This window comes from Quercus lobata, chromosome 2, assembly GCF_001633185.2.
Source record: "Quercus lobata isolate SW786 chromosome 2, ValleyOak3.0 Primary Assembly, whole genome shotgun sequence".
NCBI classification, from domain to species: domain Eukaryota; kingdom Viridiplantae; phylum Streptophyta; class Magnoliopsida; order Fagales; family Fagaceae; genus Quercus; species Quercus lobata.
Genome location: NC_044905.1, coordinates 87,984,555 through 88,052,377, shown reverse-complemented (window position 1 = coordinate 88,052,377; position 67,823 = coordinate 87,984,555). Strand labels below are relative to the sequence as shown.

Here is a 67,823-nt window from a genome sequence, read left to right as displayed (position 1 = left end):
TGCTGGATCGTACCAGACTTTAGAGGTGCCGGATTGTACCGAGCTTTAGAGGTGCCGGATCGGACTAGGCTTTAGAGGTGTCGTGTAGCAACGGGTTTTAGATGTGCCAGATCGTACCGGGCTTTAAAGGTGCCGTGTAGCAACGGGCTTTAGAGGTGCCGGATTGGACCAAGCTTTAGAGGTGTCGTGTAGCAACGGGTTTTAGATGTGTCGAATCGTACCAGGCTTTAGAGGTGCCGTGTAGCAACGGGCTTTAGAGGTGCCAGATCGTACTGGGTTTTAGAGGTGCCGTGTAGCAACGGGTTTTAGAGGTGCCGGATCGTACCGGGCTTTAGAGGTGCTGTGTAGCAGCAGGCTTTGTAAATGGTATTGTTGGGCCTTTTTGGGCTTCACTCACAAGTAAAATCATTTTGGCCTTTTTGTGGAGATAGTGTAATTTCGTAGCCCAATTTTGGTAGTAATGTGATAAGTATTATTTGTGGAAAATCTAAATTGGATAATATGGGTAGTATCTGTGAGAGGGCCCAAGGCAATTTATGAGCTTGTGTATGAAGTATTTGTGAAGGCCCAATAACATGGAGAATATTTGGGTAATATATGTGGGGAATATTTATGTGAGCTCAAAATAATTTATGGACTTGTGTGGGTATTTTTGTGAGTGGGCTAAAAAATTTAAGGCCCGAAAATTTGTACCTCAACACTCTTCACTCCCACCAATCTCTAAATTTAATGCACTTGATTTCCCCAAATGCTAAAATAAGGTCTAGGTTTATGATTCTTTGTCAACCCTCATTAAATGACCTTCCATTCATATTTTCTCCACCACTACATATAAACCCCCCTCTCCTCCATTCCAAAACACACAAAAAACCCCATTCTTTTCTCCTTTCTTGAGTTCTACTGAAGTAGAGTAGTTTTATCATATCTTGGTCTTTTTGGGACTCAAGGTATTGAATGAGACTCACTCTCTCTCTCCTAGCTCTTCTTTTCCTCCACCCTTAGGACCTCCACCAAGAGTCTCCTCTTCCATCGTATGGATTTTACATGAAGGTATAATCCCTTTTCCTAACTTGTTTTTTTAATGTTGCCATGATGAGAATTTAAGATTAAAGCATGATAATGATTATTTAAATTCTCTTCAATATGTTTGAATGTTCCTAAATGTTCTTTTATGTTCTTCACATGTTCTTGGTTGTTCATCACATGTTCATATATAACACTAGTTTTGATCTTAAATCAACATCAAAACATGAAAAAGATGTTTGTTTAATAATTCTTTCAAATCCTTGAATCTAGAATATCACCATCCACATACATTCACTAGAATTTATTTTTCAATCCAAATGAAATGCTTAATAAATTGAATTAGGGTTTATCACATGCACACACATTAAATTCAACATGCAAATTGATTGATAACATATTGGATGATGTGATATGAATGTTGGCCACCATAGTCTAGAAGATCGGTTTCACCGGGCAAAGTGGGTGCCTAACACCTTCACACCTTGTAACATAGCCTTTGAGCTTAAATCAAGGGTTAATAGGTCAATGCGTATCCATGTAATTTTCAATTTCTAGATTGTAACTAGGAAACAATGCCGTGTACTTTATCTTAGATTGTATGTAGGACCAAAGCCATGTAATTTCCTATGATCAATGTAAATTCAATTTTAAATAAATAAAATGAGGAATTTTTCAATTTTGATTTTCTTATTTATTTCAATAATCAAATAAGTGGCGATTCCATTGTAAAACCTTAATCTAAAGGGGAAAATATAATTAGTCGAACCTCCATTTTGAGAGGCAATAACATGTCTCCACCCATTCACGTGGGTTTGGCCCAACATAAAAAAAAAAGGGGGCCGGGGGCGCAGTCTCTCACAATATATATATATATATATATATGCCTTTGGATCCACAACATCTTTGTAAGTTTCATGTGTTTTGGCATTGCCAAACCATGCCAAATTATGTTGTTTTATTGAGTTTTGAGGTGTCTTAAAGTTGTAATTGAAGATCAAGCTATAGATACAAAGTTTGCTAAAGAAAAGTGCATTTTCAGCATGTACCTTAATAGCTGGCTCGATACCTCTCACTAGCTATCTTGATAACTCTCGATCTATCGAGATTACTTTATGCCTTGTTGATAGCTAACTTGATACCTCTTGATCTATCGAGTTTCGCATTTCAACAAAAATTAGTAATGCGAAAAAGTTCATAACTTGTTCGTTTGAAGCCTAAATTGAGATTCGTTTGAACCGGTATTTAAAGGACATTATAAGCCATCTGTTAGAAGGCTTTTTTAGAGAGAGAGAGAGAGAGAGAGAGAGAGAGAGAGAGAGAGAGAGAGAGAGAGAGAGAGAGAGAGAGAGAGAGAGAGCAGAGAGAGAGAGAGAGAGAGAGAGAGAGACTCTGTTTGTGTGGTTAAAGTTTTTGTAACCAAGTTCTCTCAAATTCAACATACCAAAGAGTTTCAAAGTAAATCTGAAGTTCGTTTGATGAAGAAGTTGAAGCCTACAGACTTGTTGCTATGAAGAAAACCTTTAAGAAGTTCTTGGAGCCATTTGAAGGTTCCTGTTGTGATTGCATTGCAGGTGTGTCATCTATCAAGGTGTTCATATATTGAAGAGTTCAGAGGTTCTAATGCGATAAAAGGTTTCTACTTTAAGTTCATCTATTGGGATTTGTAAAGTCTAGGGACAAACGTTTTTTTACCAAATCTTAAACTTCTCTTTACTATAGTGGATTGCCTTTTGGGAAGATTTCTCCCTAAGTTTTTTTACTGTGAAACTAGTTTGATTCATTAGTTTTCCCAAGTCATTTTTTCTTTTGTGTGTGTGTGTGTTTTTATTTTTTATTTTTTATTTTATTTTATGTATCTCCTCAAAATGTTTTTCTCCAATAGTTGTTTTATCATTTTTAAATGGGAAAAAAGTTGTTTTTACAACCATTGCTCTTTATGTGGTGGGGGGGGGGGAGTTTTATTTGTTTGCATTTCATGTATGCGTTTTCCCCTTAGTTTCCATAGTATCTTGTTGTCATTCTATTCATGTTTGTTTATGGATTCTTTATGCCCCTTTGATCATCTTTATGTTTCCCTTGTGAAACTTTATAGCTTTTTGTGCCCTATGTCAATCATGACAAAAAGGGGGAGAAAATGTAGTTTTTAGATGCTAGGGGGAGTAATACATGTTTGTGTAAGGAGGAAATGTGTTTTATTTGCTTAGGAGGAGAGCAATATGTACTTTGGGGGTTATGTGCCCATTTTTTATTGGTATACTATATACATAATCTTGAGTTTTACTTATTTATTATTTGTAATTGTTTTCCACATAGTGCGCATAACGTGTTTGTTAAATGCTTTCAGGAAGACAAGTATGGAGCCAATCAAGATAGTCAATTCTAGTTTATGCCATGATTTCTTGGGATTGTTTTTTTTTTTAGATTAGGCTAGTCTATTTGAATATGGGTTCATTCTTTGTAATCTGTTTATTATTGTATTGAGCTTACTTTTGTACTTGAGATTTTTTCATGGATTGACAAAGGGAGAGATTGTTAGGTTTATGTGTTTTGGTATTGTCAAACCATGACAAATTATGTTCTTTTATTGAGTTTTGATGTGTTTTAAAGTTGAAATTGAAGATTAGGTTGAAGAAACAAAGTCTGCTAAAGGAAAGTGCATTTTCAGCATGTACCTCATAACTAGCTCAATACCTCTCGTTAGCTATCTCGATACCTTATTGATACCTCTCAATCTATCGAGATTACCTTTTGCCTCCTCTATAGCTAACTCGATATCTATCGATCTATCGAGCTTTGCATTTCAACAAAAATCGATAACGCGAAAAAGCCTATAACTTGTCTGTTTAAAGCTCAAAGTGAGATATGTTTAAAAAAGTATTTAAAGGATGTTATAAGCCATCTATTAGAAATATTTTTAAAGAGAGAGAAACACATCATTTTTGCAACTATGGTTTTTGTAACCAAGTTCTCTCAAATTAATCATACCAAAAAGTTTCGAAGTAAATCTGAAGTTTGTTTAATGAAGAAGTTGAAGCCATAACAACCACCACAGACTTGTTGCTGTAAAAAAAAAACTTTAAGAAGTTCTTAGAGTCATTCGAAGGTTCCTGTTATGATTGCATGTGCGTCATTTGTCAAGGTGTTCATATATTGAAGAGTTCAAAGGTTCTAATGCGGTAGAAGGTTATAACTGTAAGTTCATCTATTGGGATAGAGTCTAAGGATAAAGGTTTTGTACTAGATATTAAACTTCTCTTTATTATAGTGCATTGATTTTTTTGGAAGGCCCCCCTAGGTTTTTTTTTGTGAAACTAGTTTGTTTCATTAGGTTTTGTACATGATATTGATGTTTGTTTGTTTAACCAAGAACTATTCGTAATATATCTAATTAACAACTTGGCTTTAAAACTAGTTAATTCTATGAAATTGGGGTCTAAATTTCCCAATACTCTTCATCATATCAAATATATATATAAATATATATATATATATATATATATAAATGAGCAGAGACCTCATGCAAGAGAGCATGAGGTTCTACGAAGTGGCGCCCTTCTTTGATAACTTAGCCATCCTTTTTTTTTTTATAGTTACATCTCATCGTTTAACACTACTCTTCTCTCTCTCTCTCTCTCTCTCTCTCTCTCTCTCTCTCTCTCTCTTCCACTTCTCCCATCAATTCAATTGGCTATTCAAAATTTTAGACCCTTCAATTGCCCACCCCTTTCAATTTCCTTCTCTTTTCTTCTTTACACAATTATATCTTAGCATAATTCTAGCCTAGACTAAATCACTATTATAAACGCTCACAATTTTTGAAGTGACTCTTTATCAGTTATAAATGCTTTCAGCAGTCAAGTAGAAAATACATCAAAGGATCGTCCATCTCAAAGAGGATGCAAAGCTTGCTGTATCAGATTTACGAGCATGAAAGTCTGAGCACGTCAAGCTCAAGTTAACAAGGTTGCACACCGAATAGCTAACAAGGTTGCAATGTTTCTAGATAGTCCTTCCATTTAGTTTAAGGATGTGTCGGATTGTATTGCTAATATTGCAGAAGACCAGTCTAAAGGCCATCTGTGATTCTCTCTTTTCTTTAATGTAATAAAAATTGGTCTTCTTCTCAAATTATAAAATAAAATGACTAAATCACAGTTACAGTATGCCCTCTTACTATCACTTATTTTTTCTTTTTAAGTTTTTTTTTTTTTCCTTTCTAAAATTTTTAATTTGTCAATACGATTTCTAGCTTTGCATGATTAATCACAAGCAATGACAAGGGCAATGGCAAGGAATCCAAGCATATCCAATTGTTCTCTCTCCTTTGTAAAAATCACCAATATATTAGCATAATCGAAATTTCCCTTTGATGCCGATTTTTCCTTTTATTTCTTTCATTTTTTATGTTATTCTTCAACTATTCAATTGTCAATGTTGATGGTTTGTGACTAATATATTTTTGGTGGGTTGGTTAGGATTTGGTTTGCTAAGAAAGGGTGTTTAGGATTTATAAATCTCTACAAGTTTCAAATTTTCTATTGCTAGACATATTCTTCATTTCATGTTTTACAATTTTTTTATTTTGTAATTGTGTTTTATCCCTTCAATTTGTATACATGTTACATTTTTATGATAACCAAATGTAATTGTGTAAAAAAAGGCAAATCATAACCAACGTTACAATTAATCCCTAAAAAAAATACTAATTTTGGCACCAGCATGAAATACCCAAAACCCAGATTGAAAAGAATAGATGTAGTTTGAGAGAGAGAACCTTGGTGAGATTGACGTAGAAGAACAAGGGTTTCTTGGTGTTGGAGACATGAATTCGGTTCTTCTTGTGGGAATCTCCGACCAGGTTTATGGCGTTTACTCCGTCCGTGATTTCTTCCATTTAGCTCAACTAAGTTAAATCCAAACCCTAACCCTAGTTTTCTTTTTTCTTTTTCTGTGTTCGAGAATTGTACTGCAGAGGGAGAGAGAGAAATGAAGGCCCAAATTTGACACACAAAGCAGGATAGATAGGTAAAGCTAAAGAATATATGGGCCTAAAGGCCAAACTTCGTCTTTGGATTAAAGGGTAACCTACCTTATAATAAGTACTAAACTGCCCTATTATAATTATAATTTTTTTTTTTGGTGATTGTTTTTGTTGGAATTGTTGGATAACACTCTCTTATAGTTAGTTGAGCCAAAATATGTTTAGTTAGTTGAGCCAAAATATGTGTGGATGTGTTGGAAAAAGATTAGGGCCAAGTTTGGCATGTAATTGCAAACATCTTTTAAAATGATGTGAAAATTATGCTTTAAAAAAGTGTTGTAAAAACGCATTTTTAAAGTATTCATAATGCAAAAAATGTGTTTGTTATTATATTTTTAATAATATATTTTCAAAAGTAAAAAAACATAAATGTGTTTGTTATGTATATGCATTTTAAAAAGAAGAGGATAATGACTTATTTCATATGTAAAGTAAAACTGTAAGATTATTAATAGATGTGAGTTTTTAAAAAGATAGAGAAAGAATAAGAAAGGAAGAGAAAGAGGGTCCTACCAATTGTCATTTATGGAGTGTTTCGTCAAATTATTTGGGTCTTATGATTTTCAATATATTTACAATATTGTTACTCAAAAACTAAAAACTGATTAGAATGTGTTTTCAAAATACAATGTTTAAATACTCTAAATTGATAATTGTGATTCAAACACTCTTAATCAAACATACTAACTAAGCACACTTTTTTTTTTTTGGGAGTTATTCTAGGATCACAGTCTTTATTATATTCTTTTCTAAAAATGTCTAATGTGGCAGACTCTGAGAATTTACCTGTCATTTTCATAAGGACTTATCAATTTTTTTTCCACCACTCACAATACATAAAAGAGTTATGTGGAATGTGATCCTAGAATTATTGGTGTATTTTCATCACATAATTTTTTTAATAATATATTTGGCTTTTTTATAAATCACCATGCAATGAGTTAGAAGAGATTCGTTTGGAGGTAAAATTTGTCCATATTAAGAAAGTAGAGTATAAAGTGGAACACAAAAATGGGATAAGTGATTTGTATTCCATATATGTATGTTTTTTTAATTAATTTCTTTCTTCATTGTTTTGTGGGTTTGCATTAAGTTTTTGCTTATTTATTACAAATTAGTAGAAATATAATAATTTTTAAAAATTGAAAAAATAATAGATTAAAACAATTAAAGGAAAATAATTTAGCTCCAAATCAATTTGGAGATATCTTCCTCCAACCTATTATGTAACGATTTGAAAGACCATTCGTGTATATTTTTAGTCACATTATTTTTTTAAGGACAGAGTATAACTATAAAATTAGTTGTAACTTTAGGTTACAATCCTATTCAATATCTTTTTATTGGAAGTGGATTTTGACAAATCCACCATTGGATTAAATTTTCTTCTTATATCCTCCATGCTTGTAAAATTTCTAGAAAATTAAAGATAGACAAAGTTTAGCTACAAAATTGGTTATAGCCTTAGGTTACAACATTACTTAATATCTTTTTTTTTAGAGGTGAATTTTGAAAAATTCACCATTAGATTATATCTTCTTCTTATATTCTCCATGCTTGCAAAATTTATAGAAAATTAAATATTAATAGCTATGTCATCAATAAATTATTTAAATTGCAAGTTTTTATAGCTTAAAATTATGCATAAAATATAAGCTTATAAATCGAAGAGTAAATAATATTTGATTGACACAAAATTTGACATGTGTATTAAGAGTGTAAAGAACATGCAATTCAACGGTTAGATTTTCAAAATATGTAGTAATTGTTATTTTATTGAGTAAAGTTGTAGCCTTAGGCTACAACCAATTTTGTAACTAAATTTTGTCTATTAAAGATCAATAGATATGTCATTAATAAATTGTTTGAATTGCAAGTTTCTGTAGTTTAAAATTATGCATAAAACATAATCTTATAAATTATATAGTAAATAATATATGATTGACACAAAATTTGACATGTGTATTAAGAGTGTAAGGAACAATCCAATAGTTAGATTTTTGAAATGTGTAGTAATGTTAATGATATTGAGTAAGATTGTAGTCTTAGACTACAACTAATTTTGTACCTAAATTTCGTTTTTTTTTTTTAATGAGTCATGTGACTTGTTTAATAATACACATTGATAGTCTTATAAATCGTCATGTAGTTGGTTAGACTGGAAGAGAGAGCTCCAAACAAGTTTGGAATTGAATTTTGTCCAAAATTTAAAGAATTTAGGGTCTGTTTGGATACCGCTTATTGTTAAAAACTAAAAACTTATTGCTGAAAACATTATAGCAAAATAATTTTTAAACTATAAATAGTGCCCGTGGGACCCAATTTTAAAGTTACATTTACATTTTTCCGTACTTGCTGGTCCATGAACAGTGCACGGAACCTAGGGGAAAATGTAAAATGCCTGCTAAACGCACACTTAATAAATCATAGAACAGATACTAGGTTCAAATTTATCACATCTAATAAAAAAAAGAGTTTTTGTTATTATTATTATTATTTATCTATATTACAATTTTTTGATGTTATTTTTTGTGCTTTGAAAGTTAAAATTAATATTCACAAAAAACAAAAATTAAAGACACAGAGTAAATTCACCTAATAAAAATTGGTCTAGAATTTCGATTCCCACTGCTCTTTTTTTTTTTTTTTTTTCCTCTCTCTCTTTCTCCTTCTCTTCCTCATGGAATTTTAATATTCTCAAAATAATGGTAGATTTCACCATAAAATTAATTAGTAGGATTCATTATTTATGGAGTACGTAATAATTACAAGTTGTCCTTTATTTTGTTACTCAAGTTAAACTATGTTAATTTTCCTTGAAATGTCAGTGTGTTAATTGAAATTTTGTCTTACTTTCCATCACAAACTTAGAAAACAACTCTCGAAAGTCTGAACACTGAGACCATTTCTCATTCTTCAAGGAAATATTATATTATGAGACAGTTGTAGAAAGGAAAAATTTATGATCAACCGTAAATTTTCATGTCATACCATTAAATTCATATAGTATGATAAATTGCAAAGCGCAACGTGCTACTTAGTGAGTCTCATTGCCATTATTAAGAGACCAATGGAAATTTACCATGTGTCACTAAATAAAAATTAAAAAGAAGATTCAAGGGTCAATCACATGTTGATATGTGTTGATATTTAATTTAAAATGACACAAGCAATCTAATTAACCACTCCGGTGTGTTATTTAAAATTAAGACACTTTAGCTAATCAAATAGTGTAATGTATACTTTAAAGTCCTTCCAATTAAATTAAGACACGAGTCATCAATCATATAGTCAATCATGTATCATTAAACCTCCTAAAGACTTTTTTTAAATAAAGGCTCTCATCAGTCTTGTAGAAGCACATGGTCTCAAAACTCTACCAAAATTAAGCTCCAAGCTTCCAAAGCCTCCAAGAACTTCAACCATTGAATTCAAGCTCCAAAGCCTTGAAAAACTTTTACATCAAAATCTTCAAATACAAAAAATATTCATCCTTTAAAGCCTTAAAGTTCTATTGGAATTAAGCTCCAAAACCCCAAAGAACTTCTACATCAAGATATTCGAATACAAAGCACGTTCATTTGAATCCTCCTTCAAAGTCTCAGAGTTCTACTAGAATCAAGTTGCAAGGCCTCCAAAAACTTCAAAAGACACTTAATTAGAGCTCTACAGATTTAAGCCTCTAAAGTCTCAAATAACTTTTACTCCAAATCTTCGAAGACTAAGAAAAAATAGTTTCTAACAATTGCACAACCAAAAATTCATCGCAATTCCATTGAAAAGACCTTTCAATACATCTTTCAATTTAAATGAATGACAATTTGTGTTTCAAGGTAGGACTACATCAACTCACGCGCATGCTAAGATGCTCATCTTCTTTTTTCTTTTCCTTTCTTTTCTTTCTAAAGGTTAATAATTTCCATCATTCATAATTTGGGGTTGTTGCATTCTTTAATTATAAAAATATCTTAATATCTTAATTTTCTTGTCTTTAGCTTTTGAGTCAAGTAATAAGGTGTGAGATTCTTTAGGAAAAGTGAGGGATTAAGAAGAGAGACAAATGTAATTGTTACATAAAATAAATTATCTCTAATTCTTTGAGAAAGTTTAATCTCATAATTATTTCTCTCACCAATTGATGGTCGTAAAATTTATGTAGAATTACATACCATACTTGAAAGTTGAAATAAATCAGGTGGAGAGCAAAGAAGAAACTTGGTCTCAGTTGCAAATAGATCTTCTATGGATAGTTATGGATGGCCTGCAATGTGTTGATAACTTGACTTTGGCTATTGGCTGCAAGTACTAGCAGTCTGAAATGAAAGTTATCCAAATAAAGAGCACATAATTGGTAATAGATTTCCAAGGCTAATGGAGAATGAGATCACAAACTTGTGTTGAGATCATACACACAAATTCAGAAGCATACACATTGGAAAAAGATATAGAATAAGAGATTAAAAAAGTGTGAGATTAGTAAAAAATTATAGAAACAAAAACACACAAACTAATAAATTAATAATAATTTCAATAATGTCAAATGAAAATAACCTTTTTGAAATTGGAGATGCTGAAGAAGTGAGCAAATAATTGAGGCAATATAAAAGACTGCAAAGAAATTGAAAAAGAGAAGTGTGAGATTTTTTAGAATTGTGTGTGCTAATTTTTAGAAAAAAGATGCATCAAAAGTGTGTGAGATGAGATAATGTGTGCTAATTTTTAGGAAAAAAATGTGTTTTTGTACTTGTTTATAATTTTAAAAAAAATATATTTTAAAAGTAGTTAATGCTTTTTCAGACCATAAAAAAAAAAAAAAATGGTGCTAAGAACTTGCGGCCATTTTTTTTGAAAATAAGAAAAAAATTTAATAAAAAAAAAAAAGAGAACTTAAATTTGGAAGGAAAAATAGGCTAAAATTTAGGATTTTGAAAATGGATAGTGTGGGGCCAGAGAATTTGTGACCTTGGCCACTTTGCATTAGGGCCCAAGGCCCGAGCCGAGGAGGGATATAGCCGAGGACATACAATAAAAGTCCAAATAGCCTCGAGACATAGCCGAGGGTGGTTCTATCCTCGGCATCCCCAAGGCACTCCTAAAAGAAAGGGCAAGAACGGTATAGGAACAGTTTTGGGAAAAACCGAACACATCCACGTTGATGGAGAAAGGACTCTTGGACAATATGGCAACAAAGGAAAAAGGAAAGGCTGCTATTACCGCAATTAAATACTCTGCGCCAGACAGAGCAATGCTTTTCAGCTTTTACAACCACCCCCAACCACTTTGGGTATGGACTGATGGGACAAGTATCAGCCCTGGAAAGTTGAACTTACACGTGGACGTTGGAGGAAGAGTAAAGACTAATATAAAAAAAGAAGTAAGCAATCCAGAAGAGAGGCTGGGAAAAAAGGCCAAGAACCAGAGCCTCCCAGGCCATGCTGAGGAGAAAGACTTCTCGAATGAACATGGTTTGTTTCTGTATGAGTACCATGATAAACCACCGTTCGGTGACCAAGGCCTAGCCTTCCAAGCCCACGCTCTACAAATTATATTGTTTGGGCCCTTAACGTGAGAACCCAACATCATTTTGGGGTCGTTACAAATTGAGTCCTTACAATTGGCGCCGTCTGTGGGAAAGGCTTGTGCGGGGGCACAGGCGGTGGATCGAGAAAGTCCCTCCATCACTTCCAGCAGCCCGTTATAGTGCCCTAACATAAAGTTCCACTAGGGGCTGCGCTTCGAAGCGTCAGTAGCGCAGATGGTTCTAGGGGCTTAACCGAGGGGCTAATCCCCTTAAACCAACATCCCACACCTTGGTTGAGGGGCTAATCCCCCCAAACTTAAAGAAAATTCTAAGTTTTGGACAGAGCCAAGGTATTGCATGGTCCTCGGACTCAAACTTATGGGGAAACCAACTACTTAAAGAAAATTCTAAGTTTTGGACAGAGCCAAGGTATTGCATGGTCCTCGGACTCAAACTTATGGGGAAACCAACTACTTAAAGAAAATTCTAAGTTTTGGACAGAACTAAGGTATTGCATGGTCCTCGGACTTAAACCTATGGGGAAACCAACTACTTAAAGAAAATTTTAAGTTTTGGACAGAACCAAGGTATTGCATGGTCTTCGGATTCAAACCTATGGGTAAACCAACTACTTAAAGAAAATTCTAAGTTTTGGACAGAACCAAGGTATTGCATAGTCCTCGGACTCAAACCTATGGGAAAACCAACTACTTAAAGAAAATTCTAAGTTTTGGACAGAACCAAGGTATTGCATGGTCCTCGAACTCAAACCTATGGGGAAACCAACTACTTCAAGAAAATTCTAAGTTTTGGACAGAACCAAGGTATTGCATGGTCCTCGAACTCAAACCTATGGGGAAACCAACTACTTCAAGAAAATTCTAAGTTTTGGACAGAACCAAGGTATTGCATGGTCCTCGGACTCAAACCTATGGGGAAACCAACTACTTAAAGAAAATTCTAAGTTTTGGACAGAACCAAGGTATTGCATGGTCCTCGGATTCAAACCTATGGGAAAACCAACTACTTAAAGAAAATTCTAAGTTTTGGACAGAACCAAGGTATTGCATAGTCTTCGGACTCAAACCTATAGGGAAACCAACTACTTAAAGAAAATTCTAAGTTTTGGACAGAACCAAGGTATTGCATGGTCCTCGGACTCAAACCTATGGGGAAACCAACTACTTAAAGAAAATTCTAAGTTTTGGACAGAACCAAGGTATTGCATGGTCCTCGGACTCAAACCTTTGGGGAAACCAACTATTTAAAAGAAATCTAAGTTTTGGGCAGAACCAAGGTATTGCATGGTCCTCAGACTTAAATCTATGGGGAAACCAACTACTTAAAGAAAATTCTAAGTTTTGGACAGAACCAAGGTATTGCATGGTCCTCGGACTCAAACCTATGGGGAAACCAACTACTTAAAGAAAATTCTAAGTTTTGGACAGAACCAAGGTATTGCATGGTCCTCGGACTTAAACCTATGGGGAAACTAACTACTTAAAAGAAATCTAAGTTTTGGACAGAACCAAGGTATTGCATGGCCCTCGGACTCAAACCTATGGAGAAACCAACTACTTAAAGAAAATTTTAGGTTTTGGACAGAACCAAGGTATTGCATGGTTCTCGGACTCAAACCTATGGGAAGATTAGTCATTAGGAAATGGATTAAGTCTTAGACAGAATGGAAATCCCGTCCTGTCCTCGGATCCCCAACCCTAAGGAAACTAATGTAAACGAGTATTTAGGCCCGGTACAGTCATACCTCGGTCCTCGGACCGGATGCCAAAAATGGTTAAGGCCATGAATGTTGTCAGGAACGTGGTAAAGCATCCTAGTACACAGCGACCATCTCAGATAGTTCATTTTGGGTTACCCATCCTCAGATGATCGCCTCATACGCAATACAGAACGTTCAGCTGTTATCTCGGTTAGTCTTATGTGTATAACCTTTTTCAGGTCGGCATTATTGTGCCTGTTAGTCTTAGTAAGTTCAAAATAATAGCTTTTTGTTAACAGGGGGTTCGGCCCTAAGTATCATTTAGAAAAAAAAAATATAGCACATCCATTCACAGTATAACTATTGCAGAAAAGAAAGAATACTTAGAATAAGATAAAGTCATCTTTTATTAATACCAAGAAATAGTACAGCGTACAATGAGGGGCTTAAGCAAGCCTATACCAGAAGCTAACTACAAAGGCAAAAAGAAAAAGGAAAAAGATACAAGGGAACGATAAATCCTTCAAAATTCTGCTCTCGTGGCGACTAGGCGTGTCAGGATGGTCCTTTTGACGGAAGGGGAGAAGAAGCAAAAACACCAGGATGTCCTTAGTGATGGAAGAGAAGAAGAAGCGGAGGCAAAAGGAGGCACCAGAGAAGAAGGAGAAGAGGAAGCGAGGATGCCCAATCCCCGCATCAACTCTGACTCCTAACACGTGGGTGTCATATTAGCAGCGCTCGAGAGAGAGCGGATGGTACCGACGATGAGAAACCCTATTGCTGTCGCACTAAAAATCTGACGCGACTGGCACCTGCTTCTGATTTTGGCTGAAGGAGGAAGAGGCTTCTCCCCCGCCTTGCAAAAGGGGAGAGCTGTCTTGAGTCTCCGTCTCCCTTGCCCTGACCGCGCCATCTTGAGTCTCGGAGAGACCCAATGCTTCTGGAGAGGGTGTGGTCCCTTCACCCCCACTTTTGCTTCAAACATATCACTCTCTAAGGCTTAAATTGCACTGGTAATGAAAACTTTGAATGCAGCTGGGGGGTTTGGGAATTTGAAAAGACTGAAGGATCTGTACGTAAAGAAAGTGACCTCCTACCTTGCTTCTTATACGGAAGGCAAGTCTGGTGGCATTTAATCTGTATAGATTTCCAAGAAAAGCTACAAACGAGATAATTCCCCCTCAACTCCCAACGCCGTCTATAACCATTGGATGGGCGTTGCCTCGTAAAAGGAACTTATTAAAAACGCGCCTCGTACACTGAAACGGCAGAGGCGCGACGTGAGTAAAACTAAGGGAATGTCTCATGATCGGGAGCACTTCCCAGGCAAACGAAAAGACACCAATATTAATGAAGGACAAAGCTGGGCAAGCCATGATATAGGCCCGACATCACCAAAACCCTCCTCTCCGACCAAGAGGTCGGGCAGCAAGATTTTGAGGGGCTATTGTGGGGCCAGAGAATTTGTGACCCTGGCCCACTTTGCATTAGGGCCCAAGGCCCGAGCCGAGGAGGGATATAGCCGAGGACATACAATGAAAGTCCAAATAGCCTTGAGACATAGCCGAGGGTGGTTCTGTCCTCGGCATCCCCAAGGCACTCCTAAAAGAAAGGGCAAGAACGGTATAGGAACAGTTTTGGGAAAAACCGAACACATCCACGTTGATGGAGAAAGGACCTCTGGATAATATGGCAACAAAGGACAAAGGAAAGGCTGTCATTACTGCAATTAAATACTCTGCACTAGACAGAGCAATACTTTTCAGCTTTTACAACCACCCCCAACCACTTTGGGTATGAGCTGATGGGACAAGTATCAGCCCTAGAAAGTGAACCTACACGTGGACGTTGGAGGAAGAGTAAATACTAATATAAAAAGAGAAGTAAGCAATCCAGAAGAGAGGCTGGGAAAAAAGGCCAAGAAACAGAGCCTCCCAGGCCATGCCAAGGAGAAAGACTTCTCGAACGAATATGGTTTGTTTCTGTATGAGTACCATGACTAACCACCGTCCGGTGACCAAGGCCTAGCCTTCCAAGCCCACGCTCTACAAATTATATTGTTTGGGCCCTTAACGTGCGAATCCAACATCATTTTGGGGTCATTACAAATTGAGTCCTTACACATATTACTTTATTTCAACAATTATTGCAACCATTAATCAAAGTTATTATACAAAATATGCTATTTATTATTTCAACCATTATCATGATTCTTAAATTTTGGACTTTATCTATTTTATAGACCTAAAAGTGTACCAGAAGCCATTAGTATCTTCATTCGGCCCAATTTTGAGTTTCAAGATCAACTCCCCAAAACAAATCCAGGTCTAGCAAGGTCACTCCTCCAGTGGATGACACATGGCTACACGCAAAAAGTGGCCCCCAACACTATATTGGATATTTTTCTTACTTAAAAAAGAAGAAGATAATTTTACCAACCTCTTCAGTTTTCAAGATTATAACGGCTTAAATCCAAATTGCCTTATAAATCCACTATTACCAGTTTTCAAAAATTATGTTGATCCTTTCTTTTTCACTCACACTACTTTAGTCGTGGACTTTTATTTTTCTTAATATCTTATTTGAATCCATGTGTAGCAAACTTGAAGGCAAATGCAACAAGTCAGTCTCCTTGGGGAATCTAGGCAAATGCCCTTTTCGCGCAAATTATATAGCCTTCTACCCCTTTCCCAAACTAATTAGGGAAATGTCTCTCTTTTGTAACTCGATTTTCTCAAAATCAAGTTTCAATGTAAAACTTGATTTGTAGAAAATCGAGTATGGGGCTATCAAACTTAAAAAAAAAAAAAAAAAAAAAAAAAATTGCATGGAACTCGAGTTCATAGAGCTCGAGTTCCATAAAAAACGCCACTATAGGGCTCCCTAATGGTGCGATCAGACTTAAGAAAAAAAACTTGCATGTTAAAATGCCAGTATAAGGCTTAAAAACGCCACTATAAAGCTTAAAAACGCCACTATAGGGCTCCCTATGGAGTGATCAAACTAAAAAAAACTCGCATGTTTTAAAACGCCACTATAGTGTTTTAAAAAATTGCATGGAACTCGAGTTCATGGAGCTCGAGTTCCAACAATTTTTTTTTTTATTTAAAATTTTCAGTTTGTTATAACTCAATTTTTGGACAATCGAGTTTTAAGTTGAAACTTGATTTTAAATCGAGTCACAAAAGAGGGGTATTTTTTTAATTAGTTTGGGAAATGGGGCAGAAGGCTGTATAATTTGCACGAAAAGGGCATTTGCACATTTTGCCCCAGTCTCCTTTCAATTTAGTTTGCAATGCAATTTCTACCTTGACTTTTTTGCTTAAATCCAAATTTCCTTATAAATCCACTTTTATCAGTTTTCAAAATTATATTGATCCTTTCTTTTTCGCTCTTTCAACTTTAGACGTCGACTTTTATTTTTCTTAATTTCTTATTTGTATTAGTGTGTAGTACGCAAATGCAACGGGCCAGTCTCCTTCCAATCTAATTTGTAATGCAATTTCTTGGAATCATTGACTTTTGTGTATTTACTATTTAGTTTAAATATTAAAGCCACGCGGTGATCTTCTCTTAACATATTTTATGTTTTGTTTCTAAATGAATTATAATACTTTTAAATAGAATTGACATCATCAACCATATCACTGTGAAGGAAAGTCCATCTAAAGAGTACATCCAAATTGTTCCAAGATGATTATGCTTTTCGGTTCTTGGGTTTTGTTTATTATCAGAAAACATTCTAATTGGTGGTGGTGCATTAGAAGAATGACAATAATTATTAGATTTTAGTTTAGTTTTATCTCTAAGTATTAGTATATCTTACAATTCTTTATTTCTTCTTATTATATTTATTTTGCTTTTCATTTTTTAGAAGAATTTCTTTAAAAATAATCATCATTAACCTTTTTGTTTTTTTTAATAAGGACGTAACTCTATTTTCCAATGTCATTTTTCTTTCTAATTGATAAGGATAAAAATAGTGCTTACTCATATAAGGAATAAGCTGACGGTTTTAGATAAAGCCATCAGGCACAAGCTGACGGTTACGGGTAAAACCATCAGCTTCCTTTGGTAGGTGTCAATGAACGAAGTTCTAATAGGGGCAATGTGGAGAGTCCGCAAGGCGCACCTAAAGGCTGACGCCATTAATAAGCTGACGACAGTAAGGCTGAAGGATGTAGGATAAAGCTGACGACCCTAATGCAGGTTTACTTGCTGCCCACGATTGCATATATAAGAAAATGTATTACCCTCTACGTTTGACGCTACTCAAAGGATTCCTATAAGGAAAGGATCCCGCCAAATATGCTCAAGAAGACTCCTATAAGGAAAAGACTTCTACGCCAAGGAAGAGATGTTAACCATCTACTACTATAATTTACCCCTCTATAACACTCTAGAGTTGTGAGAAGTTCTAACTTGACCTTCGGAGGGTATTTGGCCGGCACCACACCGGTGCTCTCTGCAAGGTCTTCTCTTTTGTGTTGTGCAGGTGCTATTTCGAGTGTGCAAGTATCGTGTGGCTCACTGGTGATTTTTTCGGCATTATCATTTAAAATTTCCCTTATTGGATTGATAACAAATCCATGATTAATTGGGAAATTTTTATTAAAATAAAAAATGATAAAGGAATTGAATATCTTTGATGTAAAAAGAAACAACCATTTTCCATTGCTTCATTATAATATTTTTTGAATATACACTAAAATCTGTTTTATTTATTACAAAAACTTTATTAAAACAATTGTGCAAAGAACATGCCAATAGCTAGCTCATATACAAAATTTCAGGCATGATTCATCCCAATTTTATTTAAAAAGATAAGATTGGTACTATGAAATGCTACTTGTGATAGCTAGTTCATATACAAAATTTCAAGCATGACTCATCCCAATTTAATTAAAAAAGACAAGGCTGGTATTATGAAAACTTGTGAAATACTATTGTAATGATTCAATAATTTGCCATTTCTACGCAAAATCTCTCTAGATATTTTTTGAACATTATCAATTCCCATGGAATGGGTCTTAGAATTCTTATTAACTCTTGACAAGTTCAAAATTACTATTTCTTATATTTTATTTCATTATAAAAATAACTCCACCACCCCCAGCACTTCGAGCGTTTCCAATAATGGAGCTACCATATGTGTTCAAGGTGACAAAAGGCTACGTAGGAGGATCACATTTACTAAGTTTGGTTGTTTCCATGGTCGTTTGTTTTATAGGATAAGCATTATGATAAAATTCGAATGCTAGATACCTAAATTGAGTATTATTGTGGAATAGTTGAGATTATGCGTGCTTGAAGAGTTTCCAAGGTAACTTTAGAACAAAATACTTATTAATAAGGAGAATATATATATATATATATATATATATATGCAATGTTACACCTTCCAATATTTGTTATTTAATTCATATTTTAAAAATTTCATTGATGGATTACATGTTCTTAACATGCTTACCAATATTCATGCCAATCAGTTGTTACTTACCATTCAATCTATAAATTTATCTTTTATGCATGATTTTAAATTACAAAAACTTGAATTTAAACAATTGATTAATAACATGACTATTGATATTTAATTATGAAATTTTGCAAGAAGGGAGAATGCATGAAGATAATATAATCCAACGGTTAATTTGTTAAAATTTGCATTTAATTAAAAAATATTGAGTGGTGTAACATTGCTTAGAATTATATCAAGTGTAACTTGAACATAATCCATATATAGATAGGTTCAAGTTATAGCTGGTGTAATTTCACAAGAATTACACATTTTTTGGACTATTGATTACTATTAGATTTAAGGGTAAAAAAACATTCATGATAATGTCATTATTTATTGCTCTCTATAAATTAGCCAATTAAGCACTTTTTTTAGTAAGAAGAGTTCATGCTTAATTGGCTAATTTCTAGAGAGCAATAATGATATTACCATGAGTGTTTTTTGACCCTTAGATCTAATAGTAATTAATGGTCCAAAAAATGTGTAACTCTTGTGAAATTACACCAGGTATAACTTGAACCCATATAGATAGATAAATATATATATATATATATATATATAGGTTGGATTCAAGTTACACTTGGTGTAATTTTAACGTTACACCTGGTGTAACTTTAACGTTATACCACCCAATATTTTTTAATTGGATGCGAATATTAACAAATTCACCGTTAGATTACATTATTTTTATATATTTTCCATACTTGCAAAATTTTAAGGTAATCAAAGATTAATAACCATATCATCAATAAATTGTTTAAATTCAAGTTTTTGTAGTTTAAAATAATGCATAAAAGATGAGTTTATGGATTGAATGGTAAATAATATCCGATTGACATGAAAATTGGCATGCATATTAAGAACATATAGAATATGTAATTTAACGGTTGGATTTTCAAAATATTAATTCAATAACAAGTTATTGGATGGTGTAACATTGCTTAAAGTTGCTTAATGTTACACCTGGTGTAACTTTAAGTAATGTTACACCACCCAATAACCTGTTATTGAATTAATATTTTGAAAATTCAACCGTTAAATTACATATTCTAAATGTTCTTAACATGCATGCCAATTTTTCATGTCAATCGGATGTTATTTACCATTCGATCCATAAACTCATCTTTTATGCATTATTTTAAACTACAAAAACTTGAATTAAAACAATTTATTGATGACATGACTATTAATCTTTGATTACCTTGAAATTTTGCAAGCATAAAGAATATATGAAGATAATGTAATCTAACAGTGGTTTTGTCAAAATTCGCATCCAATTTAAAAATATTGAGTGGTGTAACATTACTGAAAGTTATACTAGGTGTAACTTGAACCCATCTCTCTCTCTCTCTTTATATATATATGAGATGAGTTTAAGTTACAACTTTTTTAAGCTGTAGATTTCCAAAAGATCAAACAGTTAAAATGAAAGCACTATTATCCATTATTACATCATTAAATACTTACCAAATTAAAAGCATCCTCAATATCTCTCTCTTATTATTTCTTTTTTTCTCTCTTTATTAAGTCTTCAACTGTAATCCTTTTTTTTTTCTTTCTCTTGCAATTCATCATGCGTTTCTACCCTCCTTATCTTTCTACACTTTCTTACTTTAGTAAGTTTTTTTCTCCCCCTAAATAAAACCTCTATCACTTTCCTCATCCTTTTTAACAAATCAAGACCACAAATTTCTTGAAAATAACTTCTAATTATTTTTAGTTTAGGTTCTTTGTATCTTGTGATCCAATTTTATTTACTCAATTTCATTTAATCTTTTTTAAATGTTTGTTGATTTGCAAACAACAAATTCTATCTTATCTTGATCTTTACAATCCAATCATTTTATCTTTATCTCTAAGGATTGGACTTGGTTTGAACTTTTTTTCCTCGGATAAACCTCACCCATTTTCCATCAGAAAACCAATATGTAACTATTATAAAAAAATAAGGCTATGCTAAAGAAAATTAATTAGGAATAACCGAATAGCACTTGTGCAAGGTTAGGGATAAATTAATCAGGAAGGAAGAGAAAAAAAAAATAGTAACTATAATTAATTTGGTTAGTTGGTGTGTCAAGTAATAAATGTTTAATAATAGCATGGACAGTTGACATTTTTTAACCGTTAGATCTCATAAAAATCTATGATCGAACAATGATGTAACTTAAAGTGGGATTTAAATATAAACAGCCATGTGTTGCAGGCTAGTTAAATTAAACTAGGAGATCAAAAGTCAAATCTCCATGATATATGATTTTTTTTTTCTTCTGAGAAACTTTTATATATGAATTATTTTAGAGCATTAGCATCTGGTATCTTCAAACTATTTTATTTTACCATCTCAAAAGCCACTTTATCAATTATACCATACCATTTTATAATACACTCAACATTCCATTTCTTATTTATCTCATCTATTCATTAAAATATTAATTTCAACAACTCTTTCTCTTCATAAAAAATAATTAAAAAAACCCAGCCACCACTAGGAAATAAAACTAACTACTGTCGCCATCAACACAACCAAAACCACCACCATCAACCCACTCTTCCTCTTCATTTCACTGTGTCTAAAAGATTACCACCACCATAAAAAAAACATTTTAAAAAAAACCCAGCCACCACCAAGAAAAAAAAACTAATCACCACTGCCATCCAACAAACCCACCTTGCCACTAGCCAACAACCATCACCACAACCACAATAGCCACCACCACGCCATCGGCCAACAACCACCACCACCAACAATAACCACAAGAAACAACCACCACAAGAACCACCAAGAGCAAAAAAAAAAAAAAAAAAAAAAACACAAAAAACCACCACCAACAATCATAATCACAAAAACAGCCACCACAAGAACCACCAAGAAAAAAAAAAAAAAACCCACCAGCCGACTCGCCGACAACCATGCCACCACGCCAATCTCCACCATGCCACGCCCACCAGCAAACCTAAGGCGCAGATTAGCAAACCCAAGCCACCAATTAGCACCACTTGATTATGCCGCCAGACCCATGCTAGCCCACGCCAGAGAAAAAAACCACCACCATGAGCTAGAGAGACAGGCTTCGAATGTTCTGGAGAGAGAGGATGAGATACTGAAGAGAGAGAAAGAGGAAGATACTTCTGGGATTAAAATATAATATAAATGTTTAAAACGTTGCTACAGTACCATCATAAAAATAGGATGGTACTATAGCACAACTGTAAACTTTTTTAGAAGTAGAAGACCGGGTAATGGGCTTTTTGGTGCTTTGATACTAAAATATAGCAACATATGGCATATACAAGACTGGATGCTAATGCTCTTATAGGGATGAATGCAAAATACTTTATTAAATTTTTTTTAATTGTAATGTTAACTTTACGTCAATTATGGAAAAGTATGCAGACAAAGTAAGTCGAATTCTCATATATTGTGCTCCACTCCATGCTCCACCAATAAAATTCAGACAGTTGGCCTCTCCCATTAAGTGTAATAACGTTTGGACTTTAACTTTAACGTTTGGATTTTGTCTCTTGCGCAGCTTTTGTTTTTGGTTTTGTTTCTTCCCTTTGCTGTGTCATCATATTCTTTACTATCTCCCAAAGCTTTATTGTCCACTGCACATAGATTCCTATTGTCCTATATATAGCTCCTGATGAAACAAGCAACCCTCAACGCCTTTTAAGTATTGCTTAGTCACATAGTAAGTTCTCTCTTTTTTGTTTATGGGCTTAAACCCCTAGCTCCTACTAAAACAAGCAACCTTCAACACCTTTTAATTGAAGCATATCAGTGATATTACCCATAGAGTAATTTCCACCAATTTATGGGCTTAAACCCCACCATCTATTGAAACATATCCGACCTTATCTCAATTGAAGCACAAAACCAAAACATATCAGTCCAAGAATTCTCAGTAGATATCCATCAACTAGTCAATCCTTAATTCCTTATAAAATAGAGTTTGACAAAATAATGAAATTTGATATTTAAACAAAATGTTATCTGTATATTCAAATCAAATTGTAATCTCTACAATAATATACATACAAGAGAGCTTCTATGGAGGAGCTTCTCGTCCCTAAACTCATTCAAAAATTTCAACAAACATGTAAAATACAAAATCCAGCAACCCCAAATATTTACTGACTACAACCTTTACATCGTCCAAAAACCTTCTTTTTTTTTTTTTTTTTTCCTAATGGGACAAAAATCAAACACCATTATCACCATAGACAAGTCACTTCGTTTCTCTCCACACCTTACTCCCACATCAAACCCTCAAAACGTTTGGTAACCAAAAAACCCAGAATTCACCTTTCCACAAACCAATAGAAGTAGAATTGGTTTTTGAAAAACGAGCGAAAGATTCGAAGAGAGAGATGGATGTGTCTGTAACTGGTGTGTAGTAAGGATGAAGATGAACACAAAAAAGAAACAAAAGTTGTGGAAGAGAAAAAAAAGAGTCTCATTTTAACGTTAATGTCAGGGGTTATCTCACTTAAAAGAAAGAGATTAGTTGTCCAAATTTTATTGGTGGAGTATGTAGTGGAGCACAATATATGAGATAGAAGATTTAGACTCCAGACAAAGCTAATACATTGACATTTCTTTAGCATGCACATAACTGCCAGTACTTGTCGACTTTATAATACCTACTAATTTGTTTTGGCACTTGAGTTATAATTGGCCACAAAATCAATACAATATTGGCAATGGCTAAGCCAGAAAATTTCTTAGGGCCAAGCTATGTGTATAAATAATATTTAATTATTTTTTATACATTTAACATATGATATTTTCTTACATGAACAAAAATATTAATAGCAAATAAGTGTTTATATATTTACAAAAAAAAAAAGAAAAAGAAAAAAGAGTAAGTTTTGACATGTCTAAAATATAAAGCCAATTTAATAAAAGGAAAATATAATTAAATTACGTATAGCATACATTAAATATACTTTAATTTAATTTATTATGTGTTGAGGTACAAATTTTCGGGCCTTGATTTTATTAGCCCACTCACAAAATACCCACATGAGTCCACACATTATTCTAAACCCACATAAATATTCCCATATATATGTATATATATATATTACCCAAACATTCTCTATGCTATTGGGCCTTCACAAATACTTCGCACACAAGCCCATAAATTGCCTTGGGTCCTCTCACAAATATTACCCATCATATCCCACATATTACCCAACTGGAATTCTTCACAAAAATTCTCATCATGTTACTACCAAAATCGGACCACAAAATTATGCTATCCCCACAAAAAATCCCAAGCTCATTTACCTTGTGGGCAAAGCCCAAAAAAGGCCACCCAATATCATTTACTAAGCCCGTTGTTACACGGCACCTCTAAAGCCCGTTGCTACACGGCACATTAAAGCCCGTTGCTACACGGCAATACTTTACAAAATCTCAAAATCATTTTTACAAAGCCCAAATACTAATTTGACATCTATTTTTACAAAGCTCAAATACTAATTTGGCACTATTTTACAAAGCCCAAATACTAATTTAGCACTATTTTTACAAAGCCCAAATATTATTTTGGCAACTCTTTCATAAAGCCCAAATACTAATTTGGCAACTATCTTTACACTATTCCATAAAGCGCAAATATTATTTTGGCAACTCTTTCATAAAGCCCAAGTGCTAATTTGGCATCTATTTTACAAAGCCCAAACATTAGCATTCGACACTCATTTTACAAAGCCCAAATCCATTTTAGCAATCATCTTACAAAGCCCAAAATAATATTTTGGCAAAAACAATTACTTTATACTCAAAGTCCAAATGTTAATTTGGCACTTATTTTGCAAAGCCTGAATATTCATTTGCCAACTATCTCATAAAGCCCAAATGCTACTTTGGCACATATTTACTAAATTGAAATATTATTTTGACACTTGTTAAGTCTCTAACTCATGGGAAATACAAATTACTCATCTGTCAAAAGAATATTTCTTTCACAAAATTTTACGGAAACTATGTCTATTATTTCCATAATAAAAAAGCCCATGAATATCACTCATGGCAAAACTACTTATCTTGTAGGGTTAACCAAGCCCAAGCAAGCTTATCTACAAAGCCTAGCTGGGTCAGGCCAGCCCACACACAAATCTCAGTAATTGGAAAACACGTGAACTGGTCAGCCAAATTTCAACAACAATTGAACAGCTGAAGCCCCTTCCCATCAGGTCCCAACTTGTCTAATCAGATCAGAAAACAGGCACGTGTCCACCAAGGGATGAATCCTTTCCCCACAAGCTGAAATCCCATCATTTCTCAAGTGACATAAAGCCGAAAGTGATGTGACAGAAAGCTGGGAAAGCTTTAGCCAACTGTTACTTCTTTCTCCTTCAACTCATTCAATCAAGAACCCAAAGTTGCCATGATCAGGCTAGTGAAGCTCCTGAAATGACATAAAATCAGCTCATTTTCATACTAAAAATGTGTATCATCTGATTCATGAACCAAGTACATGAACCCCAAATGGGGAAACTTAGGAAAATGTGGTTTGGAGGACACCAAGGGGATCCCAACAGAGTTCCCAGCAAGGGCTCCGAGGTTGACACCTAGCTTAGGATGGTCCAATCTACCCTGGGGAACTCTGATTCTAGCAGCTGCATAACCAAGATCATTAGCCTAAAAGCATGCTCTAATCCCATCAGCCAAGGCTAATCAACATTTAATGCTAAGCCAGAAACCTAGCTGATTATTACCCAAAACAGCAAGAACCTTCTAAAGTTGAGCTTACTACTCTTAACTAAAAATCTTAAGAATGATTCTCTAAGGATTTTCTGGAGATTAAGAAAGATTCAGCAAATATTATTTGCTAATCACTCCTTGAAAACCCTGATATAAATGGAACTCTCCATTAATGCTTCAACAATCAACAATACACCAAGACATATACCAGAAAGATTCTTCCTTAACCTCTCTGCTTAAACTTTCTCTAAGCTCTGAAAAAGACTCTGAGTTCTTAGTTTCAAGCCTAGAAACTAAGTTCCCCAGCTTCTAGTTCACAAACACTTTCTCGTAGCTCTACTCATAAACACTTACTTGCCCCAGCAGAACATTCCAGGAGTACTACTATACACTCTCACTCATTTCTCATACTACTCACAAATGATTTTCTCTACTCACTACATATATTATATTCATGAGCATGCCTTGGCACCATAATGATCTTACTACGCTAGCTGGGATCTCTCTCCCTCCCTTCATCTCACACTAAGTTTTCTTCATTATTTGTTATTATGGAACCCATGATATTTACTTATTCATTTACTATTAATGGTTATGATGTAACTGTTATTATATAATTTTTCCCTCATATCGCCATATTAGAAGACTCTTCTCCAGAGCTAATGGATGATGAGTCTGAAAGTGTAGATATTTCCCTTGATCTGTGAAATAGCTAATAGCTGAAGTTTTATTCTGTTTTGTCTTATTTTACCGCTGGGACATTTCACTGTTGGGCTATTTTCTGCAGAAACACTTTACCGCTGGGCTATTTTCTGCAAAAACGCTTTACTACTGGGTTATTTCTTACAGTATGTTTTTCAACCATCCTAACGTGTTCGTTGTAGGGATTATTCATGGGCCACTCTTGTCAGTTCCAATCCAAGCCCAAGGCATAAAATATAGTGGATTTATTGGATTTTCATTGATAGCCTTTCGGCCGTGCATTAAGCCTATCGTCGAGTTTCGGTTTAGACCCCCCAACCCAACATAAATCTTATTTGTTGGGAAGGAAACTTTTTCACCCCCGACATTTTGGCGACTCCACTGGGGAGTCTACTAAAGCCAAGAGTCCACCATGCCTCCTAGGTTGTGGAATAGCTGACAAGAGGGGACTAGAAACACCAGTCTCCCAGCAGCACAAAGCCATCACAGTCAAGCTCCACAAGGAGAACAAGCTGACCAACATGAGGTCAACTAAGAAGATTCTGACCGCTGATTCTCTTTTCTATTGGAAACATTACAAGGAATGCAGCAAGCTCAGTTCGAACTTGATGAATCTTTAAAGGTCTTGAGAGAGACTCAAAAGCCAACGACCCAGCCATTACATGAAGAACCAGATCCTAGAACACAGCAGGAGAGGGGATCAGCCGTTGGGAATCCTCAGTCTGGTGAGCAAAATGCCTTTCTTCCTCAATTTATTACATTATCTGATCTTACTGCTTTGCTGGAAAGGGAAAGGCTTAGCCAGCCAAAGGAACCAAGGCACTTTGTCTGTAGGCCTCCCTACCCAACTGAGTTACTAAGCAAGCCATACCCGGAGAAATATGAAACTCCCACCTTTTCTCTTTACAATGGGAGGAAGGGAAATGCAATCGAGCATGTCAACAAGATCCTTGATTCTATGGGACCTTTTGCTGGAAATGGTGATCTTTGCCTAAGGGAATTCTCAAAATCTCTTACCAACTGTGCTTACACATGGTACTCTACTCTGCAGCTAGGTTCCATTGCCACATGGGATGACATAGTTGAAAGTTTCTGTTCAAAGTATTTTCATGGGGACGAAAAGGTTACCATCCTCACTCTTTACAATACCAAGCAAAAGTCCTCCGAAGGACTCCTTGATTTCATCCGGCGGCTCTGAGATGCTACTCTTGATTGTTATGGGCAGTTCAAAGAGCAAGAGCTGGTTGAGATTTGCATTGACAACATGTCTCATGAGTACCAAGCTCATCTAGAGAATCTTGATATTATTCAGTTTGTCCAGCTGCTCTAAAAGGCTCGTAAGACAGCCGTATTAGTCAAACCTTTCACAGCTGAAAGGCCCAAGTCAGAAAAGAAAAATGCTTTTCAAGCTCTTGCAATCTCTACCAATGAGCCAATAGTTGGGGAGAAGCGGAAAAGGGAAGAGGAGGAAGAGTGTCCTCCCATACCATGCACCGATAAAGAAATGAATGCCGTCATTGACAAATGGTTGGTTGATGGAGTGCTTAGGCCCTTCAAGCCTTTTCGAGAGCCTACTCCAGAAGATATGCAAAAGCCACTTTATTATCGGTATCATAGGTATGTGAGTCATGAAACTAGAGATTGTAGAGCAATCCGGAGAACATTTCACAAGAAAATTTCAGATGGTACTTTGAACCTCACTCGTGAACAAGAGGTCCAGCGGAACCCACTGCCTTAGCATCATAGAGGGAAAGCCACAGCCGCTGTACTTTTTCGTAATGAGGCTGATGAGAATGAAACTGCCAGCAGTACAAGCATGCCTCCAACAGCTATCTCTGCTCTTTAAAGAAGCCCTACCTTTCGGACTTTGTTCAATCAGTTAGGGCTCAATGAGGAGTCAAGGAGATCAGCAATCGAAGCTCTTGTATCCATCGTTGCCAGCTTTGGAACACACTGTCTTACAGTTGAAGCTCATGCCAGCCATGCCTTCCTAGAGACTACTAATGTCATCACCTTCATCGACGAGGATATGGAGGTACAATACCCTGATCATAGTAAACCATTATATATTGCTGCTCAGATTAACGATATTCACATAAGAAGAGCACTATTCGACACTGGTGCATCGCTTAATCTTATTCCAACCAGCACACTCAAAGCAGCTGGGATCCCACTCAGCAGAATAGCTGGGGCTCCTATTGAAGTTTTTGGTTTTGCTAGAATTCATGAATGCACTATTGGGAGTATACAGTTAGTTCTTAAAGTGGGGCCCATTGTCGCTCTTACCAGATTTCATGTTATCGACTCACCCGTTTCTTATCATGCTCTACTTTGGGAGGCCATGGCTCCACAAACACAAGCTTGTACCATCTACTTACCACCAATGTGTCAAGGGAAGATTCAATGGTAAGCCTATACGCATTCCTGCTAATCCTACACCATTCGATCTATCCGAAGCACACTACTTTGAGGCTACTTTTATGATGAGCTCACCCCAAGTGGGGAAGATTCTACTTCAAGGCTCGTTGGGATTCCTTTACCCAGCTAGCAAGACATTGAGAATAATCCTGAAATAGACATGAGGTCTTTCCTTGATCAAAGAAAAAAGAAAAGAGAACATGGGGAAACCTCCAGTGGTGCCTCACAGCCATGTTGTGTACAAGTCCAGCTGCCAGATGGTCGTTTGGGGTATCATTTATGACAGTACGCGGGGCTTAGCTATCTCAAACAGAAGGGTCCCGGATTGAATGAAGCAAGCACTACACTAACATGCTGTTATACTCAAGAAAAAGAATCATTAGCGATAGAAGAAAATCTGCCCAACAATCTGGCAGAACTGTCTGAAGAGCCCCTAGCAGTAACTAATTTCTCACCTGATGTGGAGCTGGAAACCATTAATCTCAGTGATGACTCTAATGTCCAGTGACCAACTTCAGTGAATGCAACCTTGCCATCGCTAGAAAAGGCTCAACTCATTTCACTATTAAAAGAGTACATTAATGTCTTCGCTTGGGAGTACCATAAGATGCCCGGTTTGGATCCTAACTTAGTAGCACATGCTCTCAATGTGGAACTAGGGGCAAAGCCAGTAGTACAGCCCATGCAGACCTTCCATCCTAATGTTGAAGCTTAAATCATTCAAGAAATCCAGAAACTTCTCACAGCTGGGTTCATCAAGCCTATCGTGCACCCAAAGTGGCTTTCAAATATTGTACCGGTCAAGAAAAAGAATGGGCAAATACGATGCTGTGTTGACTTCCGGAATCTTAATAAAGCATGCCCTAAAGATGAATTTCCACTTCCCAACATGGATATGCTCATTGATTCAGCTGCTGGGCATGCTATGTTTTCATTCATGGATGGCTTCAACAACTATAATCAGATCAGAATGTCATCCAAAGATGTAGCCAAAATAGCCTTTCGAACTCCTATTGGTAACTTTTATTACACCGTCATGCCCTTCGGTCTCAAAAATGCTGAAGCTACATATCAAAGGGCTATGACCGCAATCTTTCATGACATGATGCACAAAGAGATCGAGGACTATGTGGATGACATTGTTGTGAAGTCAAAAACCAGAGGAGATCATCCTACTATCTTACGAAAGGTTTTCAAAAGGTGTCAACTTTACAAGCTTCGCATGAATCCACTCAAATGTGCTTATGGAGTTACGGCTGGGAAATTTCTGGGATTTCTTGTACACTAAAGAGGTATAGATGTTGATCCTAACAAAGTGCAAGCCATTGCCACCATGAAGCCACCTACAACACTCACACAGCTCAAAAGTTTCCTTGGTAAACTCTCATACATCCGACGGTTTATTCCGGGTCTCGTTGCCCTCACAACTGCCTTTACACCACTGTTGAAGAAAGGAAAACCCTTCCGTTAGAATTCCAGATATCTGCAAGCATTTCTCCAGTTGCAGCAACTCATGACCAAACTACCAACTATATGTGCGCCCATACCAGGGAAACCACTCAAGCTGTATTTGGCTACCAATAACAAAGCAATAGGGGCGCTCATAGCCCAAGATGATCAAGAAGGGATTGAGCGACTGGTTTATTATGTTAGCAGAAAGTTAAAGGATGCAGAAACCCACTATCCAAGGGCTAAAAAGGCTTGTCTTTCTCTAATATATGCTGCCCAGCGACTGTGCCATTATCTGCTAGCTCACACAGTACAACTCTTAACAAAATCTCATCCAATCCACTCACTCTTAAGGCGACCGGTTCTTTTCAGAAGGCTAGCACAATGGCTCTTGCAATTATTTGAATTTGAGATCATAGCAATCACCCCAACAGCTGTAAGGGGTCAAGCCATTGCTGATTTGTTGGCAAATTTTCTTGGCGAAGACAGCTGGGACATTACTGATGATGTACCTGGAGAACTACCAGCAGTTGCACTGGTGGAAACAGCTGGGGTAGCTTGGACTTTACATTTTGATGGATCCTCTACCACTTCTGAAGAAAGGGCTAGAATAGTCTTATCCAAGAGTACCGGAGAAACAGTGAGTATGTCATTCAAGCCTAATTTTCCATGCACTAACAATATGGCCAAATATGAAGCATATCTCACGGGCCTAGCGGTAGCTCGTGAAATGGGTATCAAACACCTTCGAGTAATCGAAGATTCAAATCTGGTTGTCTGCCAAGCTAGAGGAGATTTTGCACTCAAGGAACCATCTTTAGCTCCATATAGAGCTATGGCTCAAAGGTTGGAGGACTCTTTTGAAAAATTCAATATTGAACACTCCTTAAGATCCGACAATTGCTTTGCCGATGCTCTAGCCACATTAGGATCAAAAATCAGATTTGAAGGTGCAACCATAGATGTTACTATTGTGAAAAGGCCAATCCCAGTGGTGCAAATGCTAAAGGAAGAGTTCTCTGATCAACCGTTGGGACATACAGACGGGCGGTCTTCCATTAAAGAAACACTTATCACTAGATGAGAAGGATCATTTGAAGATACTCAAAGATTATGCTCTAATGGTATGGGAATTATATAAAAAGCTACCTGGAGGAGTTCTAGCTAGATGCTTGAGCCCTGGTGAGTCCACTAAGCAATTAAAAGAAGTTCATGAAAAATCTTGTGGCCCTAGCGGTTCTGTCAGTCTCTACAGACGCCTCCAGCGGTTAGGCTATTATTGGCCAAAAATGGGCAAACAGGCTACCACTGTCCAAGAGCAATGTACCAATTGCCAAAATGTTTTTGATCAGATGGAATCATGTGCAGTCCTTACTACCAGCGATTGGTGTGTATCCTTCCTTGAGTATCTTATAGAAGGCATCTTGCCCGACAATCATGAAGAGGCCTATCGCTTGAAAAAATTGGCTACCCGTTATTTTGTGGAAGGAGGCATTCTTTTCAAGAAAGGATTCAGCGGGGAACCTTTGAGATGCCTAGGGACCCCCGAAGCATAATCAGTCATGCAAGAGGTACATGCGGGAGAGTGTGGTAACCATCAAGGCAAAAGGCGACTTCTCCAACAGCTGCTCAATTTAGGGTATTTCTGGCCCACAATGAAACAAGATGCAGCTGAATGTGTGAAAACATGCCATACTTGCCAAATCCATGGGAATCTCATACATACTCACCCCACCAACCTCCAAAACATGATGACTCCAAAACATGGGGGCTCGATTTAATAGGTCCAATCAATCCACCATCCAAGGGTCATATTTGGATACTAGTGGCTACTAAATATTTCACAAAGTGGGTTGAGGCCATCTCCCTAAAGAAGGCTACAGGCCCAACTGTTGCCAATTTCATTCGAGAACACATAATCTGCAGGTTTGGCATTCCTCACAAGATTGTTACTGATAATGGCACTCCTTTTGTCAACAAGGATGTCCGAAAATTACTTGACCATCGCCACATCAAGCACCGCAAGTCCACTCCTTATTATCCACAAGGCAATGGTCAAGCGGAAACCACCAACCGAGTGCTATTGAAAATTCTCAGCAAGATGGTGCATGAATATGAGGGTGGCTGGACAAAACACTTGTTGGAAACCCTGTAGGCATACCGAAGCTCAAGCAAAACAACCGTCGGACTATCACCATTCTCTCTTGTATATGGTACTGAGGCTATATCTCCCATTGAGTTATTGGTTCCCACTCCAAGGGTTGTTCACGGACAAGAAATAGACATAGATGCTGCCACTTGCGCAGAAATTAGAACTACAGATTTTGAAACCTTGGAAGAGACGTGAAATATTGCCTATAACCGCACCCAGCGGTACCAGCAGCAGATGGCCAATGCTTATAACAAGGCCACGAAATCCAGGGTTTTTGTTAAGGGACAAATGGTTTTGAAGGCAACAGATCACATCAAGAGGAATCTCTTAGCACCCTCTAAGTTTGCCCCAAGTTGGGAAGGGCCCTATTTTATAAGGGAAGCCAGTGCCAGCGGTAATTATCGTCTAGCTACAGCAGAGGGCGAAAGTCTCACGGAACCTTTCAATGGAAAATGGCTTAAGTTGTACTATGCTTAATTCGACTTTCAAGTATGTACCAAGTAACTCTCTTTTGTATGGTCTTAAGCTACTTCTACTATGCCAATAAAGAATTAAGCATTTGCCTCAAATACGAATTTCTTATATTTACAAGTACTCTAAATATTACTTTCCATGCATACACACATATACTCTAAACTGTGAATAAAGTTACAGCCCTAACAGCTGGGCATTTTGAACCAAAATAGTCATGAACATAATAAGTATTTTTCAAAACTATGTATATGACTTCTATGACCATATTTTATCTTGAATATACTATTCTTTGATAAATGAAGTATTTTTCACAAAATATGTTCATGTACTTGTGCATAAACAAAGACACAGCTTGCATAGCTGGGAAAATATTGAGTTACCACATAAAGTTCACATGGCTGGTGCACCTCTGCACAAAACACAGCCTACATAGCTAAATAAATCCAAAGTACATATCTAGTTTCATTACATCACAATGCAAAAACAACTATCCAAAATACCAAGTTACTAATAATAATAAAAGAAAAGCTAGTCAAATAAGCCATCACCAAAGGTTTCCGTTGAGGAAGAAGCACCTCCAGCTGACGATGACTGCATCAATGCATCTCTCTGACTCAGCAAAAGCTCAGCTCAGCTCTCTTTGCTGCTATTACTCTCTCAAGATCAACTATTTTCCTTGTAAACTCATTATCCCGGGTAATACAAGCCTCAGCAACAGCCCGAATCTTGTCAAGGATGAATTGAACTCAAAATTTCATAAAGAACAAGTCTTTAAAGGCACTTTTCCACTCAAGTACTCTTTGCAAATTTGAACTATCAAGCTTCGTACATTGCATGTCTAGCAGCACTGTAACAAGCAATTGAAGGCCGGATTTCCTCAATGAACACCTAGCCTGCACCCAGCCATGAAGTAAGGGTGTTTCTTTATAATTGTTGCCAGCAGTGGCTAACCTTCTGCAGGAATTTCAGACCGCTGGAACATAACAGTGTTACTTGAAAGAGGATGAAAGTCAGTTGCCACTTTTTCACTCTCTTAATCTTCTGCAAATCTTTCCAAAAATTATTCAAGGCTCATTCCCTCAGCAGCACCACCAAAAAACTCAGCCTGTGACTCTACAAAAGAAAAGAGGCACGGTTATATCCCCAGCAATAGTTGAAAAACTTTCACACAGCCAAGTGTCATTGAACAAGAAGATTATCTTACTATTCACATGAGCAATTCAAAACTACCATACCTGGAGGTTCTTTGTTGTGATGTGCATCATGAACAGTTGGGGAAACAGCATATCCTTGGCTGGGCACACCAACAGCAACTTCGCCAGTAGTAACAGCAACACCAGGGTCCTTGCCAGCAGACTCCTTGCTGGAATCCCCAGCAGTAGCTTCCCCAGTAGTGGCAGCAGCAGTAGGACCTTCACCAGCCATCTCTATGTCTTCATCAGTTGGACCTAGAGAACAAAGGACGTCAGCAGAGGAAACGCGAGAAGAAACCGAAGTGAGGAACAGTAGTTTACCAAAATCAGCAGTCGTACCCTCAAAATCATGCTCCTCTGATTGCATTTCTTCACCAAATTGTTGCAGCCATAAAAACACACAGTTAACACCAAAGAATGAAGGCAAAGAAGAAAAGAAAAAGAAAATCAGAATAGAAAGACTGTAAGAAGATAAGGGCTTCGAAAAGATACCTCTTCTGAAGTTTCAAATATCTGTATCCTACTAGCATTGGTTTTCCTTCTATAATGCTTCGTTGTTGATGACGAGCTAGCAGGGGCATCAGCTGGGGCATTGAACTTAGTAACCTGAGTAGCACCAGAGCTGGATTAAGCAACCACTGGGGGCTTGGGGCTGCCAGCCTTAGACTTTTCAACACCTGCTTTTTGTCATCTCACCTTCTTGGGCTTGTCTTCGGATGAAGGTGATTTTCCACGAGGTCTTTTGGGTGCACCAGTGGCTGGGTTGGACTCAAGGGCTTTTGCAATAATATTCTTTTCACTCCATTCCACAAGAACATCACCCCCATGGACCACCCAGCCATTCAGATCAGCTCTCCACTCAGCAAAACCCAAGTTTTTTCTAGCAACCCAAGCTGAAGCTGCCTTTGTGTTTGGAATAAGTTGGGCATTTGAAGAAAGCTCTCTCAAAGGAGGACCTATTACCACCTCGTCAACTTCTCGGCTTTTCACATAACCTTCAAAGGTACTCATCACTTTCTTCCAATACAATTTCATACTTGGGGTTGCATACCCCTCACGATGCCTGCTTGGGACCAAAATTCTCTCTATCCTATTAGCCCAATACTCTAGGGTTGTACCATGCACTAATGGTTGCACTGCATCACTTAAAGCACAAACTGTGGTGTTAATGTCTGGAACATCTTGGTCAAATCCGAATTGTCTCATGACTCTATGTGGGTTGTACTGTGTTAAACCGAAACCGTTACCTCTTGGGTATGGAATAAATGAGGCCGATGTGATGAGCAGGAGATTGGGGATCTTCTTGTTTTCATTCAGCCCAAACTCTTGGGATCCAGGTTTGGAACTTGGAAATGGGTTTGGACATTGAAACCCAGTAGCAATATATGAGTAGGGCTTCCAAGCAAAGTGGCCTCCATCATCCAACAGTGTAATGGAAGGGAGGTTCCACACTTTCAGCCCCATCCATTTCATCAATAAGGGTAAGCCATCTTCAAACCCAAGAAACCAAAGCTCACCGTCAGGACCAGTAGGTCCAATCACCCAATTGCTTGCCTTTACATCACCAACATCTTTACCAACATCAGCATAATCCTTCGAATGCTCCCACATGAAAGTTTGTAGCAGTACCACATTGATACTAGACTCTATGATATGATAAGGAGATCCCTCAAGCTCGTCACTATGCAACCTATCTAGCTCAGAATATAAGGTGCCTAAACACAAGGTACCTAAAGGCAATGATGCACCTCTACACAACACTATAGTTAAAGGAAAAGTAAAAGGCTTCACAAACTGAACCAGGGTGGTATTAAATACACACTTACTCATCCATAAAGACAAGAGTGCGGCTCTTCTAACATCATCATTCTCAAAGTCTCTAAACTCAGAGATCCAAAAGGAAAGCCTAGCTCTATTACCTCCCCATGAAGTGGAGGTGCCTTTGAATGTCTCCAACAATTTACTAGCAATCTCAGATTTTGCATCAGACAACTCCAGCTCTAAAGGATTGACATCTCCCATGCTAGGAAGCAAGCATATTCTCTCCGTGTCTTCAAGTGTGACCGTGGTCTTACCCCAAGGGAAGAAGAAAGTGTGGGTATCGGTGTGCCAACGCCGTACCATGAACCGAAGTGCCCTCACATCTCTATACATGTTCCACCCACGGGATAGGACCATGGCTTCAAATATTTTGGCATCCCTCAAAGTCTGACAAAACCCCTCATCGGCAACTTCTTGCTCCACCCAGTCAGACCAACCAATAGTTGTGCCACAAGGACACAAAAACTGAATAAGGGCTAGTAGGAACTCCTTTCGTTGAAACCGCAGGTCAAGTATGCCAGCAGCAGCTGGGACCCACGCTGCCTCATGACTTGGGGGCTTCACCTTTCAAAATCCACTTCTTTGGCACCCCAAGTGGGCTAACCTCAAAGGCCCCAACCGCTAGGAATAGAAGGGATGAACAATACCATGGGTCCTGTAACGGCAGTAAGGGCTCCCCTGGTCCAACCTCCACATCATCACCCCTAGCAGCTGCCCTAGCTACGCCCCTAGCCGTAGCATCTCTTTCTGGCACAGTCACCCCAACAGTGTTGACAGCACTGGGACCTAGTGGTTCTTTTCCTTCAGCCATGACTTACAGAACCAGAGGTACTTTTTCTCAAGGAAAAGAGAAAAAGAGCATAAGAATACCCATGGCCACCACGGGAAGCAAGAAAAAATTGTGGGTCTTTCTCCCACTTGGCTGAAATCAACAAGGAAAGAGAGAAATAATGCAGTCCCTCACTAAACCCTGGCTGCCACCCTCTCTCTCTCTCACTCTTGGTTGAAGGCAATGGAAAAGAATAAGAAAAGGCTCTATTTCTCTATCTGTCTGGCAAAAAATCTCAGTCACTCTCTCTCTACCTTGATTGAAACCGGTATTACTCTCTCACCCTTGGCCGAAAATAGAATAGGGAAGAAGAAAAGATGCTCTCTCTGCGTTTCTCACTCTGTTTTACGGTCCAAGCAAAAAAATAAAAGAAGAAATAGCCAAGGCTAGCCCTTTACTAGTAAGCGTGAAGGGTACAGATGACAAGACATGGAGAAGAGACCAACAGTTAATGCCATAAACCTGAGGAGTAACTGAAGACCCACCAAATGCTGAATGTGGGAGGGTACTGGACGTGGGAAAGTTGCAGAAGCCCACTATTCATAACTGCCACCAAATTTCAAACTTGCACGTGTGACCAAGCAGCAACTGCTCACACGAGACTTAGGGGGCTAAATGTTGAGGTACAAATTTTCGAGCCTTGATTTTATTAGCCCACTCACAAAATACCCACATGAGCCCACACATTATTCTAAACCCACATAAATATTCTCATATATATATTACCCAAACATTCTCTACGCTATTGGGCCTTCACAAATACTCTGCACACAAGCCCATAAATTGCCTTGGGCCCTCTCACAAATATTACCCATCATATCCCACATATTACCCAACTGGAATTTTTCACAAAAATACTCATCATGTTACTACCAAAATCGGACCACAAAATTATGCTATCCCCACAAAAAATCCCAAGCTCATTTACCTTGTGGGCAAAGCCCAAAAAGGTCCAACAATATCATTTACTATTCCTGTTGCTACATGGCACCTTAAAGCCCGTTGCTACACGGCAATACTTTACAAAATCTCAAAATCATTTTTACAAAACCCAAATACTAATTTGACATCTATTTTTACAAAGTCCAAATACTAATTTGGCACTATTTTACAAAGCCCAAATACTAATTTGGCATTATTTTTACAAAGCCCAATATTATTTTGGTAACTCTTTCATAAAGCCCAATTACTAATTTGGCAACTATCTTTACACTATTCCATAAAACCCAAATATTATTTTGGCAACTCTTTCATAAAGCCCAAGTACTAATTTGGCAATTATCTTTACACTATTTTGGCAATTATCTTTACACTATTTTCATAAAGCCCAAATGCTAATTTGACATCTATTTTACAAAGCCCAAACATTAAAATTCGGCACTCATTTTACAAAGCCCAAATCCATTTTAGCAATCATCATACAAAGCCCAAAATAATATTTTGGTAAAAACAATTACTTTATACTCAAATCCCAAATGTTAATTTGGCACTTATTTTGCAAAGGCTGAATATTCTTTTGGCAACTATCTCATAAAGCCCAAATGCTACTTTGGCACATATTTACTAAATTCAAATATTATTTTGACACTTGTTAAGTCCCTAACTCATGGGAAATACAAATTACTCATCTCTCAAAATAATATTTCTTTCACAAAATTTTATGGAAACTATGTCTATTATTTACATAATCAACTAACTATAAAGCCCATGAATATCACCCATGGCAAAACTACTCATCTTGTAGAGTTAACCAAGCCCAAGCAAGCTTATCTACAAAGCCCAGCTGGGTTAGGCCAGCCCACACACAAATCTCAGCAATTGGAAAACACGTGAACTGGTCAGCCAAATTTTAGCAACAATTGAACAGCTGGAGCCCCTTCCCATCAAGTCTCAACTTGTCTAATCAGATCAGAAAACAGACACGTGTCCACCAGGGGATGAATCCTTTCCCCACAAGCTGAAATCCCATCATTTCTCAAGTGACATAAAGCTGAAAGTGATGTGAATAAAAGCTGGGAAAGCTTCAACCAACTGTTACTTCTTTCTCCTTCAACTCATTCAATCAAGAACCCAAAGCTGCCATGACCAGGCCAGTGAAGCTCCTAAAACGACATAAAATCAGCTCATTTTCATACTAAAAATGTGTATCATCTGGTTCATGAACCAAGCACATGAACCCCAAATGGGGAAATTTAGGGAAATGTGGTTTGGAGGGCACCAAGGGGATCCCAACAGAGTTCCCAGCAAGGGCCCCAAGGTTGACACTTGGCTTGGGGTGGTCCAATATGCCCTAGGGAACTCTGATTCTAGCAGCAGCATAACCAAGATCATTAGCCTAAAAACATGCTCTAATCCCATCAGTCAAGGCTAATCAGCATTCAATGCTAAGCCAGAAACCCAACTAATTATTATCCAAAACAGCAAGAACCTTCTAAAGTTGAGCTTATTACTCTTAGCTAAAAATCTTAAGAACGATTCTCTAAGAAATTTTTGGAGATTGAGAAAGATTCATCAAAGATTATTTGCTAATCACCCCCTGAAAACCCTGATATAAATAGAACTCTCCATTAATGCTTCAACAACCAACAATACACTAAGACATACACCAGAAAGATTCTTCCTTAACCTCTTTGCTTAAGCTTTCTCTAAGCTCTGAAAAAGTCTCTGAGTTCTTAGTTTCAAGCCTAGAAACTAAGTTCCCCAGCTCCTAGTTCACAAATACTTTCTTATAGCTCTACTCATAAACACTTACTTGCCCCAGTAGAACATTCCAACAGTACTACTATACACTCTCACTCATTACTCATACTACTCACAAATGATTTTCTCTACTCACTACATATATTATATTCATGAGCATGCCTTGGCACCATAATGATCTTGCTGCGCTGCTGGGATCTCTTTCTCTCCCTTCATCTCACACTAAGTTTTCTTCATTATTTGTTATTATGGACCCATGATATTTACTTATTCATTTACTATTAATGGTTATGATGTAACTGCTACTATATAATTTTTCCCTCATATCGCCATATTAGAAAACTCTTCTCCAGAGCTAACGGATGATGAGTTTGAAAGTGTAGATATTTCCCTTGATCTGTGAAATAGCTAACAGTTGAAGTTTTATTCTATTCTGTCTTATTTTACCGCTGGGACATTTCACTGCTGGACTATTTTCTGCAGAAACACTTTACCGCTGAGCTATTTTCTGTACAAACACTTCATCTCACACTAAGTTTTCTTCATTATTTGTTATTATGGACCCATGATATTTACTTATTCATTTACTATTAATGGTTATGATGTAACTGCTACTATAGAATTTTTCCCTCATATCGCCATATTAGAAAACTCTTCTCCAGAGCTAACGGATGATGAGTTTGAAAGTGTAGATATTTCCCTTGAACTGTGAAATAGCTAACAGTTGAAGTTTTATTCTATTCTGTCTTATTTTACCGCTGGGACATTTCACTGCTGGACTATTTTCTGCAGAAACACTTTACCGCTGGGCTATTTTCTGTACAAACACTTTACCGCTGGGCTATTTTCTGTACAAACACTTTACCGCTGGGCTATTTTCTGCAGAAACGCTTTATTGCTGGGTTATTTATTACAGTATGTTTTTCGACGATGCTGACGTGTTCGTTATAGAGATTGTTCATGGGCCACTCTTGTCAGTTCCAATCTAAGCCCAAGGCATAAAATATAGTGGATTTCTTGGATTTTCACCGATAGCCTTTCAGTCGTGCATCAAGCCCAAGTTGAGTTTCGATTTAGACCCCCCAACCCAACATAAATCTTATTTGTCGAGAAGGAAACCTTTTCGCCCCCGACATTATGTATGACATAAGAGTAATTAGGTGAAAAAAAAAAAAAAATCAACTATGTACCCGTTTGGATTGCGCGTTTTGCGCGTCTGCATTTAGTGTTTTGGGTTTTTTTTTTTTTTTTTAGCGCATGAATAGTAAAATCACATGAATTTACTGTGCATAAGACAAAAATTACTATTCACGCATTGTAGCAGCACTGTTCACATATTTAAAAATATTAAAAATGGGTCCCACAACACTATTCACACATTTAAAAATTATTTTATTACAGTATTTTCAGTTTTCAGTTTTAGCAAAAATAAGTTCAATCCAAACGGACCCTATATAAATGCATTATTGAAATTAATATTCAAAATTAATTTTTATTTTTTTACCAAAAATAAAAGAAGGAGAGAGGATTTTTGAAAAGTCAAAAGGACCATAGACCACACCTAGCCCCACTCCATCCACCCTTGAATATTGGTGTAATTGACTAGGTAAGAAATGAGATTCTCTTTTTGTTGCTATAAAATGAGATTACAGATTACAATGTATACACACATAACACATTCTTCATCATCTAATCATCAACTCTAACTTCCATACTCCTTACTTAGAGAGACCCAATTTTGTTTGAGTCCAAATCTTCTGTTCCACTTTTCTTACTTCACTCTATACTCTACCAATAAAAACTTGTTACATGTTTACCTAATTAATTAAATACTACCATTAATTAATAATGGTAGAATTAATAAGTCAATAATGATAGTATTTAATTAATTATATGAATATGTGGCAAGTTTTTATTTGTGGAATATAGAGTAAAGCAGAAAAAGTGGGACAGAAAATTTGAACTCATCTTGTTTTAGCTGAGAAATCAAGACATTATGCAGTCTCAAGTTAATCAACTAAAAGTCATATTCCTTCCATTTTTCTTGGCCCAGAGCCAGCAGATTCCCGTGGTAGACACCGCCAGGCTATTTGCCATGCATGGTGTCAACGTTACCATCGTTACCACCTCAGCCAATGCCCCTTTCTTCCAAAAATCCATTGACCGCGATGCTAATTCTGGCTACTAAATCAAAACCCATGTCCTCCAATTCCCTTATGCTCAAGTTGGCCTCCCTGAAGTGAAGGCATAGAAAACTTCAACACTACCACTTCCGTTTTCAAAATGATTCCTAAACTCTTTATGGGAGAGTCACTGCTCAAAAAACCAATTGAACAACTATTTCACGATATTTAACCGGACTGCATTGTCTCTGACATTTTCCATCCCTGTACTGTGGATTCCGCAGCTGAACTCGGTATCCCAAGGCTTTTTATTTCATGTTACAAGTTCTCATTCTGTGCCGAGAATTGTGTTGAACAATATAAGCCTCATCTGAGTGTAAACTCTGATACTGAACTATTTTTACTGCCTGGTTTGCCAAACAAGATTGAGATGACAAGGTTACACTTTCCAGACATACCCGATGAGGGTTTGATAATAAGGGGTTGGACACCACAACTAATGATTTTGGAACACCCAGCTGTTGGTGGACAAGTGATTCATTGTGGCTGGAATTCATTTCTAGAAGGTGTGACTGCTGGCTTGCCAATGATCACATGGCCTATATTTGCTGAGCAATTTTACCACGAGAAATTCGTGACAGAGGTACTGAAAATTGGTGGGTAAGAAAGAATATAGTGCACTACAGACTGAAGAGACCAAGGAGGTGATGAAGAGGGAGGATATAGAGAAGGCAGTGAAGTTTTTGTTGGGAAGTGAAGAAGAAGCTGCAGAGATGAGGAATCGAGCAAGGGAGCTTGGAAATGCAGCAAGGAAGGCTGTAGAGAATAGTGGGTCATCTCAGCCCAACTTCATGGGCTTGATCAATGAGCTAAAATCGTTAAAATCTAAAAGAAACTGAGATGAATATGGTTATGGAATGTTAAGAATATGTAACATTGATGCTTCGCAAAATCTCTCAAAAAAAAATTTTATTTTCATTTTCAATGAAGATAGTTGATTGAATAAGGTTGGGGAGAAAACACTTTGAAGAGACCACCCTTGTTAAACACAACCCTGAGCTTTGATACCATTTGTTAGGAAGAAAATATTTCTAGGGGCAGATTGAGAAGTCTATATTAATTGGTTTTATTTAGTGACAAATTTGTGCGTATTTATTTTCATTATTAATGTATCTTTCCAGGACTTAATTGTATTTGGGATAGAAGTGCTTGATACCATTTGTTTGGAAGAAAATATTTATTGGGCAGACAATTGAGTAGCCCTAATACTGTATGGGGATACTGCTTAATTGTTATATTAATCACTCACTCTCGTTATTGCTATTTAAACTTAGTCTTGTTATTACTATTCAATGTAAGACATCACACACATGCACGTGTATACCTAATAATGAATGGCCGTGGCTGCACCACTTATAAAAGCTGGATAAATTTTTTAAATTTCAGATTAAATGGTTATGAGAATTTGAGTTGAAATTAAAATATGATTGGAGGAAATTGGGCTAGATTAGCCAATTCAAGTGGATGATTAGACTAGTTTTGTAGTTGTTAACAAAGCTCAGATCAACCCAGTATATGCTCAATGTAAGACTCACAACACCCTACACAACACACACAAGAAGTTTTAATTATACGTAACTAGTCTTTTTGATGTATAACGCGGATGTAGTTAGCGTTTTTTCTTGGGTTGTTACACTTTATTCTCTCAAAACACTAACCACCTTCATACTTTATTATTGTGAAATAAATGAATATTAATTTTTCCCAATTTGGAAACTATAAGCCTAATTTCCCTTGCTTGAATTCGATGAAAAAAACTAATATTTTTTTGGTTGAAATATAAATTGGCGTTCTTATTGGAAATTATGATATTTTAGTTCCTTTTACATATTCTTATTTCTTAAGTAGTTTGAATTGTAGGTTTGATAATGATAATTATTGGTGGTGTTTGTGTGATTTTGAAATAATGATGTAGTTTCTAACCTACCCGGCACGAAAATCAGGTGGTTTCGTTCTAAAAGCAATAAATCAAGGTTTATCAAAGCGGTTACATTTGATGCCAAGGAGGATTCTCCCACTCTTGTAATGGTTCATGGTTATGGAGCTTCTCAAGGTTCTTCTTTAGCAATTTTGATGCTCTCGCCAAACGTTTTCGGTCATCACTGAGCTTTTCTTATTTTGAATTTACATTATTGTCGAGTAATGAATCTTGCAGTACACATGATTTTTTTACAAAAAATTTATTCATAATACTAGCAAGAGGATAAATAATAACTATATAAGTTCATTAATTAGTTGAGGAAATTCATTGACTAAATCCAATTAGTCGAGTTCTTTGGGCCACATCCGCACCTAGGAAACTTGCTACATGTGACAAATATTGTTAGAAACCATTAAATAAAGCAACATGCTTTTTTGGGCTAAAATTGGTTAAGCTGCACCTTCAGTCATATAGGGCAGACCAGTCAAGATCTTATTTGCATGAAAATGAATAATACGTAATTTTTCTCATGGATCTATAGATTTTGAAAGTGGCCATAGCCCACTAACAAAATCTCTGCTTTGAGTCCATGAAAAAACCAAAATAAATCCAAATTTACTTTTCAAATCACACTTTATTTTAAGTCCACGTTTAAATTGTATGGGCTTGATCCTGGCATGCATGAAATTATCCAGTTCATAAAAAAATAAATAAATAAATGTTATCCAAGCCTAAAGAGAGTTGGGTTGTGCCTCCATATCACCTATCGGATATATAAGTTCTCTCCCTCACACGAGGGTAGACTCATGCATCAGAAACATGGTGTATTTTTCTAGGCCTAGAGTTAGCCATGCCCATTTAAGGATTGATTGAAAATCAGCCGTAATGCCCCAAGTGTTACTTTCCATTATGCTGGAGTAAAGCTTAGGGTTACTCACCAGTTGTGGGTTGCCAGCTTGCAGCTTGCAGGAGGATAGCTAAGAAGTGAGTTATGGCTCTAAGAACAAAATACTTATTAATAAGCAACAATAGAATAGAACGACAAGTAATATTTTTTAGCACGCACATTGATAGATATGTATTTCGTTATATTAATTATGTTTGGCGTTTTTATAGAGAGAGAACGAATGGATATGTTAAATTTTGTTTAGTACCATTTCTGTATTATTTTCCTACTCGGATCCACATCTCCTTATAAGCATACATTAAATTAAATTAAAGTTGGAGCTAACTCCTAGAAATATTGAGCGGTTTCAATTTCCAACAATACATTTTTTTTTTTTTTTTTTTGAAATTCCATGCAGATAACTCTGAACCCCTTGATATATGAGCGAATCCAATTCCAAGTTCCAACAAAATATTTTTGTTTTTGAATTCCCAAGCATACATTCTCTGGCGTAGGTAAAAATGAGATTATACATTACATTTCGTATACGGTACACTTGCTCCTATAATCCCTACTTCACTAGCTAGAGAACCAATTATTTCTCAGCTGCAGAGAAACACATTATGGAGAATGAACTAAAAGTCATTTTCCTTCCATTCTTTTTGGCCCCAGGCCACCTGATTCCCGTGGTAGACACTGCCAGGCTATTTGCCATGCATGGTGTTAACGTTACTATCATTACCACCCCAGCCAATGCCCTTCTCTTCCAAAAAGCCATTGACCGCAATGCTAATTCTGGTCACCAAATCAAAACCCATGTCCTTCAATTCCCTTCTGATCAAGTTGGCCTCCCTCAAGGCATAGAAAACTTCAACACTGTGACTTCCCTTGGCATGACCTCTAAACTCTTTCACGGACTATCACTGCTCCAACCACAAATCGAGCAACTATTTCAGGATATGCAACCGGACTGCATTGTCTCTGACATGTTCTATCCCTGGACCGTGGATTCTGCAGCTAAACTCGGTATCCCAAGGCTTTTATTATATGTTACATGCTATTTTTCATTATGTGCCCAGAATTGTGTCCAACAGTATAAACCTCATGAGAGTGTAAATTCTGATACTGACTTATTTTTACTTCCTGGTTTGCCAAACAAGATTGAGATGACAAGGTTGCAACTTCCAGAATGGCTTAGAACCCCAAATGGATACACTCAATTGATGGATAAAATCAAAGAATCAGAGCGGCGAAGCTATGGATCAATATTAGCGAATAGCTTTTATGAGCTCGAAGGTGCTTATGAGGAGCTTCATAAGAATAGCATGGGCATAAGGACATGGAGTGTAGGACCGGTTTCTTTGCGGGTGAACAAAGATGTAGCAGACAAGGTAGAGAGAGGTAACAAGGCGGCTGTTGAAGAACATGAATTGCTGAATTGGCTCAATGCCAAAGAATGCAACTCTGTTCTTTATATATGTTTTGGGAGCTCGAGCAAGTTCCCAACAGCTCAGCTTATTGAAATGGCTCATGGTCTTGAAGCTTCTGGTCACCAATTCATCTGGGTAGTTCGGCAGAAGGACGGGGATCAAAGTGAAGGTTGGCTTGGGGACTTTGAGAAGAGAATGAAAGAAAGCAATAGGGGTTTGATAATAAGAGGTTGGGCACCACAAATACTGATTTTGGAACACCCAGCTATTGGTGGACAAGTGACTCATTGTGGCTCAAATTCATTGCTAGAAGGTGTGACTGCTGGCTTGCCAATGATCGCATGGCCTCTGTACGCGGAGCAATTTTACCTTGAGAAATTGGTGACAGAGGTACTGAAAATTGGAGTGGCTGTGGGTAAGAAAGAATGGAGTATATGGGCTGAAGAGACCAAGGAGGTAGTGAAGAGGAACAACATAGAGAAGGCAGTGAAGTTTTTGATGGGAAGTGGAGAAGAAGCTGCAGAGATGAGGAACCGAGCAAAGGAGCTTGGAAATGCAGCTAGGAAGGCTGTAGAGAGTAGAGGATCATCTCAGTCCAACTTCATGGGCTTGATCAGTGGGCTAAAATCATTAAAATGTGCAAGGAACTCAGATGAATGGGTTGGTAATTAAAATGTGCAAGGAACTGAGATGAATGTGCAAGGGACGTTAATGGTTTTTTCTCGCTTTTAATCTTGTATTTCTTCTGTTTAATAATTTGGTGGATGTGAGACAGGGTGCTCAAAGAGTTTTAAACAACCCCATTTCTCGAACAAAAACAAAGTTTTGTTTGCCCTGTTTTGGTTTTTTATTCTTCTTCCTCCTCTTGAATTTAGCTACACAGTGTTGCTCTGTTGCTCAGTGGCGGCTGTGGATTATTTTTTAGAGAGGTTAATAAGAAACATAAATTATAGAAAATTTAAAACAAAAAAGAATTTGAATATATCGATATTACAAAAAAAAAAATTCATAAAACAAAAACTGAAACACATAGTTTTATAATTGCTTTTACGATGTTTCATATTTTGAAATCATTACATGATATCTTCATTATCAATTTTACTAATTACATCTCTTTTATAATCAAGTAATCATTCATCCATTAATCTCCTATTTGATATTTATATTATAAATTTTTTAAGATCTAAATGAGCTTTTTCTAAGATTTAAGATTAACAAATTTCTATTTTTGTTGTTGGGCTTAGTATTTTTTTTTTTTTTTTTTCAGATTTTTGATCAAATTGGTTTGTTATTGGGCTTTTTTGTGTTTAAAAATGCCAAAATATTATTAAGATGATCATAGTAAAACTTATTTCAGCTGGGCTTAAAAAAAATCTAATGTCAGGGTGCTCAATTTTTTTTTTTTTTTTTTTTTTGGGGGGGGGGGGGTGGGGTGGTCAAAACAAAAACAATATTTAAAAATATTATATACAGTTTTTTTGAGCCAGTTTCAGGGGGTTCATTTGAACCCCCTGGGCTCCAAGTGGAGCCGCCCATGGTGTTGCTATGATTAATTGCTAAAATAATTCAACACTCATAGATTGAGTTCTTTAAAAATAAGTGTAGTAGTTACCGTAGAAAATTCATAACAATTTTATTACAAAATATAAGATTGGTACAATGAAATGCTACTTACTAATGGAATATCAATACAAAAATTTCTGTTACACATCATTTTCATGGAAGATTGTTGATTGATGAATGGCCGTAGCCGCACCACTGATGAAAATCGGATAAATTTTGTAAATTTCAGATTAATTGTTTATGGAAGTTTGAGTTGAAATTCTGGAAAGATAGAAAAATTTGTGCTAGATTAACCAATTCAAGTAGATTATTAGATTGCTTGTTTAAATGAATAATGTTAGTATCACAACAAAATCTATAACATTTATCACAATTTGCCTACATGACAAGTTGTGAGTGATGCACAACTCACAACTAGTAACAACTTGCCACTTAGGATTTGTTGTAAAAATGTTGTAAATATATCATTTCTCTTATTTAAAACTAGTTTATAACCCATGCATATGCATAAATACATATTTATGATTTAGTCTCACACTTGACTCAAAAATTAAGAAATAAAACTCTCTTTAAAAATAAATAATTTAAAACATGACTCAAAATTTGACTTCAATGGTAGATTTAATTGAATTTTCTATATATATATATAGAGAGAGAGAGAGAGAGAGAGAGAGAGAGAGAGAGAGATTTTATGAGACTTCAAAATACGACTGAGAGAGAGAGAGAGAGAGAGAGATTTTATGAGACTTCAAAATACGACTGTCTCTTTTAGTAGTAAGATCATATTGCCGCATTGAATAGACAAATTAATGACTTCATTTTTTTTACTGAAATGACTTCGTCTTATTATGTATACATGATGGCAAAAGGGTTTTACAAACACTAAAAATATAGTATCATGTCATGCACAGAAAAGCTGATAAAGGAAGAATTTTTCTTCCAAACAATTTTTGACGAAATTCTTTTTACTGTATTTACTTTTAGTCACATGACTTATTTGATGAGTCATGTGACTTATTAGTTTTATAAATTGTCAAAGTTAGTTTAGAGAAAAACTTTGTCCATAAATAAAACCCTCCTAAATCATTCCTATCATTTTTGCTTATAGGCTAATTAGCCATGTGCCCTGGAACATGATTGTGAAAGTCTTTTAGACTCCATAAGAACATTCACATCTGATGGGCGAGGGGACATTTACATCCCAAAAAAGTCACTTTATCAATTTTACATCATTTTCTTTTTTGAATTGAAATTTTACATAATTAGGCCAACAACATGCTTTAGAGCATTCACAACAGTGAAACTATAATTTTAGCTATTTGACACCACAAAAAGTTATTTTATCTACTCACATGCTGCAGCAGTGGATCTATTTTAGTTTTCAACATAATAAAATAATATAAATCCACAAACACCTGTTTGTTATTTTTTTCTCACTATTCATCTTTATCTCTGTCTTCTCCCTCTCTTCCCTCTCTTCAACCCATAGCCCCTCACGGCACCACGACTCATTGCTGTGTCAAGCCAACCTAGTTACCAACTCATAACCAATTCATGGCAAAACCCACCATCGATCTGCCACCAGCCACGATCCACCACCACAAACCCACAAAACCCATGTTCTTCACCAATCGGCACACCGCCATTAACCACGAATCCAAACCATCAAAGGCCAACACAAGCCAACTGCAAACTCATCCACACCTGAACCCACCACAAAATCTAGCAACCCACGACTACAATCCACCCAAAGAGGGGCGGCACGGCGGCGATCTACCTAGCAGCACAGCGGCAATCCATCCAGTGGCATGACGCTATCCATCGTGGCATGACGGTGACCCATCAGCGGCAAGACGGCGATCCATCTAGCGGCACAATGGCGATCCTCAGCAGTGTGATGGCGACCCATCAGTGGCAAGACGGCAACGATTTACTCAGAGAGGCACGAAAGAGAGAAGCTCAATGAAGATCGATTTAAGGGAGAATGAGAAGAGAGAAGTGTCTGAGAAGCTCAATGAAGAAAGACAGAGAGTAAAACGTGTTGGGTGAATTAAAACAATATTTTAAAGCAAAAGGAGAATAAAAAATATTTTTTGGGTTTAGCTCTTGAACTACAGTGCACAGCTATAGATGGTTGTGCACTATAGCTCAAGAGTTAAATTTTTTAAATATAGCTACACTACTGCAGTCTAATATTTGTAGTTTATGGTGCTAAAAATAGTTTTTTAGCACCACTACTGTGAGTGCTCTTACATCCCATTCTTTGCAATCTATCTCATTAAAATAATATTATATTTTATAAATACCAGCAACTAAAGAAAAAAAGATAAAGAAATGTTTTTGTACTTTTTGTTGACAATCGAGGAGAGAGAGAATAAAAGGGGATAAAAGGACTTGAACTTTCTAATAGGCCACAACTTGGACCTACACTTAGGGTGTGTTTAGATACTATTTATTTTGCTAAAAACTGAAAACACTATAATAAAATAATTTTTAAATGTGTGAATAGTACCATGAGACCCATTTTTAATGAAAATTTTGTTGAAAAAAGAGGTTTGTGGGTCCCGTAAATAGTGCACGGGACCCACTGGAAAAGCAAAAAAACACCAGTGCACTTTCTCAAAAAAAAAAAAAAAAAAGAGAAACGCCAAAACGCAAACGCTGTGTCTGTTTCAGTTGTACCCAAACGGATACTTAGAGTTGATTGAGAGCCTGAATCTTAATTTATGAAAGTTTGAGTTGATATTCCGGTAATGATAGGAGGAATTCGGGCTAGATTAACCAATTAAAGTAGATTAGATGGCTGTTAGCTTAGATTTAATTAGCTTTCACAAGACAGCACTGTCTCTATCACTATTACTTGGTAATAAGGTTATGTTGCAGCGCTGAATAGACAAATTAAAGACTCCATCTTATTATTCTATTTGTCAGGATCACATGAAAAATTGAATCTTAGATAGAGTTTTCCAAGAATGCATACCTTGCAGTAAATTTCAAAAGGAATTGTAGAAAATACTTGATCTTGTGAATACTTTAACCTTCACCTGAATAACCACAAGGATCCCGAGATGGGGAGATCTCTTCCTTCCCAGTAACTCTTGAAGGAGAACGATTTTTCTTCTTGTTTCTACAAACATACGGTTTTCTAGAATGAAAGATAACTTTTCTCTTCTAATTTTTAACGTACCTTGATTGCAGTATCATTTTGCATTTTTTTTTTTCATTAACTAATAACTAATCCTTTTATAATCAGATGGTCAACCCAATTGGGATTTAGTTATGTCATATGTGGCTTGAGATATGAGTATGTGACCAAAGGGAAAATTAAAGCCCAGCTCCAATGGGTCTTAGAACTCTTGTCAACTCATGGCAAGCCCAAACTTACTATTAATTATATTTTATTCCATCATAAAAATATAATTGTACTCAAGGTTTTTATTAATTAAAATTAAATCTCAAGACTCTATTATATTAGCATTTGACTCCTCCATGAAGTCACCCAAATTGAAACACAGTCAAAGAATTACTGTCAATTTTTAAATCACTACTACTCCTTCCATCTTAAATTATTGGTCATCTATTTCATTTTAAAATGTCCCAAAATAGTCATCTTTCATAAATTAATAAATAAAATTCATATCTTATCCTTTATTTTATTTAAAATGTCAATGCTATTTTTTCTCCTTAGTTTAAATTAATGAGGAATGTTTTGAAAAATTGTACGTTTTTAATTGACAGACAATGTATTAAAAGATGTTTCTTTAAAAAGTTGGATTTTCTAAATAGTATCAACAATTTGAAACGGAAGGAATATATCTTAAGTCCTCAAATTCCCACCATCGCACGCACTTGGTGTGATAATCACTCCACAAGTACAAAGTTCTTGTGGAGTGGGAGGCAAGAGCCGAAGTTGAAAGTCTCCAGGAGAGAGTTTCACACATATATACACTTAGATTATATTAGAGTAGAATTTCTATCTTGTAAAAAAAAAAAAAAAAAAAAAAAAAAAAAAAAAAAAAAAAAAAATTATTATAAGATATTCAACAATGTCTACAAGTTTAAAAGAGTTGGTCATCAGGTCCAATAATCAACCAAGCAAAGTCCTCCATTAGCTTCTCGATCGGGCAACATCTCATCTAACTAATGCTTCTTGAAAGGCCTGAAGAAAGAAGTGTGTTTTATCACTGTCAAAGGTACGTCTGTGAGACAACCCTCACCTACCATGTTGAGTTGAGTTTTTTTTTTTTTTTTGGTATTTTTTTCTTTTTTTACTACCTCAAGGACAAGGTCGAGATCGGGAGATTTTTACCATCAATGATTGATACTCTCTAATCTAGTTGTGTGAGAGAGAGAGAGAGGGAGATTGGTAACGGTGTTTAAACAATGAAAACTATTGTTTAAACACCACAATACGTATCTTCACATTTTTTCACCCATAGGTATTTCCAAAAAACTTAAACAACATTACTAGAAATCTCTTATCAAACGTACCTTAGATCAGCCAACGCTCATGATCTATATCTTGCTAGACTACTATCCAAGTCAAATTTGTTTAAATTTGGCGAAGTTTAACAACAAACTTAGTTGCAGTCTAATGCTATAACTCCATTCAATATCTTTTTATTGAATGTAATGAATGTGAATTTTGACAAATTCACCATTAAATTATGTTTTCTTCTTATATCTTTCATATGCTTCAAAATTTCTAGAAAATCAAATATCAAATAACTATGTCATCAGACAAATGTTTAAATTTTAAGATTTTGTGATCTAGAATTATGCATAAAAAATAAGTTTATAGTTCAAATCATAAAAAATATCTTATCGACACAAAATTTGACATATGTTAAAAAACATAAATAACACATAATTCAACGATTAAATTTTCAAAATATATAATCATATTAATTTTTTAGTGAAAGATGTAGGTTACAAAAAGTTCATACACTGTAGCTTGAAGTTGCTAGAAATGAAGCTAGCTGTTAGCCCAATTTTGGGTTTGGTTAGCAAAGCATATTGACCGATTATAATTAAATGTTCCACTGCCTTTTGCTGATGCTCTTATGTTCCACAATAATAGAAAATGGCTATTTTTTTTAATAGGTAATTAATTAGAAAATGAAAGTAGATGAGGAATCTCTTTTTTTAGGCTAATTTAGTAGATGAAGCTGGGCAAAAATGGCCCACTATCACTATTTAGCAAAAAAAATGAGCAATTTACCCCTGTTTTGAAAATATTTAGACATTTATCATTTTTTTGAAACTCGAGTTTGTGAAACTTGAGTTCCAAAAACTCGAATTCTTTGAAAAATATACTCCCGAAAAATTTTAGAAAATTTGTATGGTACTCGAGTTTATAGCCCGAAAAATTTTAGAAAATTTGTATGGTACTCGAGTTTTCTATAAACTCGAGTACCATGAAAAACTCAATTTCACCAAACTCAAGTATTCAAAAAGTGATAGATCTATATATATATATATATATATACACGTGTGTGTGTATGCGCGATATTTGGCCATTTTCGTTGATGAAGCTTATTAGGCATAAACCCCAACTTTATACACCCTTTTGTATGATTGAAAACAGATAAATTTATTTGGTCATAATTGTACATCAAAACCCTCTCTTATGATTTTCCCTCATTTTGAGTCTATTCCCATTGCCTCACATAAGAGAAAATTTAATGAAATGTCACAATTGCACGATACAAATCATCAAAATGGAATCACAAACCACCTAACATGGCAGACCACATTGAAGCAAAAATTCAAATCCAAACAAGAGAATCAATCATTCAAAATAACTTGGGTGAAATTCTAAACTCGTAGCTGGACTCAATGCTGATATTAAAGTAATGAAGCTTTACACATTGTAAAATATTCCTCATTACAAACAGCTACCATATATTGCAAAAAGCTCCTTCACAACTGAAAGTAGAAGCTTGATGTACTCAACTGGTGAGAAATATAGTTTAACAGTCAAAAGAAAGCTCTGATAGACAGCATTTGATCAAAATGAGACAAGTAAGAACTATTCCTTGTACCCCTACAAAAAAATACCCAGTAAAGCTTCATTCTCATTTGGATGAACATCATCTAGATTGGGAGCTCTAAGGATTATACTCTTATCTGTTTATCTGTTTCCAGTCTGCAGTTAGTCTTCAGAAGCTATTTGTATGCAAAACCTATGATCACGTATTTTATTTACCATATATAGATATACTGCTTCAAGAGAACAGAAGTCAAGAGACGGAGGGAGAGGCTCCAGTAGTCTAGTCCCAACCACTGGCTTCAACAGTTTCATGACTAAATTCATGCCCATATGAACCAGTAGAGTAAGAGTCAACACCAGTAGCAGCATAGGAATTAGTATGAGAAAGATCATAAGAGGAAGTAGTACCATCAAAACTGCCATAAGTGCTTGAATAGGGATCATTCTCAATCTCATATTGGGCATCTCTACGAAAGTCATATCCACCAAACTTGCTGCCCCCAAACCGTCGGGCCCGACCACCACCAACAATATTTGATGCCCTCTTAGCATAATCATTAAGCCAAAGAGGAACTTCCTGATTTGCTTCTTGCAGGAGTTCAACAAGTGCCTTTGCAAGAGGCACGTTCTGGTCACTAAAAAAGGCAGTTGCAAGACCAGATTTACCAGCACGACCTGTTCTCCCTATCCTATGGACATAGTCATCTATATCTTTTGGCAAGTCAAAATTGATGACATGGGCAACATGTGGAACGTCCAAACCTCGCGAAGCAACATCTGTTGCCACTAAAATGGGAGTATAACCACTTTTGAATGATTTCAAAGCCCGTTCTCTCTCCTAAAAAATATACTTTCAATTATTAATATTGAATTTTTAGAAAAACACAGTAATAGTCTCTCTACCTGAATCAAATGGAGAGCCTATTTGCATAAATAGTATAAAAAAAATTGCTCTAAATCAAAATATAAACAGAAGTGCATAGTTGGCAACAGTTACCATTGTTGCCGATGCACAGACATGAAAACATTGAAAGAAAGAGAATTTGAGCTAACCATTTGCACTTTGTCACCATGTATTGCAATTGCTGGAAAACCATTCAAAGACAACCAGTGTTCTAATGCATCTGCTCCTCTCTTTGTCTCAACAAATATTAAGGTTAAGGCATGCTGCGAAGACCAAAAAATGAAATGGTTTATGATCAGCAGCTTATGCTAACAGTTGAGGCCACATTTATCGTATAAATAACATAACCATCCATGCAAAAGTATACGAATCGACGGCCAGCACTGTGAAACTACGAAGCAAAGGAATGGGTAATTTGTAAACAACAAAACTCAGTCTACCTTGCCATTAGTTCCATTTGCCTCTTGACCTCGAAGGAGGTTCATAAGATGGTTTCTTTTATCCATATTGGGAACAAATTCGACTCTTTGAGCAATAAGATCAGTGCTGGAACCCACTCTCCCAACAGACAGAAATATGTAGTTTGAAAGAAAATCCGATGCAAGTCTCTGCAAGTATGAATGTTATAAACACTATGCAAACTCATACATTATCATTCCTGACACATACTAAAATTAATGAAAAAAATCATATACAGATAAACCAGTCCAGGCCCAACCACGATTTACATTGTTCAGGTTCAATGCTCTAACCAAAATCAAAGTCAACTGATCAGCCTTCACAGAACTAAGACACATACTCTCTGTCATAGGAGCAAGTACATAAAATAGAACTACAAAGAAACACAATTCTCATTATTATGCAAGAGTACCTTGCATTTTTATTTTAATTAAAATTAAAAATTAAAAAAAAAAAGGAAAAAAAAAAAAAGAGAAATTAAGGCTCAAACAGATTTAGATTTACCACAAATGATTCAAAAACAAACCAAAGATGGACAGGGTTATAATGAATAGGAGTCTATATCTATGAAGAAGTCAGAAATCACTTATCAAATTATATTACAATGCACAATCTAATATGAAGATTTCCAGTAGCATTTCTCAAACTATATACAACAAAGAGAAGACTTAGCACTCAGTTTAGAGAATGCAAAATGATCTTTTACCAAATAATCTGCTCAATGAGAACCATAAATGAGATTGACAAGCAGATCAGAAATAAAAGACGTCCTTGGGAATTATCTGTTTTGTCTGCACAATATCCAACTTTCATATGGCTTATATATGCCAGAATTATGCAGAAAATTACTAATCTAACTCATTGCCCACACACACAAAAATAAGCACAAGAGCAAGATATGAAAATGAGCAGGGAAAAATGTCAACAGACCTGTATCTCATCTGGGAAAGTAGCACTGAAAAACATTGTCTGCCTTGAACCACATGGAGGCATGTCCATTTGCTGCACAATCTTCCTGATCTGGGGCTCAAAACCCATGTCCAACATCCGGTCAGCCTCATCTAATGCCAAACATTTTATCATACTAAGTGAAACTTTGGCTCTCTCAATCATATCCACTAACCGCCCCGGAGTGGCCACTAAGATGTCAACACCTTTTTCCAAGTTATGTAACTGCAGAATCAAAAGTTAGAAGGAAAGTGGAAACGACAAACATGAGGAATTGAATCTCATATTTACCAAGGATCGAAAGAGGGCAATTTCCCATGGTTGTAGCCCACGGGTACCAAGAAAATTGGGACAATAAAAGCACAAACAATTGTAAGTTAAGAAACCCTGTGGGCATATAAACTGATTTAAAAACATGAACTGAACAATACATTTGACAAACACAACATACAGAAGATGTATCAATAAAAATACTTGGACTTGATCCAATGCGCTATCTGACTATCTGACAATATAATACATTCTATACAATCCAACAAGAGGTCCCTACAGTAAGGCATAAAAATACATAACAACAAAAATGAAAGAATCTAATGAAAAATTTGATATAGTTCCTTAACATACTGCAAGAAATTTATAAATACAAGCCATTCACAAAGTGGGGTTCGATAATGTGGGGAATGATGGCAAAGATGACATAATAAGAAGAAAATTGGGTCAGCACAACATAACTCTAAAGATGTCCTTACTCCCTAATCCGGGCACCTACAGTATATCACGTAAGCAATCCACGTGATGAAATGGACAGAGAAGAAACAAAAATCACAGGAAAAGTAATACCTAAAATAAATAAATAAAAACAACCACCACCACTACCACCATGAAAAGTGAAGAGCAGAACATAAGACAAATCACAGGAAAAGTAATACCTAAAATAAATAAATAAAAACAACTACCACCACCACCACCATGAAAAGTGAAGAGCAGAACATAAGACATCATGGGTGGTATAACATGAGAGGGTATTGAAATGCAAACTCATCCTAGAGTATTTTATTAAGATACTCAATATGATAAAAGTCAATTCAAATTTCCATTTTCTATTCCATATCTTTTCCTAACAACCCAACACAGTGCAAATACAATCTATGTATAATAAACAAAGCATATTTGAAAAACCCAACAAAACAAAAAGCCCCAAGCTCACAACACAAGTATGTGCAACATTATAAAAATATATATATATATATATATATATATATATATCAAAAACCACAAACCTGATGAACAATCGGAGCCCCACCATAGGCAACAACGACCCTGACCCGAGTCTGATACGCAAACTTCTTCGCCTCCTCATAAATCTACCACACAAAAATACACATTAAAAAAAAAAAAAAACTCAAAAAACACAAAAACCCAATATTGAATATCTCAACCAAAACCCATTTTGAGAAAAAGAAAATAAAACCTGACAAGCCAACTCTCTAGTCGGGGACAGAATGAGAGCGAGCGGGAAAGCGACCCGACCCGGCTTTGATAAACGGTTGAGCTTGAGAATGGCGTGGATGATTGGGAAGCAAAACGCAGCGGTTTTGCCAGACCCAGTTTGGGCACAAGCCATGAGGTCTCTACCAGCCAAGGCTATGGGAATAGCGTGACGCTGAATCGGAGTGGGTTTCACGTACTTGCACCGCTTTATATTCCTATTCAGACTCTCACCCAAGTCTATCTCCTCAAAGCTACTCGCCGGCGATGGTACCTCCGACCCACTCACCTCCACCGGAATGTCCTCGTAGGCGGCGAAATTCGTTGACTCTGGTGAGTCGTCGTCAACGTTGACCTCTAGCTCCCCAAATTTGGAAGCTATATTGTACGGGTCTTGCTCTTGGGTTTGGTGGAACCGTCCACGTCCTCCACGGCCACCACCACGGCCACGGTGGCCGTAACCACGACCTCCTCGTCCGAGTGGAAGTTGAGTTGACTCAGTAGTAAAGCCGTACGAGTTGGCGTTGTTGTTGGCATAGTCGTCGTTGAGAGAAGAAGTGGGCATGGAGGAAATAGCACCATTGTTGTACTTGTTTCTGAGGTGTGGAGGCAAGTAAGGGAGTTGAGTTGGGCGAGTCTGTGGCCTCTGGGTTGACTCAGTCACACCGTCAGACCACGTCATTGTTGTTGTTGTTGTATAATTTCGGCTCTCTCAAAAAGCTCAAAGCTCAAAGAAAAAATGGCTGACTCTATGTACGGACAGATAAACTTTAAAGAGCCATTTTTTTTTTTCTCTCACTGATGAGTGGTGGTGTGTGGGTATCTTTGCTTTGCTTTGGTCATTATATATATAGAAAAACTGGGAAATGAAGAAACCCTTTAGAAGTGTACGGACAGAGAGAAGAAATGGGTCATTGTATTGTATATGCTAACATTTTTTCTCTCTCTATCTGTGTCACTCTCTCACGAAATCCTTACCTTCCCAATGAGGCTGAAAAACCCTAATAACTGTCCTAAGTATTTATAAAAGGGGAAACGAAGGGAAAGGACGTTTTGCTTTTTAGTCATATAGAGTTCAGTGAGTCCCACATACACGCTTTTTGTGGTATTATTTTTATTTTTGGACGAAATTGACCTCATGGGTTGATGTTATATGTCGAGGATGACCCTGGATGGGTGTGACGTGGGGAGATTGTGAGTGTGGGGTTGCAAGAGGTGAAGAAAGGGGTCGTTGTAGGATATTTTTGGTCTCCTGGAAATATCTTTGAGATGGTGAAACGTGGCGACTTGGGATTTGTTGGAATGCTGTGCCTATGGGGAACAGGGTACAGTTTCAACACGCGCAATGAATGCGCGTGGAATGTTACGTATAATTGGGAAGCTTAACGGCCGGGAGGGTAGAATCGGAATGTGCGACAGTTTTTAATGTATGTACCGACGAGTTCATTTATTATGGGGCGATTAGGTTACGGTAATTACTAATTAGTGTAAATTAATAAGTTCATCAAGATTTGAAATTCCCCTAGGTCCCAAATTCTCAATGCCTCACCAAACCATAATAATGACCATTTAAAAGGTGTTTTTGTTTTTTATTTTTGAAAGTACAGGAAGTCGGAAATGGAACCAATCTATCCCTTCTCGACAAACCACTCCGGAATAAATGCGTTTGCGAGAAAGACCATCACATTAGACTAGGGGAATTAGAATTACGAACATGCCTTGAGGCTGATGCAAACTCAACTGGAAAAGATTGAGGCGAGGCAATAAACATTCTTCAAACTTGTTCTTTAAAGTTTAAAGCCAATTTACAAATCTAATGACCTCCTATTAATATCCTCTAATAACATAAATATTTTTCATGATGGAGAATCATCTGTCTTCAGAAGGCCATCAATATAAGCTTTTGAGTCTCATTCCACCATTAAATTCTTTACATGTAATTCCTTTGCTAGCTAGACTGTCCAATTAAAACTTGAATGCATGGACAACTACAACTATAGGTGAACAAGGAGTCATTTTGGCTCCCATAAAAAAATAAATAAATAAAAACAACAGAGTGATTTTTGACCTCAACTTCAATAACTCTTTCCATTACAATGCCTCTTTTTTTTTTTTTTTTCAATGTTTAGTTGTTGATTGTCTACATATGAAAGATGTTAATTTCCAACTGGGTTGGTAGTCTAGTGGTAAAGAACTTGAGCGAGTACAACTTTGGATGTGAGTTCAAGTCCCCCCTAATGCACTAGCAATTTAGTAGTGCTCCTTGTACCCCTATGTTGCCCCTAACTAGGGTTGTAATCGGTTAGTTTCGGTCGGTGTGAAGGCCATATTTTACCCCGAACTGATACCCTTGATTTTGCCAACTTCAAAACCGATACTGACCGAGACAAAAAGAAAACCGCAATACACCGAACCGGGAAAACAATGGTTGGTTTCTTCGGTTTCCTTACCTCATCTATTTTCTAAGAAAGTAAGCGAAGAAAGTATTTCCCGTGCTTTCTGTAGCACCTTTCCCCCAGTCACTATTCCCCCTGAGCTATTCCCTCTGAGCTAGTCTCTCTACTCTCTGTAGCCCCTGTCACTATTCTTCTGAGCTTGTCTCTCCTCTAGCTGCTTTTTGTCCATTCGGTTTCCTCAGTCACCTACTCAACTTCCTCCTTTCTCCCCTCAACCTCATCCCTCAATCCCTGCAAAACCCAGTACTCCTTTTACCGTTTTGAAGCCTTCCTTCCCATCCTGAGTGTGATGGAGGTTACTGACCTCGCCACTCGGACTGAAAAATGTGTCCGACTTGAGCTCCATCCAAACCAAAACCCTCCTTCCTCATGTCTTAACTTGCTAGGAAAAATCATCTCCTCCCGGCCGATCGGAGCGAGTATTGTCAAAGATGTGGTCCTTAAAGCCTGGAGACCAGTTTACCCTATGGAGGTTAATCGCCTGGACACCAATGTGTTCGTGTTTAGATTCCAACATGAAGTTGACCGCTACAGAGCCTTCCAAAGGCGGCCTTGGTCCATCCGCGGCGGACACCTTATTTTGAAGCAATGGAATCCGGAGTTAGACTGGCACGAAGTAGATTTCTCCACATCCACTCTGTGGGTTCAAGTACACAGCCTCCCTTTATTGTGGAACTCTGAGGAAAACCTTAAGCAGATTGGCTCCTTAGCCGGCTCTGTTTTAGAGGTTGATGTAGTTGGAGCTGGCGGCAGGGTTTGGAAAAAGTTCACGCGCATTAAAGTAGAAGTGGACCTATCCCACCCTCTGCTTCCAGGGATTTTTCTCCCCCGCTCCAATCTAAACGACTTGTGGATTAGTCTCAAGTATGAAAAGCTTTCCACATTCTGCTATAACTGTGGTATCATTGACCACGATGATAGTAGTTGTACAGGGAAGACTGCGCTCCTTCGCAATCCGCATGGCCATTATTTCAAAGCTTCAGGCCCTTGGCTAAGGGCTGAGAGTGAAGAAATTCCACCGGATGTCCACACCGCCCCAAGCCCCAGCCCACCGGTCAGCCAAGCACCACATGTCAGGATAGACGCTCCCACGAACTAGAACCCGACAAAAATATAGCTGAATGAGACATCTGTTGTGAAGTCTGGCGTCTCTCCCACTGCTGAAGGATCAGCTAGTAGTGCTCCTGGACAGAATTTGGCAGCATTGTCGCAGCCAAAGGGTACAGGTAATGCCTTACCTGACGCTCTATCGCGTGATTGTACCGTGTCTAAAGCTGATACATTAAGCTCTGTCCCACCCCTTACTTCTAGCCCAACCCACTTATCCCATGACCCAATAACACCTACCCACAACACTGGCCCAATTGGCACTCCTAAGTCCCCTGTTAGCCTAGCCTTAGCTCGTGTTGAACCTATTTCCATTACGACTTCACCCCATCCCGATACTTCCAATACCTCATCATCCTCTACACATCTGTCTAGCTTTGAACCAAGTAGTCTTCCTACACCCATCGCCACCACCCAAACCTTCCAAGACTCCAATCATCTTAAAAGAAAAATCACCGATCAAGAATTGGCCCACTTTGCCAAAAGGTTGAAGAAGACTATCAACGAGTCTGAAGTTGTCTATTTTGATCCGCAAACAGAGACCTTTATCCCACAATCCCGACTGGAGCACTTCATCCTAGAAGAAAGGGATAAGCCTAACATAGTCTACTCCCCCAAGATCCGAGGTAAGCCCTTAAAGTCCCGTGCTCGTAATGTCTCTACTTTACCTACATCAATCACTGTGTCACCTGTTTTGGATTCTAGTTCTTTTTCTGTTCCGATGGCCGAGGAGGCAGGCCTTATCAAGTCCCCAACCTCTCCATGAGGACCCTTGGTTGGAACTGTCGGGGCGTCTGCAACGCTTCGACAGTTCGAGCCTTAAAGGCTCAAATAAAAGGGGCGAACCCCAATATTATTTTCTTAAGTGAAACAAAAGCCAAAAAAAGTCGTATGGTAGCTGTAATGGAATCAATTGGGTTTGCCGATTTAGTTGTTGTTGATGCTAAAGGCTCTGCTGGTGGCCTATGTGTAATGTGGAAAGCGGGGGTCTCGGTTCATAGTGTTGAACATAACAATAATCTCATTGCTGTTAAGGTTGCGAATGCTATTAAGGATTGGATGTTGGTAGGTTTCTATGGTCCAGCATACCCAGCTAAGAAAAGAAAAGCTTGGGAAGGCTTGTTTGCCCTTCTAAACTCTTTTCAAGGACCTTGGGTTTGCCTGGGTGATTTCAACTATGTTATTAGTGACGAAGAAAAGGTGGGCAGTAGAGGTGGAGAGTCATCGGCTCCTAATTTTCTAAAAGAGCTATTCTCGGAATTTGGAGCAATTGATCTAGGCTTCTCAGGAAGCAAATTTACCTGGGCTAGAGGCAAATGGGGCTATGCAGCGATTAAAAAAAGGCTTGATAGGGGTGTTTCTAGCATATCTTGGAGATTAGCTTTTCCTAAAGCTAGTGTCTCACACTTGGGTGCAATCAAATCTAACCATGCCCCAATTCTGTTAGACACTAATCCAGAAGAGGCTTTTGCACACAGACCTTTTAGATTCGAAGCAGCTTGGATAAGGGACGATAGCTGCATTGAAGTTGTTGAGAAAGCTTGGAATACATCTGTCAGGGGGTCGGAATTGGTAAAGCTCTGTAAGAAGCAAGCAACTACAAGGGATGTGCTTCGTATTTGGAATAGAAAAGTTTTTGGTGTTTGTCAAAACAGAATAAATGCACTTTTGCAGAATATTAAGGAGGTCCAAAATTCCACCCTCTCAACCCATAATGGCTGGACAGAATCAGTCCTACAAGCTGAGCTTTCCGAGTGGCTTTTTAGAAGTGAAATTATGTGGCGTCAAAAATCAAGGGAGCTGTGTTTAAAAGAGGGGGATAAGAACACAAAATTTTTTCACCTATCTACCATCATACGGCGTAGACACAACAATGTCGATGCTCTAAAAGTTGAGGATGGTAGGTGGATCACCGGTTCGAACCAAATTCGTCATGCTTTCCTAGAACATTTCAAAGATCTGTTCAGGGAGGAAGAAGTATCTTTTCCACCTCATTTAGAAGGCTTGATTAGCCCTTGTATTTCTGAGGAAGATAATATCAATCTCAATAGCATCCCCACCTCTGAGGAAATTCGAAGCACTCTATTTCACATGCAAGACCTAAAAGCTCTGGGTCCAGATGGTTTTCCTGTCCTCTTCTATAAAGAGTATTGGCCTCTAGTGGGGAATGATGTCATCAGTGCTGTAACGTCTTTCTTCACTCTTGGTAGTTTACCAAGAGAGATTAATTCTTCCCTCATTGTCCTTATCCCAAAAATCACCAATTCGTCATCGGTTAACCACTTCCGACCAATCAGCTTATGTAACGTGGTATACAAGGTCATCTCTAAACTTCTGGTAGCAAAAATGAGACCTCTCATGCAAAAGCTCATATCTCCTTGTCAGTCTGCTTTCTTACCAGATAGATGGATTGCTGAAAATCAAGTCAATGTTCATGAAATGTTACACAGCTTCAAAACCAAGAAGGTTAAAACCGGTTTGATGACCATTAAGTTGGATCTCCAAAAGGCCTATGATCGTGTCAATTGGAAATTCCTACATACTGTCCTATCCAAATTCAGTTTCTGTGAGGTCTTCACAAACTGGATTCTCGCTTGCGTCTCTTCTGTTTCCTTCGAGGTATTAGTGAATGGTGGGAAAACAGACCATTTTAAACCTAGTCGTGGGTTAAGACAGGGAGACCCCTTATCTTCCCATCTTTTCATCTTGAGCCAGGAGGTGTTGTCCAAAATTCTTGATTACGAATTGGCTCAGAAAAATATAAGTGGGATCAAGGCCAGCATCAGAGGCCCATCCATCTCCCATGTGATGTATGCGGATGACATTATCCTATTTTCAAAAGCAAGCAAAAAAGAGGCTACTAATATCATCAAGTGTGTTGATAAATACTGTAGGTGGTCTGGTTAAAAGATCAACAATAACAAATCTGGTGTTTTCTTTTCAAAGAACACCCCAAGTCAGAACCGTAGAATGATCAAAGGACTGCTTCAGATGAAGGGGCTAAAAAATGATGCAATCTACCTTGGCTCACCACTCTTCCGCTCAAGAGCCCCTTCGAAGGATTTCAAGTTTCTCCAGGAAAAGCTTGAGAGCAGACTCATGGGTTGGAGAAGCAGATGTCTATCCTGGGCTAGTAGAAGTACTCTCATCAAGTCAGTGGCTCAAGCCTTGCCTAACCACACTATGTCCATTTGTAGTGTTCCTAATACTATCTATGACAAGTTGGACACGTTAACCCGAAGATTCTGGTGGAAACCTAGAGAACCAGAGGGAAGATACCTAGCATGGAGATCATGGGACAAGCTATGCCAACCCAAATGCAAAGGAGGCCTTGGCTTTAGAAGGGCCAAAGACTTCAACATCGCATTACTAGCCAAGCTTGCATGGATGATTGCATCTAACAGAGATAGTTTATGCATGAACCTGCTAAAAGCCAAATACAAAGTCAAGCATACCTGGTTTCACTCGGAGCCGCCCAAGTCAGCTTCTCACACTTGGAAAGCCATAGAAAAGGCCAAAGTAATCATTCAACAGGGAGCTTGCTATCTTATTGGGGATGGGTCTTCAGTTAGTGTTTGGGAAGATCCTTGGGTCCCTTGGATTCAAGGTTTCTCTCCCAAACCAAGAGAGGTTGCCTTTTCTCAAATTCCAATGTTGGTATCCCAACTTATTAACAATGAGCTTCACTATTGGAATGCAACTTTGGTTAATGAGATATTTGATCCTGAGTCAGTAAGAGCCATTCTGTCAATTTCCCTCCCATTCCAACCTTGTCCTGACAAACTCATTTGGGTGCTTGATCCTAAAGGAAAGTTCACTGTTAAATCAGCCTACCGAGCTACCACTCAGAGGGACGAGCCTTCTCCTATCCCCCAGACACTGTGGAAGAAGATCTGGAAGTTTAACGCCCCCGAGAGAATCAAAATGTTCCTTTGGAGGATAGCTGTAGATGTCCTACCCACCAGAGAAAATCTTTCCAAAAGGGTGGTTATAACTGACTGTAAGTGCATCCTTTGTGGTGAAGAGTCTGATACTTTATCCCACGTGTTCTTCAGGTGCCCAGTCGCTAGAGCTTTGTGGTTTGCTTGTTGCTGGGGTTTTAGAGCGGATGAAGTGTTGATTAACTCAAATCAAGACATTATCAAGTTGGTGTTGGAGCCCCCAGATACTCCGTGCCCAGATATTGACAAATGGTTCATCTACTTAATCATGTCTTTCATACTAGAAGAAATATGGTGCACTCGTAATTGTGTCTTGCATAATGGCGGGTCAGCTGCCATCGGGAGCTCTGTGCAGGCTATCTTTAATAGACATCATTCCTATCTAGCTTTGTTCCCTTCAGCTAGCCCATCTCTTCTTCCCCACATTCACAGGACCTGGGCTCCTCCCCCTTCAAATATGATCAAGGTCAACACTGATGCTGCTTTCACACCCTCCAAAGCTGCCTTGGCCGTTGTTGCTCGTAATCACCACGGCGAGGTAATCAAAGCTGGGACAAAGCTAAGTCACCTTCGCTCTCCCCTCATTGCTGAAGCTACTGATGTTCAATGGGCGGTCCAGTTAGCTATTTCCGAAGGCTGGAGTCATGTGATTTTAGAGGGCGACTCTAAGATTTGTTTAGAATCAATTGCGGGCACGTACCAGTACGTGGATTGGTCCATTTCTGCGTTGACTGATAATATTCGTTGTTTAGTTAAGTCGTTTGCTGCCTGCTCTTTTAGCTGGATCAATAGGAGTTGTAATGGCGCAGCTCATGCTGCTGCCAAGTTAGCTTTAATCTCTTCCTCTTCTTTTTGTTGTAATAACGGCAATCTTCCGACTGCTCTGCAGTCTGCCTGTAAGGTTGATTGCCCCTCCCTTTGTTTTCCAGTTTTAGTTTAATTTAACTATCGCAGATTATCAAAAAAAAAAAAAAGAAAGATAAAATTAAATAATTAAAAAAAAAACAGATAAAAGAAACAAACAACAAACCCAATAAAACTAGATCAAAGAAACAAATAACAAACCCGAAATATAAACCCAAACAAATTAAATCCAAGCCAAGAGAGTGGTAGCACTAGAGAGTCTTCTAATCTCCAATGGCCTATCATCTAAGAGACAAAGATGGTGGCTAAAGAACTAGGTAAGGGATGAGAAAGAGAAAGAGAGAGGGGGGATAGAGTGACTGAGAAGAGGAAAGTATTTGCAAAGAAGAGAGAGGAAAAACGATTGTAGGGATGGGAGGTTGAATGAGAAAGAGATGCTAGGGTTTAGATGTCTAGATTTAAATAAAACCCAAAACGACGTAGTTTATCACGCGTGTTAACCACTAAGGTAACATACATATATTAAACATATTTTACATATAATAATATATATATCAGTCAGTTTCAGTTGGTTTGGTATTATCTATATCATATCATATTATATATAATAAAAGTTGGGCTTAGACGCTGTAGTTACGCCATGTGGCTTCACAAAATTAAAGAAATTTTATTAAATTTTTAGATTTTTAAAGAACTACAAAGGAATAGTATACTACCAAAACTCTAATTCATTCATTTTTATCATTAATTAAGTAGTTTATCTCTTAAAATAAAATAAAGAAATAAAAAGTTGTATATGGTTAATAACTGGCTCAAAGAATGAACTTGGATATTGATAAACTTGCTCAATCCTAGCTCAAGTTGTAGAGTCCCTTTTGCATTCTCCAAAACAAAATGTAGAGTCAGTAATGTGAAGGCAAAAAATTGTAGAGCTTCACGTAAAGATAGATATATTTGGCATTCCCTACCTAATCTCAGATCAGAATTCTAAAACTCAAACCCTTCAATCTCTTTTAGTTTGTAATACAAATAGAGCAAAACCACCTATGATGTCCCAGCACCTCCCGAACAAGGTTGTGTACAACATCATGACTCAGCTACCAGTGAAATCTATGCTCCGATTCAGGTGTGTTTCCAAATCTTGGAACTCCATATTGACCAACCCTATTTTCATTACCGCACACTTTAACATCAACCAGGCCAAATCTTTATCAAATAACAGTCACAATGGTTTTCTTCTATATACACATAAGATTTCATATAATATCAAAGAATTGTGTACAGTTTTTTATAAAGTATTTAAAAAAAAAAAAAAACTAATATGTAATTAACCTAAACTTCTTGATTAGGTAACTTCAAGGAGTTTAGAGTATTTGATTTTTACTTGGATTCCTTTTCTAGGTGGAGTATGTATGTATATATATACACCGTTAGTTGGTGTAGTTTTTCATTCTCCAACTTATTGTACAGTTTTATTATTTAGGCTTCCATTTTTCTACCTACAATCATGTGGGTATGTATTTTTTACTCTAACTTTTTATTATAATCAATTAAATACGTTTTATGTATTTGTTGCATTTTGTTCAAGCTAATTTCCTTATGTTTTTTTTTTTTTTTTTGAGGGGGTAATTTCCTTATGTTTGATCTAATTCATTTGTTAATGGTTTGATCCAATTTAATTATTTCTTTGTCCAATATATATGTAAGTTGTCGTAGTAAATTCCAATCATAGACTATTAAATTTACATACAATTTTGCAATCTATATGGTACTTTGTTTTTTTAAACCTGTTTAATTTTCTTCTTGATTTTTTATTTTTTATTTATTTATTTTCAAGTTTGTCAAAAAATATTACAAGCATCCTAAGAAATGTTTGTAATCTAGATGTAGAACTTTGCAATTTAAAAAAAAAAAAAATTAAAACAAAGGTTTTATTCATCGAATAGGTCTATCTTTAAAAAGTGACCAATTTTATGTTACTTTGTCTAAAGATTTTAATTATTAATATTATTGTTAACAATACTGTAAATCACTTATATTGTAGATTCATTAGATATTCATATGCGAATAGTTTAATACATGTAACTATAAATGATATTATAGCACAATTAGTATTTTAGAAGATAATTTTGTATTAAGGCGCTATCATTTTATATTTGATAGTTGTTATACCAATGCAATTTATTCATTTCGTTATAATAATTACTTATTTGGTTATAATAATTATATATATTCTACAAGTTTTAACATAAAATTGTGCAACGCACGGATTTCACCAAATTGCAGAAATTTTATTAAATTTTTAAATTTTAAAGAACTAAAAAGGAATAGTATATTATTAGGACTCTAATTCATTCTTATCATTAAATAAAATTAGATTAACATTATTTTTTTTTATTTGT

General features: G+C 36.9%; 3 protein-coding genes across 3 annotated transcripts; 2 read left to right on the top strand and 1 right to left on the bottom strand.

Annotated features, from left to right (window-relative positions):
* Window positions 1–41,901: 41,901 nt before the first annotated feature.
* LOC115973522 (UDP-glycosyltransferase 73C6-like) lies at window positions 41,902–42,301 on the top strand. The gene is made up of 2 exons (XM_031093788.1): window positions 41,902–42,045; window positions 42,089–42,301. The coding sequence occupies exons 1-2, from the start codon at window positions 41,902–41,904 to the stop codon at window positions 42,299–42,301; spliced, it is 357 nt and encodes a 118-aa protein (XP_030949648.1).
* A 2,523-nt stretch (window positions 42,302–44,824) lies between these two features.
* On the top strand, window positions 44,825–46,371 carry LOC115973517 (soyasapogenol B glucuronide galactosyltransferase-like). The gene has a single exon (XM_031093781.1). The coding sequence runs from the start codon at window positions 44,893–44,895 to the stop codon at window positions 46,369–46,371; it is 1,479 nt and encodes a 492-aa protein (XP_030949641.1). The 5' UTR covers window positions 44,825–44,892.
* Window positions 46,372–53,017: 6,646 nt separating this feature from the next.
* On the bottom strand, window positions 53,018–58,057 carry LOC115977050 (DEAD-box ATP-dependent RNA helicase 37-like). The gene is made up of 6 exons (XM_031098685.1): window positions 57,037–58,057; window positions 56,846–56,929; window positions 55,548–55,790; window positions 54,599–54,766; window positions 54,308–54,421; window positions 53,018–54,092 (listed from the first exon to the last, which is right to left on the bottom strand). Exons 1-6 carry the CDS (start codon window positions 57,733–57,735, stop codon window positions 53,535–53,537), a joined length of 1,866 nt encoding a protein of 621 aa, XP_030954545.1. The 5' UTR covers window positions 57,736–58,057; the 3' UTR covers window positions 53,018–53,534.
* Window positions 58,058–67,823: the final 9,766 nt, after the last annotated feature.

Bases quoted from the DNA above. Each gene is read 5' to 3' on its own strand.
- LOC115973522 (XM_031093788.1), top strand. From the start codon at position 41,902: ATGATTTTGGAACACCCAGCTGTTGGTGGACAAGTGATTCATTGTGGC. The intron at 42,046-42,088 runs GTACTGAAAATT...AGTGCACTACAG, and splicing joins ACGAGAAATTCGTGACAGAG to ACTGAAGAGACCAAGGAGGT.
- LOC115973517 (XM_031093781.1), top strand. From the start codon at position 44,893: ATGGAGAATGAACTAAAAGTCATTTTCCTTCCATTCTTTTTGGCCCCA.
- LOC115977050 (XM_031098685.1), bottom strand. From the start codon at position 57,735: ATGACGTGGTCTGACGGTGTGACTGAGTCAACCCAGAGGCCACAGACT. The intron at 54,767-55,547 runs GTCTGTTGACAT...TCATACTTGCAG, and splicing joins CTTTCCCAGATGAGATACAG to AGACTTGCATCGGATTTTCT. The intron at 54,093-54,307 runs GTTAGCTCAAAT...TATATTTTTTAG, and splicing joins ATGGTGACAAAGTGCAAATG to GAGAGAGAACGGGCTTTGAA.